The sequence below is a fragment of the Vitis vinifera genome, chromosome 15, assembly GCF_030704535.1.
Source record: "Vitis vinifera cultivar Pinot Noir 40024 chromosome 15, ASM3070453v1".
NCBI lineage: Eukaryota > Viridiplantae > Streptophyta > Magnoliopsida > Vitales > Vitaceae > Vitis > Vitis vinifera.
The window spans coordinates 3,389,076-3,461,164 of record NC_081819.1 but is presented as its reverse complement, the minus strand read 5'-3'; the positions used below and the strand labels follow the sequence as shown (position 1 = coordinate 3,461,164).

At 38.6% G+C, this 72,089-nt stretch overlaps 3 protein-coding genes across 4 annotated transcripts; all 3 read left to right on the top strand.

The window, feature by feature from the left end:
- Nucleotides 1–673: 673 nt before the first annotated feature.
- On the top strand, nt 674–2,828 carry LOC132255159 (uncharacterized). Its single transcript, XM_059743005.1, has 4 exons — nt 674–775; nt 1,589–1,967; nt 2,103–2,447; nt 2,728–2,828. The coding sequence occupies exons 1-4, from the start codon at nt 674–676 to the stop codon at nt 2,826–2,828; spliced, it is 927 nt and encodes a 308-aa protein (XP_059598988.1).
- Nucleotides 2,829–11,364: 8,536 nt separating this feature from the next.
- On the top strand, nt 11,365–12,452 carry LOC100245369 (probable glutathione S-transferase). The gene is made up of 2 exons (XM_002264019.5): nt 11,365–11,719; nt 11,843–12,452. The coding sequence occupies exons 1-2, from the start codon at nt 11,408–11,410 to the stop codon at nt 12,206–12,208; spliced, it is 678 nt and encodes a 225-aa protein (XP_002264055.2). The 5' UTR covers nt 11,365–11,407; the 3' UTR covers nt 12,209–12,452.
- A 31,349-nt stretch (nt 12,453–43,801) lies between these two features.
- On the top strand, nt 43,802–45,550 carry LOC109121543 (probable glutathione S-transferase). 2 transcript variants are annotated; one of them, XM_059743191.1, is made up of 3 exons: nt 43,802–43,975; nt 44,474–44,817; nt 44,909–45,550. In XM_059743191.1, exons 2-3 carry the CDS (start codon nt 44,593–44,595, stop codon nt 45,272–45,274), a joined length of 591 nt encoding a protein of 196 aa, XP_059599174.1. In that variant the 5' UTR covers nt 43,802–43,975; nt 44,474–44,592; the 3' UTR covers nt 45,275–45,550. The 2 variants fall into 2 exon arrangements, with proteins under 2 accessions (XP_059599174.1, XP_019080968.1); XM_019225423.2 differs by lacking the exon at nt 43,802–43,975 and having other exon boundaries at nt 44,438–44,828.
- The last annotated feature ends 26,539 nt before the right edge of the window (nt 45,551–72,089 follow it).

The following is a 72,089-nucleotide window of genomic DNA, read 5'->3' as shown; positions in this document are numbered from 1 at the left end:
ATCTCCCTCTCTTAACCATGGCTAATAAAATCATCGGAGGGTGCATCCAGACACCCTGTCCGGATGTCTTTTGCAGGTATAACGACTGAATCAAGAACCTTTATGGGTTGAGATCGCGTGTCCATCCATTTGGCAACTACGTGGAACACCAGGAGCGCGAGGTATCAACATTGGCGCCGTCTGTGGGAAATTTTTTACTTTAATTCAGTCACTAAAAAAGATGGCCACACCTTCCCGAAGCCGATCATCTGGTAGAGGAGTGAAGGATAATTTTGAATGGCGTCAAGCCATCGAAAGAAGACAGTTGGCAAGCGAACGACAACTGAAAGCTCTCCTCCAGGAGACAGAAAGATTAAGAGAAGAAAACGCTGTATTACGCATCCAGGCTTCAACATCAGGGCCTCCTCAACGTCAGCATTCAAGAGGCTAAGTAGCAGACTCAAGGCCTCAACAAGAACCAGAATCAATATATCCTGGGACAACAGGAGCTATCCCAGGAGCATACAACGTAAGACCTCATGAGCCACGCACGCCTATGCCTCGAGCTCCCCGTGAGGAAAGCTCAGACTCTACTCACTTTTCAGCGAAAAGACAACGTGATAAAAAATCCCAGTTGTCAAATTCGATGCGCGCAAGACTAGGCCCACAAGAACCTGGAAGATCAAGGCCACCAATGGCCACAACCTGGGCACCACGCCCTAACCCCATGGCCACCCCCATGGTGCAAAACGTTCACCCGCATCATGACCCCGTAGTCACCCCCGTGATGCGGAACGTTCATTCGCACCCAGCGGAACAACCAACTGGGAGAAACCTTCCAAATGAGCCACCCATTATCTCCATCAGCAGAAGGCTGGATGACATGCTCTCCACGCCCTTCTGCTCTCATATCATCCATTACAAGCCCCCAAGGGGATTCCTCGTACCAAAATTTTCCACATACGATGGAACCAACGATCCCTTCGATCACATCATGCATTATCGACAGCTTATGACGCTCGATATTGGCAACGATGCACTGCTATGCAAAGTATTTCCCGCCAGCTTACAAGGACAGGCCCTCTCATGGTTTCATCGCCTACCTCCCAACTCTGTTGACAAATTCAAGGACCTGTCCGAAGCTTTCGTGGGACAATACTTGTGCTCTGCACGACACAAGCAAAATATCAGCACCTTGCAGAACATAAAAATGCAAGACAACGAATCCTTGAGGGAATTCGTGAAGCGGTTTGGCCAAGCCGTACTTCAAGTAGAGGCTTGCAGTATGGATGCTGTCCTATAGATCTTCAAACGAAGCATTTGTCCAGGCACTCCATTTTTCGAATCACTGGCTAAAAAGCCTCCTACAACGATGGATGACTTATTCAGACGAGCCAACAAATATTCAATGCTCGAAGATGACGTACGTGCAGCCACCCAGCAAGTTTTGGTTGCCGGACGGCCATCTAGAAGTAATGCGGAGAGAAATACTAAACCTCCGGATAGGCCAAAGCCGTCTGACCGAAGGCAGGAAGGGCCAAGTCGCCCGGAAATGCCGCCTCTCACACCTCTTTCTATATCATATGAGAAACTTCTCCCAATGATCCAGGGCTTGTCCGACTTCAAGTGGCCTAGACCCATTGGAACGGACCCATCCACAAGGGATCGTAGTAGGAGATGTGTCTTCCACAAGGATCATGGCCATACAACAGAGACATGCCGAGCTTTCCAATATCTGGTCGAGAGGCTCATAAAAGCAGGGCATTTGAAGCAATACCTCCGATCAGATAATGGAGGAAGGGACGCATCCCAACATCACAACCCCGGGGCCCCTAGGGCCCCAGCTGCCCCCAAGGCCGTTATAAACTATATTAACGGAAGTCCATCTGACGAGGAGTACGACTCCAGGCGAAAGAGGCAAAAATTGTTGCGGGCCGCATCAATACGCGAACGCATCAATTCCATCCGGCCTGGGCTAACTGGAGGGGGCTCTCGCCCCATAGATGGGACAATCATTTTCCCACCGGTAGATCCCACCCGGACACTGCAACCACATCGCGACGCCCTCATTTTGTCCCTGGAAATTGGGGACTTCGATGTGCGGCGTATCTTGGTTGACCCAGGCAGTTCGGCCGATCTTGTGCAAGCATCAGTCGTTGGCCACATGGGACACAGTCTCACAGGCCTCGAAAACCCTGGACGAATCCTATCCGGATTCAACGGGTCTTCAACTATATCCTTAGGAGACATTGTACTGCCGGTCCAAGCAGGCCCAGTCACTCTCAACGTACAGTTTTCAGTAGTACAGGAGTTATCACCCTTCAATGTCATTTTGAGGCACACATGGCTCCACTACATGAAAGCTATCCCCTCTACATATCATCAAATGGTGAGTTTTCTCACCAACGATGGCCAAATCGACCTATATGGCAGCCAATTAGCCGTTCGCCAATGCTATCAGATAGCACGTGAAGCAGGGGCCAACCAGGAGGATGCATCTCCCCCTGAACCCAGCATTGCACATGACCAATAGCAATTATTGGGTCCAGCGGACAAAGATCCCCCGGCAGCAGATCCCTTACAAACAATCCAAATTTCGGAGGAAAACACTCACCTCACGAACATCAGTTCCCTCATGACACAAGAAGAAACTCAGAGCATGCAAAATATTCTCAGACGAAACCATGACATCTTCGCATGGACACATTCTGATATGAAGGGGATCCATCCCTCTATTGCATCTCACAGGCTTAACGTCTTTCCAGCTGCCAGACCCGTCCGGCAGAAGATTAGACGTTTCCACCCAGATAGACAAGAAGTTATCCGGAATGAGATTGACAAATTGCTAGAAGCCGGATTCATCAGAGAAGTATCTTATCCGGATTGGTTGGCAAACGTAGTGGTGGTACCCAAAAAAGAAGGAAAATGGCAAGTTTGTGTAGATTACACCAATCTCAACAATGCATGTCCAAAAGACAGTTTTCCCTTGCCACGAATAGATCAAATTGTGGATTCCACTTCCGGGCAAGGGATGCTCTCTTTCTTAGATGCCTTCTCCGGATATCATCAAATCCCCATGTCCCCGGATGACGAAGAAAAGATAGCATTCATAACGCCACACGGCCTCTATTGCTATAAAGTCATGCCATTCGGACTCAAAAATGCTGGCGCCACTTATCAAAAATTGATGACTAAAATCTTCAAACCTCTGATAGGCCACTCGGTAGAGGTATATATTGATGATATCGTGGTTAAAAGCAAAACTCGAGAGCAGCATGTCCTTCACTTACAAGAAGTTTTTCACCTCTTACGAAAGTATGGCATGAAGCTAAATCCTTCTAAATGCGCCTTTGGCGTAAGTGCTAGCAAATTTCTAGGATTTATGGTCAGCCAAAGGGGCATAGAAGTCAGCCCGGATCAAGTCAAGGCAGTCATGGAAACACCCCTTCCCAGGAACAAGAAGGAGTTGCAACGCCTCACAGGCAAGCTCGTTGCATTAGGGCGTTTCATAGCCCGCTTCACTGATGAATTGCGACCCTTCTTCTTAGCAATACGAAAAGCTGGAGCACATGGATGGACGGACAGTTGCCAAAACGCTTTCGAAAAGATCAAGCATTGTCTTACGCAACCACCCATCTTGAGCAGCCCTAGTCCAAAGGAAAAATTGTATATGTATCTGGCGGTATCAGAATGGGCAATCAGCGCCGTTCTATTCCGCTGCCCCTCACCTAAGGAGCAGAAACCTATCTACTACGTCAGCAAGGCATTGGCAGACGTAGAAACCAGATATTCAAAAATGGAGCTAACAACCTTAGCCCTTCGAAGCGCTGCCCAGAAGCTCCGCCCTTATTTCCAAGCTCATCCAGTGATCGTACTAACTGACCAGCCCCTTCGCAACATTCTGCACGAGCTAGATTTAACCGGGAGAATGCTGCAATGGGCCATCGAATTAAGCGAATTTGGAATCGAATTTCAACCCAGATTGTCCATGAAAGGCCAAGTAATGGCTGACTTCGTGCTAGAATATTCCCGAAGACCCAGCCAACACCACGAATCAAGCAAACAAGAATGGTGGACTCTACGAGTTGACGGAGCCTCACGCTCATCAGGCTCTAGAGTTGGGCTCCTACTACAGTCCCCAACTGGGGAACATTTGGAGCAAGCCATCCGGCTGGGATTCTCTGCCTCTAACAATGAAGCAGAATATGAAGCCATCTTGTCCGGATTGGACCTCGCCCTTGCTCTATCCGTCTCTAAACTCCGGATCTACAGCGACTCACAACTCATGATACAGCATGTCCAGGAGGAATATGAGGCTAAGGACGCACGCATGGCGCGATACTTAGCTAAAGTAAGAAACACCTTGCAACAATTCACCGAATGGACAATCGAAAAAATCAAGCGAACTGACAATAGGCACGCTGACGCCTTGGCCAGCATAGCTGCCTCCCTCCCCATCAAAGAAGCCATTCTATTGCCTATACATGTGCAAACCAGCCCTTCTGTCACAGAAACCTCCACTTGCAACACCATTGAGGCAACCCAAGCAAACGACCAAGAATGGACGGACAATATTGCAGAATATCTCCGGACAGGCACTCTACCCGGAGATCCCAAACAGGCACACAAAATCCGGGTGCAAGCTGCCGGTTTCACCTTGATTGGGGGGCACCTGTACAAGCGATCCTTCACAGGACCTTACCTTCGATGCCTAGGGCATCCAGAGGCCCAGTATGTCTTAGCTGAGTTGCATGAGGGAATATGCGGGAATCATTCGGGAGGACGATCTCTGGCACATAGAGCTCATTCGCAAGGATACTATTGGCCAACAATGAAAAAAGACGCGGCAGTATATGTTAAAAAATGTGATAAATGTCAACGGTATGCTCCCATTCCACACATGCCATCAGCAACATTGAAAACAGTCTCAGGCCCATGGCCTTTTGCACAATGGGGCATGGATATAGTGGGACCCCTCCCAGCAGCGCATGCCCAGAAGAAATTCCTCCTTGTTGCCACTGATTACTTTAGTAAATGGGTGGAAGCTGAAGCATATGCTAGCATCAAAGACAAAGATGTCACCAAGTTCGTATGGAAAAACATTGTTTGCCGTTTTGGGATCCCCCAAGCCATCATAGCTGACAATGGTCCACAATTTGACAGCATTGCTTTCAGGAATTTCTGTTCGGAGCTGAACATCCGGAATTCATACTCCACACCGCGATATCCTCAAAGTAATGGGCAAGCAGAAGCCACAAACAAGACCCTAATTACTGCCTTAAAGAAAAGGCTTGAACAAGCCAAAGGGAAATGGGTCGAAAAGCTACCCGGCGTCCTATGGGCCTACCGAACTACACCCGGACGGCCAACAGGAAATACTCCTTTCGCTCTTGCATATGGAATAGATGCAGTCATTCCTACTGAAATAGGTCTTCCTACTATCCGGACTGACGCAGCAAAACAGAATGATGCAAACACGGAAATAGGAAGAAATTTGGATTGGGCAGATGAAGTAAGAGAAAGTGCAGCCATCCGGATGGCAGACTATGAACAAAGAGCATCCGCCCATTACAATCGCAAAGTGAAGCCCAGAAGCTTCAAAAATGGTACGCTAGTCCTTAGAAAAGTTTTTGAAAATACTACTGAAGTGGGTGCAGGGAAATTCCAAGCCAACTGGGAAGGACCCTATATAGTATCTAAGGCAAGTGAAAGTGGAGCCTATCATTTACAAAAGTTGGACGGAACTCCATTACTTAGACCATGGAATGTGTCTAATTTAAAACAGTATTATCAATAAAAAAGAAAAGACAAGTGCAAATAAGAAAAGAAGTATTTTTATTGATATAGCTAAATGTATGTACAAGGAGGTCTCCGGACCACAAAAAAATACAAAAGGAAGATTACAGCAGAAAATTGCAAAAAGAGATAAACTATCGGGGAGTAGGCTTGTCATAGAGCTTCTTTTCTTCACCCGGAGGAATTGAAGGGACGTCCCGCTTGATGCCGTTCTTCTTCATACAGCAGCGGTACCCAAAGATGAACATATCATCCACTTGTTTTTGGTATTCCGCTTCAAGCTCCTCCCTTTCTGCAGCAAACTCCCACTCTAGCTCCTCTTTTTGCGCAGTCAGGCGCAGCTGCAACTCTTCCTTCTGTTTCTTTTCAATGGACGCCTCTGTCCGGAGTTGCCTCACCTCCCCCCTCAGCCGGGCCATCTCGCCTTCTGCCTCATACAGGCGGGCCTCCATCGATTCCTCCCGGCTTTTCGCCTCATCCAAATCTGCCCGGAGGGCCTCATTCTCCCCCCGAGCGGTGGATAAGCTGGCTTCAGCCTCCTCCAGTCTCAGGCGCAACTGGTCTTCAGTATCTTTGCGCCGAGTGGCGAAGGCCTTCATGTAATTAGTGGTCCGCAGCAGGTCAGTGAAAAGATTTTATTGATTGGCCATGCCGCGGAGACCACTCACCAGCTGCAGACAAATACACAAACAAGAAAAGCAAAATTAGAAATCACACCACAAACGCACATCAGGATGACAAAAATCAAGAAGCACAAAAGCAGTTTACTGTTTCCACCATCTCGAACATCTTGGCTGAAGGCGTGACAATGGGCAAGCCGGGTGGAATCTGTTTTAGCTTCTCTTCCAACTCCGCGTAGCTAAAAGGACTAGCGGAGGTGCAAGCAGCATCATTAACAGGATCCCCCCCTGATGAGGAGACAAAACGTGACTCTTGTTCCGGATTCGGGGCCTCAACATTTACGACCGGATGGGTCTCCCCGGGTGCAACCTCAGCCGGGACCATCACCGGGACGGCTGGAGTCTCAGTTACCATCTCCACTTCGCCCCCCTCCGGATGAGCGTCGTGGGTGGATGAGCAACTAACTTCAATCTCTTGCTGACGATCTTGAAGCCGCCCGAGGAGTCCGGACCTCAGATTGCGCGCCGAGCGAGGCCTCTTTGAGGGTGGCCCCGTCACCAGAACAAGAGCCAGCCGGTCCGGATCGTCAGAAGGCTGACCCTGGCTTTCTGCTCCCGCTTCCTCCATCGGGGTCGCACAAACGGCTTCAGCTGCATCGACATCCGGATTAGGGGAGCCCGGATGGTTGATGGATGCAGCTTCATCAGCCAGATTAGCCAAACGGGCAACCGCTGCCAAGGAAGTACTCGAGTGGTTCAGCCCCGCGACGTGTCCGGAACCGCTTGAGATAGAATGAGGAGCAGGGTTCACTGGCTCCTCTATTATTACCTCCGCCGCGTGGATAATTGGCGGAGGAGCAAATTCTTTGGGAGAAGTGGGCTCCTTCACTCCCTTCCCATTCTTCACCAGCTTTTTCTTTTTTCCCTGGAGCTTTATTTGGAGGAGAGTCTGCGCCGCGTTTCTGTCCGGGAGCCTTCCGAAGGGTTCCTTCGTTTTTCTTCTTCTCCCGATTATCCAGGAGCGCTCGGCGTTTTTCAGCATCAGCCTCTTTTAACGCCTGGTAAATCGGGAGATCCTTCACAGTGTAATGCTCCCCAGGCACTACCTCCTTTGGCATCTTCCTGGGGAGAATGTTGATGACATACTCTTGGGGCTCCCGGATGACCGCCATCAGGTTCCGCGCAGTCAGCAGCGTCTTGCACTGCCTCTCCTTGGCGTCTATCTCAAATAACTTGCTGAGACAGGCAAAAGACGCCTTTTCCACCCAATCCACGAGGTGGCCCCTTTTTTCCGGACCTGCATTAACAGCAACAAAGGTTGAGAATACCATCCGGAGAGATCAACAAGAAAACAACAAGGTAAAAATCCGGACAAAAGTCGCAAAGCAAACTTACCCGGAATCGCTAAGGAGTAGTTTGGAGAGAAGGGCCTCGCCGGATGCCTCGACCAAGCCCATGCACCCCGGACCATCACATGTCCCTTCGCCCCTCCCTTCGTCGAGTCTGGCAGTTCCGTCACCAATTGAAGGGAGGGCAGGTGCGCGGACATGCTGAAGATGTCAGTTTTCGCCTTCTTCAGCGAATAGATGAAAAACACCTCCAGTCGCGTGAGGTCGAGGTTGTATAGCATGTTGATGATGCTGCATCCCATCAGCACCCGGATGATATTGGGATGAATGAAGACGGGTGGAATCTTGGTGAAATGGAGGAATTCCATGAACAACGCCGGCAGGAGGAACCGGAGCCCCGCGTTGAATTGTTCCTTGGAGAAGATGACGGTATCTTGTTCAGCTTTCTCAGTAGATACGACATCCTCCCCATTCAAAAATTCCACAATTACGCCATTTGGAATGCAGAATCGATCTCGGAACTCCTTTACGCTCAGTTTGTCTGTAGACTTCTCATGAGCGTCGCCAACTCGGGCAGATGAAGCAGCTTTCTTCTTTGAAGACATTTTTTAGGACAAGATTGCACCGAAACCTACATACAAGAAGCGCAACAGTTAAGCACAGCAATCCAGAAAATCAACAAACACCAACATTCAACACATAGTCGCAAGCGATTTGCCCAAAGCAAGTCAGAAATCAAGCCAATAAACAAACAAGCGCAACAAAGGGAAAACAAAAGCAAAGTGCACGTACCAAATAGAAATTCCGAGAAGAAAGGTTGATGTTGCGATACAAAATCACCGGCAAGAAAAAAAACTCTAGGGTTTTTTTTTACTCAGAAAAGCAAAGGAAAGCACAGAAGGAAGAAGAAGCAAAAACTCTCAGAAAAAACGCAGTAGGAAAAAAGCAACAGAAGGCACAGTCTGCTATTTATAGGGGGACAGCCCCTCGGAAAACCAAACGCCCAAACAACGCCATCATTGAAACGACATGCTGCCTGGGAATACCCAGAGTCGGCGGCTCATCATAAATGCCTTTTTTGGCTTCCGCACCCCCACTCGCCACATGGCCCAACCTGACAAAAGGTCGATTCGGTTTCAAAAAACCAATTATTTTTTAACCCGCCCATTTTTGCTCGGGCAAAATAGGCAAGTTAAAAAGGGGGGCATTGTAGGGACCCCTCCCTCTGAGACACGTGGCACACATCTTACAGTGACACGTGGCACGCATTGTCATTTGGGTCACCCTCATCCGGACCTTCCTATAAAGCACACATGGCGCACCTTTTATATCCGGACTGCCTCAAGGAAGAGCAAACGACGCTTACAAAGCATAAGCATCCGGACGGCTTCCATAAATACGTCCGCTCCACAACACATCCGGATAACAACATGGGCTATCCGGATATTATTGTCCAGATCATTGACTAAAGTATAGAGAGTCTTACACGCTATCACGACAACCAGCCATGGCCCACGTCCCATCACCTGCAGAGTGAAAGGACGAGTTGAGGTGACAACAAGTCACTTCCCATGATCATTCAACATGATCACTTCCCACGATCTCTGACAGCAGCGTCACCTACCACGGTTTCTGACAGCCGCCAGTAGGGTGGCGATGACCATGCTGCCTCCAAGTGTCATCATGACAAAACATAAAATATCTCCTCACCATTAATGAGAGGAACAGTACTCTTGGCACTATATATAAACCTTCACACGAAGAGGAAGGTAACCTCCTGATACCTAAAAAAAGGCCAACTGATTTATATCTCCCTCTCTTAACCATGGCTAACAAAATCATCGGAGGGTGCATCCGGACACCCTGTCCGGATGTCTTTTGTAGGTATAACGACTGAATCAAGAACCTTTATGGGTTGAGATCGCGTGTCCATCCATTTGGCAACTACGTGGAACACCAGGAGCGCGAGGTATCAACAGGTCATGTTGCAATTTTCAACCTCAATCAATCGGTTGAAACACAAGACTGAATCTAACTAGAGTTTAATGGTAGTTAGAAATCAAATTGATTTAATCCGTTTGACTATATCAATTTTTTTGATAACCCTACCTGTACATAGTTATGTCGTCCTGAGCCCAATGGTCAACCAAATTGGGCCAGATTTTTCCATGAGAGAAATCCATGTCATCCCATGGACTCGAGGTCTTCAATCATGTTAGCATTTATGTCTAGTGTTTAATTGAACTTCCCTTGTTTATTAATGATACTGAAAAGATATTATTAACTACCTTAAAAATGTGAAAACTTGTCAATGGTGATTACAATTCATAATTTTTCTATTTGAATCTTCCAAATTAAGTTTATAGCCCCGCCATTGCCTCTATTTTCTATTTACATTTCTTTCATTTCTTACCAATCACAAAGGATGATAAAGAGCAACTTTTGCAAGAGAAAGACTCCTTCATATTAATAGAGTTTGGTACTATTAAGCTTCACATTCCCCTTTTTATCATTTTTTTTTTTTTTGGGTTTTATATCAACATTTATACCATTAGTTAAACTATAATTTTTGTGTCATCCAATGTTAGCATAAATATGATTGAATAATTTTGCATTTCAAAATTTAATTCTCTTTATGATTGTTCCTTTGAAATGAAATTGTTTGATTTGATAAAAATCAAAATATGAGCAATACATATATTGGAAAATCAAAGTAGGAGCACAGATATAGTCAATTAAAATTGACAATTCTTATATATTTTATGTTGATTTTTGAAAAAATTAAGTATTTATATCTTGGTGTCCAAAAATTTAAATAAGAGTGATTGCCAAAGATGAATAAAAAATTTAGAGAATCTTTGAATCATTCAATGTATTTATTTATTTTTATATTAATAAAGATTCTTTTCAAAAGTGTTATTTAATTCTATTGTCCTCTTTCATTTATAAAACTCTACAATCATTTTATATTCTATCTAGAGCTGGTATTAAATGATATTAATAAGCATAAACTTCTCCATCAATATCAATTAATTCATATTTTATGATAAGTTTCTTACCAGCTTTGATGACACCTTTGGAAAATGAAATTTTAAAATATATTTATTGTATATGTCACACCAAAAGGTCAAAAAATTCAGCAACTTGCAAACTTCCAATAATGAAAGGTCAAAAAAATAAAAATAAAAATAATTTGGTATCAAGTTTTCAGATTTTCTTCTTTTCTTTTTTTGATATCTTGGCCTCTTCATGAAAGTAAAGTTTAGAATTTATTGTTTTTTAAACCTCCTAATTGATCCTTATAATTATTTTAATTTAGGTAGCTATTTATTCTCTCTATTTATCCCATCTTTTACATTTGAGTCACTTTTGTAAGATAAAGACTTTTTTCTTTTTATATTCACAACCTTAAAAAATAATTATTATTGAGGTTTTTTTTTATTACTTTTTCATTTTCCCAGCGTCATCACTAATGTTTGGACATTACTTTCATTTTCCAAGCGTCATCGATGATGTTTGGACATTGGAGAGAAAGGGAATTCTTGACCAATATTTCTACTTTGCTTGGATGTATTTTGAAAGAACTTGTATTATGTAAATTTCACAGCCTAAATGCATACATAAAGGCTCAGCTAGTATTTCATTTACAGATATCAAAACATTATGGCGGAAGAAGTGAAACTTTTCAGAACATGGTCAACTCCTTTTGCTCTGAGGATTGTTTGGGCTCTCAAAATCAAAGGCGTTGAGTATGAAACCATATTTGAAGATCTCTACAACAAGAGCCCTTCACTTCTCCAGTATAATCCTGCCCACAAAAAGGTTCCAGTTCTTGTACACAATGGAAAACCGATCTCTGAATCGTATGTCATTCTTGAATACATTGATGAGACATGGAAGGAAACTCCCTTGTTGCCTGAAGACCCTTACGAGAGAGCCATGGCCCGCTTCTGGGCCAAATTTGGTGATGATAAGGTTGTTCCTTGGTTGAAACGGAATTGGAAAAGGCCTTGTATATATATATATATATATATATATATATATATATATATATATATATATATTGATCCATATTCATTTATTTTGTTTTGGATGCAGGTTTTTACATCAATTTTTGGGGGTGTCTTCGTCAAGGAAGGTAAAGAGCAGGAGGAAGCTATGGTTGAAGCCATGGAGAACCTCCAGTTCTTGGAAGAAGAACTCAGGGGAAAGAAGTTCTTTGGTGGAGAAAGGATTGGGTTTGTTGATCTTGCATTGGGTTGGCTTGCTAACTTGATCAGCATATTGGAAGATGTAGCTGGCCTGAAAATTGTGGGTGAAGACAAGTTTCCATTGTTGTCGGCGTGGATGAAAGACTTTGCGGATTCTCCAATAATCAAGGACAACTGGCCACCTCGAGACAAGATGATTGCCAAGTTCCAGGCCCTTCGTGATGCCAAACTTGCAGCAGCAGCATCTAAATGAACCACTTCACATCGCTTTTAGAGTCCCTGAAGTAGTATGAATAAGAATCAAAATGATACATGTCTGATTCACTGTGTGTGCGCTATTTTTATATTTCCAAGTGTCATAAAGAGAGGCCCGATTCTCTTCTTTCTTACTGAAGAACCGGTCAAAGGGTCATCAGCTAATCATCATAAATATTCAGCTGTTTTTAGCATGCAACAAAATGTTTCAATCTTATGTTGAATATATGGGATTAATGAAATCTAAGATGGTGTTTGTTTTTTTACTTAATTCTAAATAGAAAGTTAATGCTTAATAGTGTTAAATATTAGGTTGTTTGTTTTTATAGTATTTTATTTTTATTAAGTATTAAAAAGTAAAAAAAACCAATATGTTATTTTTTCTATTTAGAAAAAACTACATATTTTGGTTTTTTCTATTTAGTAAAAATTTTATAATAAGTTATGAAAAAGTAAAAAAACAAACAACCTAAATTCTAAAAACAAATTGTTTTCAACAAAAAGCCAAAAAAGCAAACACCACCAAATATTATAACCCCATAAACAATTTCATTTTCAAAATTAGACTACATCATGCTTGTTTGGATACACTTCTTTTATTATTTAGAAAAATATATATATAATTGTGACTTCTATATAAAATACAAAATACAAAAACTCTTAGGTAATGTTTGGTTTTCTAGATATAGAATGAGATTGAAGAAAAGATGAGAGGATATATCTTATTCCATGCCTAACCCAACATTAGTTAGGATAAGTGGTGCAATATGTTATACAACATTTTTTTTATATCCCCACTTTATGGAATACAATTATCCTAAGTTGAGATATGGGATGTACACATTTCATGGATCATAAATTTATCGTTTTTTTTATATATTAATCACTTTGATTAAAATAAATAAATTTATAGTTCAAAACAACTTCCTAATTTGTAATTTCCGAAGTGTACACATTTCCTTAGATTTAAATTCCCAACAAAATACACTTTTATGTAGACTCCAAAATCACACATTAATTAAGTGTGTACGGTGTTTACTGGATAAGCTTAGATTGTATTCTTAACTTAGAGTAGTTAAACATCAAGCTTTTATTTGGTCCTAATGAAAGTTTCTAACTTCACTGGTTTGGTGAATACAACTACAATGTGTCTTCTTTTACAACTTTATGATACCTTTTCCATGTTTAACAAAATGATGCTTGATCCTTACATGAAAAAACTAGACTTTTGGTTATTGCAATACCTACACATAATGACAATGTTCCTTTCTCTTGATGATGTTTTAATTTCTTCAAACGTCCATCTCAACAAAAGAAAGATACTCCACTTCTATAGTAGAAAGTGCAACAATAAATGAGATCCTGGGTGGTTATATCATTACAAAAAAGTTTGTTGTTACTATTTGTTAGTCATAATAAATAAATAAAACACTAATCACATGTAAGCTTTAGTTATAGTGAATGAAGTATTGTCCATTGATTTGTAAAAAAAAATTAAAATAAAAAAATAATTCCTATTTTTGTGAATGTTTGAATGAAAATAATAACCTAAAAAATCATCATATATTTTTTTAGGATAATTGAAATTGCGACTAAATATGTATTCATAAGCGAGTTGTGGTCATAGTTTATTTTATAACTATATTAATAGAGTTTGGTACTATTAAGCTTCACATTCCCCTTTTTATCATATTTTTTTTGGGTTTTATATCAACATTTATCAATGTATCCAACATGTAAACCTAATACCATTAGTTAAACTATAATTTTTGTGTCATCCAATGTTAGCATAAATATGATTGAATAATTTTGCATTTCAAAATTTAATTCTCTTTATGATTGTTCCTTTGAAATGAAATTGTTTGATTTGATAAAAATCAAAATATGAGCAATACATATATTGGAAAATCAAAGTAGGAGCACAGATATATTCATTTAAAATTTTCAATTATTATATATTTTATGTTGATTTTTGAAAAAAGTATTTATATCTTGGTGTCCACAAATTTAAATAATAGTGATTGCCAAAAATGAATAAAAAATTTAGAGAATCTTTGAATCATTCAATGTATTTATTTATTTTTATATTAATAAAGATTCTTTTCAAAAGTGTTATTTAATTCTACTGTCGTCTTTCATTTATAAAACTCTACAATCATTTTAAATTCTATCTAGAGCTGGTATTAAATGATATTAGTTGTTGAACATTAATAAGCATAGACTTCTCCATCAATATCAATATGCAAGGTCAAAATAAAGAAAATTAATTCATATTTTATGATAAGTTTCTTACCTGCTTTGATGACACATTTAGAAAATGAACTTTTAAAATATATTTATTGTATATGTCACACCAAAAGGTTATAAATAAATATGGGTAAAAAAATTCAGCAATTTGCAAACTTCCAATACATGAAAGGTCAAAAAAAATAAAAATAAAAATAATTTGGTATCAAGTTTTCAGTTTTTTTTTCTTTTTTTGATATCTTGGCCTCTTCATGAAAGTAAAGTTTACATATCTCATGTTTTCATGCAAGAATTTATTGTTTTTAAAACCTCCTAATTGATCCTTATAATTATTTTAATTTAGGTAGCTATCTATTCTCTCTCTTTATCCCATCTTTTACATTTGAGTCACTTTAATTTGTAAGATAAATACTTTTTTCTTTTTCTATTTAAAACATTAAAAAATAATTATTAAGAGTTCAATGCTACTAGCTTTCACATATCCTTTATGTTAATTTTATTAAAAAAAAAAAAAACCTTTATCTAACATTCATAGTATTTGACATCATTTTTCATGTGGCCCTAAATATTGAATCAAACTAAACTGCCATTAATAAAGGTATTGAGGAATCAAATTGATCATATATGCTTACTTAAAATAAATAAATAAATAAATAAGGAATAAGTATTATGATGGTCATGATCTTGCTTGCGCTTGAGACACCATTTTGCAAGCCTTTATGTAAACATTATATCTTTAGAATTATATAAATATATATAAGATTAATGTAGAGGCATGTGGACATTATACCTAGGGTGAACAGTGAATTACACAATGAACTTTTTGTTTATTTCCAAATGTAGGGCATGGAGGAGAGCTTTTTTGGGTATATATAGGAATTAGTTCCTAGTAGGAAGTAATTTATATCAAGGGTTCTAGAGCTAATTACCTTATTATAGAAATAAATAAATTCTCATCTTTTGTGAATCAAGTTATAGAATTCTTAAATAAATGAAGGTCTTAAGTCTAGGAAGTAATATAATTTGATCATTGTCATTAGATGAGTTAAGAGGATAGAGACCTTGCTTAGCTTTCTCAAATAAATCTAGCTAGGAAAAGAGTTTTGAAGATTTTAAGTTTTCAAGGACTTGGATTTTCAAAGTGTTGTATTGCTCTTGCTTGTAATATTTTAATCTTACAAAATCTCAGGTTGATTTGAAAATTTTAAGGACCAAGGTGGTAAAATATAATGGGTTGAAAGTTTAGGCATGAATATTAATATTTATATTTTCATCCCCAAAACACTTGGAAGTTTGTAGATTTTAATTATGAATTACGTATAAGGGGTGAATAACTTCTTTTTAACTCAAATTTTTAATTTTTAATTCCTCTTTAATAATTAGAGAATGAAAAGAGAAAATCATCTATAAAGTCTCCTAGATACAAATTTTTAATTCTTCTTTAATAATTAGAGAATGAAAAGAGAAATCAATCACATAAGCTACAGATTTTTAAGTGAAAAAACATCTATAAAGTCTCCTAGAAACTATGTGAATATAAAAACCATGGAATTGAATACTACATTGTTGAGGCCTCGCGTCCCTAATGATCCACGCAGTTGCCAAATGGATGGACGCACGATCTCAACCAATATAGATTCCTAGTTCAGTCGTTCTTGCAAAAGGCGTTCGGACAGGGTGTCCGGACACACCCTCCGATGGTTTTGTTAGCCATGGTTAGAGAGAATAATCAGTTGGTTTTTTACTAGGTGTAGCAAGCTTACCTTCCTCTTTATGTGAAGGTTCATATATATAGCATTTAGGAGCTTTGTTTCTCTCTTTAATGGTAGGGAGATATTTTGGTTTGTCATGATGCCTCTAGGTGGTGACAGGGCCATCATCACCCTACGGGCGGCTGACAGAGATCGTGGGAGGCGCCGCAGCTATCAAAGATCGTAGGAAGTGACTTGCCATCATTCCTGTCTTTTCACTCTGCAGGTGGCGGAACGTGGGTCGTGGCAGGCTATTGAAATGACGTAGTAAGACTTGCTTACTTTAGTTAACGATTCAGACAAACATATCCGGATAGGATATGTCGGTCGTCCGGATGTGATATGGCGATCGTCCGGATGTGATGTTTGCGAGTGTCGTGTGCTTCTCCCTAAGGAAGTCCGGATAGGAGAAGCGCGCCACGTGTCCTCTTGGGGAAATCCGGATAGAAATATGTGTCACGTGTCATCAGGAAATGTGCGCCACGCGTCATCAGGGGGAGGGGTCCCTACAATGTCCCCCTTTTTAACTTGCCGATTTTGCCTGAGCAGAATGGGCGGGTTAAAAATAATTGTTTTTGAAACTAAGGTTACCTTTTTTGCGCTCATTGGGCCACGTGGCGAGCGGGGGCAAAGAGAGAGGAGAGCATTTATGATTAGCCGCTGTCTCTGGGTATTCCCAGACAGCGTGTCGTTTCAATGATGGTGTGGCTGAGCGTTTGGGATATCGAGGGGTTGTCTCATTATAAATAGCAGACTGAGCCCTCACTTTGCATTTTTCCTTTTGCATTTGTTTCTGATAGTGCTTTATCTTCAGCTTTTTGCGTACCTTCATCTGTGTGTGAGGTTTCTAAGGTTTTCTGTCGGCAATACTCGTGTTGTGACAGTGATTGTAGTGTGGTTCTCATCCCCATTTTTCCAGTTTACAATCGGTATGTTTTCTATTTCTGTCTTCTCCTCGTTTGTGTTTGCTTTGTTGGTTGTCTCTGGCTTGCTGGGCAAGTTGTTTGCAACTGGGTGTCGATGTTGGTTTCTAGGGGTTTTTTTCGGGGGGTTTTTTTACTGTGTTTTGGGTGTGTTTAGGGTTTCTGTTGCCCCCCTGCACTTTTTGTGGGTTGTCGATCCTTCTTTAGGGTAGAGTTTAAGGTTGTGGCGTCGGATTGCTGTGTTTGACTGTTGGCATTTCTCCATGCAGATTCCATTTCAGCCCTAGCCTAAAAAATGTCTGCGAACAAGGAAGCTACTTCATCGAGCTCGTCCGGAAATGCTCATGTTGAGAAATCTATGGATAAGTTGAATGTGAAGGAGTTTCGCGAACGCTTCTGCATTCCCAATGGCGTGTTCGTTGAACTTACGGACGGAGAGGTCCTGTCAACTGAGAAAACTGAGGACAACGCTATCTGCTTTACCAAGGAGCAATTTAATGCTGGGCTCCGGTTCCCCCTCCCGTTGTTGTTCAAGGAATTTCTTCACTTCACCCAGATTCCTCCGGCTTATATTCACCCCAACATGGTCCGGGTGCTGATGGGGTGTAGCATTCTGAGCATACTGTTCAACTTAGACCTTTGGCTACTGGAGGTTCTTTTTATCTATTCCATCAAGAAGCTGAAGAATGACATTCACAGCTTTGTTGCCTGCCTTCCATCCCTTCAGATGGTGACAAGCCTTCCTGACTCGACTAAGGGGGCCGCCAGAGGACACGTGCTAGTCAAGGGCCTATGGGCGGGCTTGTCGATGCATTCGAACAGGCAGTTCGCTCCCAACCATTCGTTGAAGGTCCTAGGTATGAATAAGTTACTCCCTGTCTTTCGGCGATTGTGCGTTAGGTTAGCATTATTAGGTGGTTGACATGCTTCGTTCTTTTGTGTGCAGGCAAGGATAGGAGGGGGAAGTTGGTAGAATGGGTGGAGAAAGCCTCGTTTGACCCGTTGAACAGGCTTTTTGAGATTGCGGCGACCGAGCGGAGTTGTGAAACGCTTCTCTCCGCACAGAATCTCCGCTTGGTTACCCAGGAGCCCCAGCCGTACGTGCTGAACATACTTCCGAGGCGGCTGCCCAAGGAGGTGGTGAGTGGAGAACACTTGTTCACCAAGATCTCCTATTCTACCCGAAGGTGCGTAAGGCAGACGCCCGAGCACGCAAAGTGCGTCTCAACGAACGGGAGGAGAAAAGGCAAGAAGGCCTTTTGCGGAAGGCTCCTGGTGGTAAACGCCCTGCGTCCTCTCCACCTGCTGGCGCCCCAGCGAAAAAGAAGAAGAAGCTGGTTCTCAATAAGGGAAAAGAAATAAAACTCCCAACTCCCCCAAAGGAAGTTGTAATTCCACCTTCAACCTTTGTAAAAGAAATAACAATAAGAGAGCCGGACCACCCCGTCTTGCCCTCTGTTTCAAGCGGCTTCGGACGCCTCGCGGGTCTGAATCATTCGGGGCCTTCAGTGCCAGTGGCTGGACGGCTGGCTCTTCTGGCTAAGGAAGCGACTTCAGTAAATCAACCCGACTCTCCCCATCCGGACGCGGATGCAGCCGGGGCCTCTTGTGTTGAAGCATTGCCTCCTTCGGCACCCCCAACGGAAGAAACGGGGGCAGAAAGTTAGGGTTTGCCTCCTTACGAGCCAAGCCCCCTTGCCTTTGTACCGGTGAAGGGGTCATCTACAAGGAGGTCTCGTCCGGCGCATGACTTAAAGTCTGGCCTCATCGGGCGGCTCTAGGATCATTTTCTGGAAGCCATCGAAGTCCACTGCTCGTCCGTCCGGAGATGGCAGAAGAGAACACCACCACCCCGGTGCTGGTCCTGGATGGGGGTTCACCCGGAGAGACCCAGCCGGCCGAGAATGATGGGGCCGCGGACCCGGGGGAGGAGCCACTCCCTAATGCCTCGTCAGGGGGGAGTCCCGTTGATGATGCAGCTTGCATCTTCGCTAGTCCTTTCAGCTATGCGGAGTTGGGAGAGATGCTGAAACGGATTCCATCCGGCTCAGATGTTGTTGTGCCTTCAGCAAAGATGTTTGAAGCGGCAGAAATGGTATAGTTTACTTCTTGATTTTTCTCGCCATACTGATGTGTTTGTCTCATGGGTTGTAATTTTTGCACTTCTTGTTTGTGGGTTTTTCTACAGCTGGTGAGCGGTATTCGCAGCATGGCTCAACAACGTGACCTTTTTTCTGACCTGCTGCGGACTGTTGATTATATGAAGGCCTTCGTCTCTCAGCGCAAAAACAGTGAAGAGAATCTGCGCTCGAGATTGGAGCAGGCCGAAGCCAGTTTATCCGCTGCTCGAAATGACAACGAGGCTTTTCGGATAGAGTTAGCTGAGGCAAAGAGTCGGGAGGAATCTTCAGACGCCCGCCTGCATGAGGCGGAGGATGAGATGGCCCAGTTGAGGGGGAAAGTGAGGCAATTCCGGACAGAGGTGTCTATTGAGAAAAAGCAGAGAGAGGATTTGCAGTTGCGCTTATCAGTGCAAAAAAAAGAGTTGGAGGTTGAGTTTGCTGCGGAAATGGAGGAACTTGAAACGGACTACCAGAAGCAGGTAGACGAAATGTACATCTTCGGCTACCGTTGCTGTATGAAGAAACATGGTATCAAGCGGGACGTCCCTTCGATTCCCCCGGGTGAGGAGGAGAAGCTGCGCGGCAAGCCTTCCCAATGAGAGCTTTTCTTTTTGTGATTCTTTACTGCTATCTTCTCTCTGTATCTTGTAGTCCGGAGACCTCTTTGTATACAACTTCACAAATATTAATAAAACATACTTATTCATATTTGTACTTGTATCTCTCTTTCATTGGTAATACTGTTTTAAATTGGACACATTCCATGGTCTAAGTAATGGGGTTCCGTCTAGCTTTTGTAGATGATAAGCTCCACTTTCACTTGTCTTAGATACTATATAGAGGTCTTCCCAATTGGCTTGAAACTTTCCCGCTCCTACCTCAACAGTATTTTCGAAAACTTTTCTAAGGACCAGCGTACCATTTTTGAAGCTTCTGGGCCTTACTTTGCGATTGTAATGAGCGGATGCCCTTTGTTGATAATCTGCCATCCAGATGGATGCAGTTTCTCTTACTTCGTCTACCCAGTCCAAATTTCTTTCTAACTCCATATTTGCATCATCCTGCCTTCCTGCCTCGGTCAGGATAGTGGGTAGCCCTATTTCAGTAGGAATGATTGCGTCCATACCGTATGCGAGGGCGAAGGGAGTGTGTCCTGTCGGACGTCCGGGTGTGGTTCGATAAGCCCACAGGACGCCGGGCAGCTCCTCCACCCACTTTCCTTTGGCTTGCTCGAACCTTTTCTTTAAGGCAATGATTAGAGTCTTTTTTGTGGCCTCTGCTTGTCCATTACTTTGAGGATAACATGGTGTGGAGTATGAATTCCGAATGTTTAGTTTCGAACAGAAATTCCGGAAGGCGATGCTATCAAACTGTGGACCGTTGTTGGCTATAATGGTTTGGGGGATTCCGAAGCGGCAGATGATGTTCTTCCACACGAACTTGGTGACATCTTTGTCTTTGATGCTAGCGTATGCTTCAGCTTCCACCCATTTACTGAAGTAATCCGTGGCGACGAGCAGGAATTTCTTTTGAGTGGGTGCGACTGGTAGGGGTCCTACTATGTCCATGCCCCACTATGCGAAGGGCCAGGGGCCTGAAATTGGCTTCAATGTCTCCGACGGCACATGCGGTACGGGGACATGCCTTTGACATTTGTCACATTTTTTGACATAGGCTGCCGTATATTTCTTCATCGTGGGCCAATAATATCCTTGCGAATGGGCCCTATGTGCCAGAGATCGACCTCCAGAATGATTTCCACATACTCCCTCGTGCAATTCAGCTAATACATACAGGGCCTTTGTGTGGTTTAGGCACCGGAAATAGGGACTTGTGAAGGATCACTTGTACAAGTGCCCCCCAATCAGGGTGAAACGGGCGGCTTGCACCCAGATCTTGTGTGCCTACTTGGGTTCTTCAGGCAGAGTGCCTGTCCGGAGGTACCTTATAATGTCTTCTGTCCACTCTTGGCTTTTTGCTTGGTTTTCCTCAATGGTATTGCAAGTGGAAGCTTCTGTGACGGAAGGGTTGGCTTGCATATGTATAGGCAACAATATGGCTTCTTTGATGGGGAGGGAGGCAGCTATGCATGCTAAGGCGTCAGCGCGCCCATTTTCAGTTCGTTTTACTTTTTCGATCGTCCATTCGGTGAACCGCTGTAAGGTGTCTCTTACTTTAGCCAGATATCACGCCATGCGCGCGTTCTTAGCTTCGTATTCCTTCTGAACGTGCCTTACCACGAGTTGGGAGTCACTATAGATCCGGAGCTTGGAGACAGATAGAGCCAGGGTGAGGTCCAATCCGGATAGGATGGCCTCATATTCCGCTTCATTGTTAGAGGCGGGGAACCCCAGCCGGATGGCTTGCTCCAGATGTTCTCATGTTGGTGATTGCAGCAGGAGCCCTACTCCGGATCCTGATGATCGTGAAGCTCCATCGACCCGCAAAGTCCACCACTCTTTTTCACTTGGTTCCTTGTGCTGGATAAGCATTCGGGAGTATTCCAGCACGAAGTCAGCCATAACTTGACCTTTCATGGATAGCCTGGGTTGGAACTCGATCCCATATTCGCTTAACTCTATGGCCCATTGAAGCATTCTTCCGGTTAGGTCTGGCTTGTGTAGAATGTTGCGAAGGGGTTGGTTAGTTAGCACGACCATCGGGTGGGCTTGGAAATAAGGACAGAGCTTTTGGGCGACACTCCGAAGGGCTAAGGCCGTTAGCTCCATTTTTTAATAGCTGGTTTCTACATCCGCCAACGCTCTGCTGACGTAGTAGATAGGTTTCTGCTCCTTGGGTGAGGGGCAGCGGAATAGAATAGCGCTGATTGCCCACTCTAATACAGCCAGATACATGTACAATTTTTCTTCAGGGATGGGGCTGCTCAGGATGGGCGGTTGCATAAGGCAATGTTTAATTTTCTCAAAAGCGCTTTGACAGCTGTCTGTCCATCCGTTCGCTCCAGCTTTTCGTATCGCCAAGAAGAAGGGTCGCAACTCATCAGTGAAGCGGGCTATAAAACGTCCTAGCGCGACGAGTTTACCTGTGAGGCGCTGTAATTCATTTTTGCTCCTGGGGGGTGGTGTTTCCATGACTGCCTTGACTTGATCCGGGCTAACCTCTATCCCCCTTTGGCTGACCATAAATCCCAGGAATTTGCCTACACTTACGCCAAAGGCGCATTTGGAAGGATTCAGCTTCATGCCATACTTCCTTAAGAGCTGGAAGACTTCTTGTAAGTGGAGGACATGTTCCTCTCGGGTTTTGCTTTTAACCACGATATCGTCAATATATACCTCTACTGTGCGGCCGACCAGAGGTTTGAAGATTTTCGTCATCAGTCTCTGATAAGTGGCGCCAGCGTTTTTGAGTCCGAATGGCATGACTTTGTAGCAATAGAGGTCATGCGGTGTTATGAAGGCTGTTTTTTCTTCGTCAGCCGGAGACATGGGGATTTGGTGGTATCCGGAGAAGGCGTCCAAGAAGGAGAGTATCCCCTGCCCAGTAGTGGAATCCACAATTTGATCTATACGTGGCAAAGGGAAACTGTCTTTTGGGCATGCATTATTGAGGTTGGTATAGTCGACGCACACCCGCTATTTGCCTTCTTTTTTGGGTACCACCACTACATTTGCCAACCAGTCTGGGTAATCCACTTCTCTGATAAATCCAGCTTCTAGCAACTTGTCAATCTCATTCCAGATAATTTTTTGTATGTCCGGGTGAAAGCGCCTAACCCTCTGCCAGATGGGTCTGGTTGTTGGCAAGACATTAAGCCTATGAGAGGTAATGGAGGGATGGATTCCCTTCATATCAGAATGTGCCCATGCGAAGATGTCATGGTTTTGTCTGAGGGCGTTCTGCATGTTCCGGGTCTCTTCTGGTGTTAGGAGGGAACTGATATTCGTAAGGTGAGTACCTTTTTCCGAAATTTGAATTGCTTGCAAGGGTTCTGCTGCCAGGGGATCTTTGTCCGCCGAACCCAATAATTGCTATTGGTCACGTGCATGGCTGGACTCAGGGAGGGATGCATCTTCCTGGCTGGTCCCTGCTTCTCGTGCTATCTGGTAGCATTGGCGAGTGGCTAACTGGCTGCCATATAGGTCAATTTGCCCATCCTTGGTAAGGAAACTTACCATTTGATGATATGTAGAGGGGATGGCTTTCATGTAGTGTAGCCATGTGCGCCCCAAGATGACATTGAAGGGTGATAAATCTTGTACCACCGAAAATTGTACGTTGAGAGTGACTGGGCCAGCTTGGACCGGCAACACAATGTCTCCCAAGGAAATAGTTGACGACCCGTTGAATCCGGACAGGATTCGCCCAGGGTTCTCGAGGCCTATGAGGTTGTGCCCCATGTGGCTAACAACCGATGCTTGTACAAGATCGGCTGAGCTGCCTGGGTCAACCAGGATGCGTCTCACATCGAAGTCTCCTATTTCTAGGGACAGGATGAGGGCGTCGTGGTGCGGCTGCAGTATCCGGGTGGGGTCTACTGGTGGGAAAACGATTGTCCCATCTATGGGGCGAGGCCCCCCTCCCCCCCCTCCCCAGTTATTCCTGGCCGAATGGAGTTGACACGTTCGCGCACCGATGCTGCCCGCAACAACTTTTGTCTCTTTCGTTTGGAGTCGTACTCCTCGTTAGATGGGCCTCCGTTAATATAGTTTATAACGACTTTGGGGGCGGTTGGGGCCCTGGGGGCTCCAGAGTTGTGATTTTGGGAAGCGTCTCTACCTCCGGCATTTGAGAGGAGGTATTGCTTTAAATGTCCCGCCTTGATGAGCCTTTCGACCAAATATTGGAGGCACCTGCATGTCTCTGTTGTGTGACCATGTTCCTTGTGGAAGGCACATTTTTTGCTATGATCTCTTTTGGATGGGTCCGTTCCAAGGGGTCTAGGCCACCTGAAGTCGAACATGCCTTGGATCGTAGGGATAAGTTTCTCATATGATATGGAAAGTGGTGTGAGGGGCGGCCTTTCCGGGCGACTTGGCCCTTCCTACCTTCGATCGAACGGCCTTGGCCAGTCCGGAAGTTTGGCACTTCTTTCTGCGCCACTTCTGGATGCCTGTCCGGCAACCAAGACTTGCTGGGTGGCTGCTTGCACGTCATCTTCGAGCATTGAGTATTTGTTCGCACGTCGGAATAAGTCGTCCATCGTCGTAGGAGGCTTTTTAGCGAGTGATTCAAAAAATGGGGTGCCTGGACAGATGCTTCGCTTGAAGATCTGCAGGACAGCATCCATGCTGTAAGCCTCTACCTGTAGTACGGCCTGACCAAACCGCTTCATGAACTCCCTTAAGGATTCGTTATCCTGCATTTTTATGTTTTGCAGAGTGCTGATGTTTTGCTTATGTCGAGCGGAGCATAAGTATTTCTCACGAAGGCCTCTGATAGGTCTCAGAAATTATCAACAGAGTTGGGAGGTAGGCGGTGAAACCATGAGAGGGTCTGCCCTTGTAGGCTGGCGGGGAATACTTTGCATAGCAGCGCGTCGTTGCCTATATCGAGAGTCATGAGCTGTTGATAATGCATGATATGGTCGAAGGGGTCGCTGAACCCATCGTATGTGGAGAATTTGGGCACGAGAAATCCCCTTGGGGGATCGTAATGAATGATATGAGAGCAGAAAGGCGTGGAGAGCATGTCGTCCAGCCTTTTGCTGATGGAGCCAATGGGTGGCTCATTTGGGAGGTTCCTCCCAGCTTGTCGTACCACTAGGTGCGGTTGAACGTTCTGCACCATAGGGGTGACCATGGGGTCACGGTGCGGGAGAACGTTCTGCACCACAGGGGTGACCATAGGGTCAGGGTGTGCTCCCCAGGTTGTGGCTACTGGTGGCCTTGGCCTCCTAGGCTGCTGTGGGCCTAGTCTCGCGTGCATTGAGTTTGACAACTGGGGTCTTTTATCGCGTTGTCTTTTTGCTGAAAAATGAGTGGAGTCTGAGCTTTCCTCATGGGGAGCTTGATGCATGGGAGTGTGTGGCTCATGTGGCCTAACGTTGCATGCTTCTAGGATGGCTCCTGCTGTCCCAGGGTATATTGACTCTGGTTCTGGCCTTGAGTTTGCTACCTGGCCTCTTGAATGCTGACGACGGGGAGTCCCCGTCGATGAAGCCTGGATGCGTAGCACCGCGTTTTCTTCTCTTAACCTTTCTGTCTCCTGGAGGAGAGCTTGCAGTTGTCGCTCGCTTGCCAACTGTCTTCTTTCGATGGCTTGGCGCCATTCAGAATTATGTTCCTCTCCCCTACCAGATGAACAGCTACGGGAAGGTGTGGCCATCTTCGCCGGTGACTGAATTAGCGAGTTTTCCCACAGACGGCGCCAATGTTGAGGCCTCGTGTCCCTAGTGATCCACACAATTGCCAAATGGATGGACGCACGATCTCAACCAATATAGATTCCTGGTTCAGTCGTTCCTGCAAAAGGCGTCCGGACAGGGTGTCCGGACACACCCTCCGATGGTTTTGTCAGCCATGGTTAGAGAGAATAATCAGTTGGTTTTTTACTAGGTATAGCAAGCTTACCTTCCTCTTTGTGTGAAGATCCATATATATAGCATTTAAGAGCTTTGTTTCTCTCTTTAATGGTAGGGAGATATTTTGGTTTGTCATGATGCCTCTAGGTGGTGACAGGGCCATCATCACCCTACGGGCGGCTGACAGAGATCATGGGAGGCGCCGCAACTATCAGAGATCGTAGGAAGTGACTTGCCATCATTCCTATCTTTTCACTCTGCAGGTGGCGGAACGTGGGTCGTGGCAGGCTGTTGAAATGACGTAGTAAGACTTGCTTACTTTAGTCAACGATCCGGACAAACATATCCGGATAGGATATGTCGGTCGTCCGGATGTGATATGGCAATCGTCCGGATGTGATGTTTGCGAGTGTCGTGTGCTTCTCCCTGAGGAAGTCCGGATAGGAGAAGCGCGTCACGTGTCCGGATGGGGGTAATCCGGATAGAAATATGTGCCACGTGTCATCAGGAAATATGCGTCATGCGTCTTCAGGGGGAGGGGTCCCTACATACATGACAGTTGCTATTTTCATCTATGGAATATAAATGTTATTTTCATGTATTTATAGAAATTTCATGTCTAACTATATTGTCCGTTTACATTTACTTTCTATGGCCTTTTCCCATTAGTTAAATTATCAATGTACTAAATATACAATTTGTTAGAAGTACTTGTTTTTATCTTCCAACTAACATGAATCAATCTTGCTTTTTAAGAAGGTACAAGGATAAGCTGATCACAAGAAAAAGTTCTCAAAAAAATGAGTTCTTGTATTTTAATGAAAACATTAGGTGAGCACAAGGAAATCAAAAGTTTTTTAAAACGATTTTTGATTAAAAAAAAAAAAAAAAAAGGTGAGTACGTGGATCTAACTAGTTTTAATTTTTTTTTTTTTTTTTTTTTTGGGTCAGCGGATGTATGTTAAGCCAATTATATGACCAATTACCATAACATATCATGAAAACATGTTTAATATGAAAATGGTAGGCGATACATCATTGAAACGATTTTTGATAAAAAGGGCATGCACTAAAAGTGATTGTTTATATCATAGTCACAGATAGGACCTTTGAGCACATAAACCCCATGGATGTGAGTTTCTGAGACAGTGCAAAATGATTTAAAAACACAAAACCAACATTTATTATTTTATTTATTATAAATGTTGGGATTCCATGGGAGGTGGAAGTAGCAAAAACAGGCTGGGACTTGGGATAACAAGTGGAGGTGGGTGACTGGGTAGTTGGAATTTTATTTAAAAATTTGATTATTTGAAAAAAAAAAAAAGAAAAGAAAAAAGGCAATGCCATACAAATACAAAGTAGAAAATAAATAATGTGAAAAGTGATTGAGGTTTTGCAGACTCTTGATACTTAAAAGACCCTCTTCAGGGACATTAGTATTGGCTGTGTGCAAGTTGATCCTCAACTCTCTTGTAGTCTTCCAGTTCCCACAAAACCTGTCCCAAAATGGCTTCCTCAAGCACCCAAAAATCCTCTTCTTCCTCAGCTCCAACCGGAAAATGTAACTTGGACGTCTTCTTGAGTTTTACGGGGGAAGACACCCGCTACAATTTTACAGATCATCTATTCGTAAATTTGGATCGGATGGGTATTAACACTTTTAGAGATGATAAACTTGAAAGAGGAGAAGAAATCACACAAGAACTTTTGGGAACTATTGAAGGATCAAGATTTTCCATAATTGTTTTCTGAGAAAAGAATGCTCATTCCAAATGGTGTTTGGATGAGCTAACAAAGATCATGAAGTGCATAAAAGAAATAGATCAAATAGCGTTGCCAGTTTTCTACCATGTGTATCCTTTTGATGTGCGGAAACAAATTAAGTGGGAGTTTTGGAGAAGCATTTGCGAATTATGAAATAAACGTAGACGAGGAGAAGGTGCGAAGGTGGAGGGCTGCCATGACTGAAGCAAGCTGTCTAAGTGGTTGGCATGTGAAGGATGGGTAATTTCAACTTCGTTTGAACTTTCGAATTTATAATTTATATAAGAGAATCTGAATTTGGAATTCTTAAACCTGCTACGTAGCTATTGATTTTATGTTGGGAGAATCATGTGATCATTGGCAAATTTGAGAAAATAATTGTAAAAATCATACACATTCCAAAACTACCCTCAAACCCTCCTCTCGTTCTAAGGTCAATTTCCATTACTTTTTATTCTACTGTAATACTAAAATCATCCATTTTCCCAAACTACCATCTAATCCTCCTCTCATCCTAAGGCCAACTGCCAATATTTTTAACTTAGCTCATTATAGTTGTCATTTTAAAAAATAAAATAAAATAATTGACATGTGGCAGTCGATTTTTTTTCCTCGTCCATAATATTTCCACCTTTTTGTTTTTAAATATATTGGCTTCATGAAATTTTTTTAATTTCAATTTTTTCACAATTTCATATTTTCAAATTTATTGATTTTAATTGTTTATGGCCATTTTAAACATAAAATAATAATATATAATAAATAATTAATGTGAACAAAATTAATATAACAATAAACACATAATGAATAAATTTAGAAATTTAGGATATAAGATTTTTTATATCTCTGTTAAATAAAATATTTATTTATTGTATAAATTTTATTGCATTGTCATATTATTTTATTATTTATATAATTTTTTAAAAATTTAAAATTTTATTTGAAAATCAAAGTCGATGATTATGATTTTAACTTTTTGCTTATCATCTAACTTGACCATGGTTTTCACTTTTTTTTTTAATTAAAATATTTAATATTTTAATTAAAGAAGATAAAAACTTGGTTGTGATTTCAACATTTTGCTTTTTAAAATTTTTAATCATTTATATTAATTTTTAAAATTTTATTAAAAATTAAAAATTTTACGTACTGAAGTTACGCATTGACACAATCCTTGGAAAATATGGTACTATTCTTTTATGAAAAATGTATCACTCTTTTATGAAAAAAGTACCACTAAAGTGTGTTAAAAATACCAATGTTAAAAGTACCACTATACTAAAAGTACCACTCTGTGTTACAAATACCATTATACTACTTTTTCAAAACACTTTGGTGGTACTTTTTTTTTTTTAATAAAAGAATAGTACCACTCTTTTAGCACAATGATACTTTGAATAGTCATTATCTTTTTAATAAAAAACCAATACCCTTCTTTTCCAAGGGTTATGTCAATCGGTGTTATTATGCAATAACATTTACTCAATTCATGCTATAGTATACCTTACCATAAATCAAAGAAAAGTAGCATATCATTTCCACTACAATTGTATTTTTAACACACTTTAGTGGTGCTTTTTTCATATAAGTGTGGTACTTTTTTCATAAAAAAGCGGTACCCTCTTTTCCACGAGTTTTGTCGATCAATGCACAACTTTAGTATCACTACAAGGAAAAAGGTATATGGTGACATTTATAACGAGTCACCATAATCATAGGGTGTCACTACAACATAACGTCACCTTCTCCACTGACATCATAGAGGGTACCAATTGGTGACGTATTTGGAAGTGACACCAAAGTAGATAAATGGTGACCCATTCGGAAGTGACACCATATATTTCTAGTGATGATAGGGTGTCACATTAAATACATCATCTTTGAGTTATGATGGCACATTAAATGCATCACCTTTGAGTTATGGTATCACATCATTGTAAATTATTGTGGAAGATATGATTGGTTTTAGTTGTTGATTTTTGTAATGCTTATGAATTAATAAGATTAACATGTTTATATTTTGTCCATAAATATAACAATCATATTATATTTAACTCATTTTTCTGTAATGTTTATGGAATAACTCATAATACATTAATCATCTAATAATATTTGTATACCAAATGTTCACAAAAGGATAGTACGTCCAACATATCAAACCCATCAAAACTAAAAAAGAAGAGTGAATACATACCAAAACATGATTCAGAAATGTTAAAGATCCCAAGATTCATGTATACCTCCATTTCATAAGCATAAAACTGGCTAACCATAAAATGACATAAAAGTCTCATCTAAAAATCTAAATTTCTCAGTTGCAATTAAAGTAACGTTTATGTCCTATAACGTATGACATAAGATTTACATTTAAAAACCCAAAATCTTGTTGCCTTCTTCTTTTTTATTCTCCATTTCACCCTCCCAAGAGTGTATACTTGCATTTCAAAATTTAATGAGTTTTAGAGATTTTTATTGAAGAAAATAAACATGGATCGATGTTATCATAAATGAACAAATCTAAGAACTATTTTTTTTTTCAAATAGAAACATTATTCAAAGAATAAGCATTACTATACAATACCTATGGAAAAATTCATGTAGTAGCTAAGGGACTCACCATGCATGGTGATCATGATGCATGAACATGATTCATGATTAGTTGTAGCACAAAAGTAGCCCATTCTCCTCTAATTTCATCGAATTCTACTTGAGAATATGTTTTTTTTTTTATCACCAAACTGAAATCAAATAAGAAAATAACATTAAAATGCATAACATTTGGAGGCCTAAAACTATGTACAATTCATTAAATAAGTAATACCTTTGAAGCAATAATTGTAGGATAAAAAATTATCTCTTTAATGAATCTCATAACAAAGTAGCCACATTCGAACCCTCCTTCTTGTCTTGGACACTAATCGATCAATTATAAAATAACATTAGTACTCACATATATAAATGGTGCAAATGCATAAGCTAATGTGTAAAGAAAAATTTTTGGATGTCACCTGCACTAGTTGCTAAGATGGCTCCCTCTTAGATGTTTTCTTTGCAAATATTCGAAGAACCCTATGTAAATAAGTTCAATGGGTACATTTTTAAAATAGGTAAATGTTATATGTTTTAATATATATAAATAATCAAAAAAATTTGTTTGAGGTGAATGTATTTTTTTATTTAAAAATAATACTATGAAAAATAATAGGAAGAACTTACATGTTTACGATGTCATTTAAGTCCTCACATGGTTTGTGATGCACAGGGTCAAGATAATGGACTATCATTTTCCTTGGCTCAAGCACTACCTAAATATAAACCCTTTAAGTCCTCATATCTATTTCTATTAACAAAATATAAAAACTTTCCAAAACTCAACTACTTAAATATAAAAACAAAATCAAATAAAATATCTAACTAATTGGATTTTAGAAACTAAATAAACTATAAATAAACTAAATATAAAAACTAAATAAAATATCTATGCCCATGAATTAATTGAATAGGATAGAAAGACACAGAGAGAACATGGTTATGGTTATGATTTCCATCTTATCATCTCCCGTCAATACCACACATGCCCATTTTAAGGTTGGACACTACTTTTGTTGCTAGACTTGGAAAGGGAACTTCAAAATTGAAAACATAAATAAACCCTTCTGTAAAAAAAAAAATAACATTAAAATATAATTGAGCATTAAAATATTTACTCTCTTTCATCACTTTCATTTGAATATTAATAATCTCTTATTGAGATAGATACTTACAATTTAACAAAATAGAATTTCCTAATAATAAAAAATATAAAAATTTCTATTTCTATTAACAAAATATAAAAACTTTCCAAAACTCAACTACTTAAATATAAAAACAAAATCAAATAAAATATCTAGCTAATTGGATTTTAGAAACTAAATAAACTATAAATAAACTAAATAAAATATCTATGCCCATGGATTAATTGAATAGGATAGAAAGACAAAGAGAGAACATGGTTATGGTTATTATTTCCATCTTATCATCTCCCGTCAATACCACACATGCCCATTTTAAGGTTGGACACTACTTTTGTTGCTAGACTTGGAAAGGGAACTTCAAAATTGAAAACATAAATAAACCCTTATGTAAAAAAAAATAACATTAAAATATAATTGAGCATTAAAATATTTACTCTCTTTTATCACTTTCATTTGAATATTAATAATCTCTTATTGAGATAGATACTTACAATTTAACAAAATAGAATTTCCTAATAATAAAAAATATAAAAATTTCTATTTCTATTAACAAAATATAAAAACTTTCCAAAACTCAACTACTTAAATATAAAAACAAAATCAAATAAAATATCTAGCTAATTGGATTTTAGAAACTAAATAAACTATAAATAAACTAAATATAAAAACTAAATAAAATATCTATGCCCATGAATTAATTGAAGATGATAGAAAGATACAGAGAGAACATGGCTATGGTTATGATTTCCATCTTATCATCTCCCGTCAATACCACACATGCCCATTTTAAGGTTGGACACTACTTTTGTTGCTGGACTTGGAAAGGGAACTTCAAAATTGAAAACACAAATAAACCCTTATGTAAAAAAAAATAACATTAAAATATAATTGAGCCTTAAAATATTTACTCTCTTTCATCACTTTCATTTGAATATTAATAATCTCTTATTGAGATAGATACTTACAATTTAACAAAATAGAAATTCCTAATAATAAAAAATATAAAATTTCTATTTCTATTAACAAAATATAAAAACTTTCCAAAACTCAACTACTTAAATATAAAAATAAAATCAAATAAAATATCTAGCTAATTGGACTTTAGAAACTAAATAAACTTAATATAAAAACTAAATAAAATATCTATGGCCATGAATTAATTGAAGAGGATAGAAAGACACAGAGAGAACATGGCTATGGTTATGATTTCCATCTTATCATCTCCCGTCAAAACCACACATGCCTTCCCGGATTGGTCCTTTTGGGGTTGGATACTCTCAACGAAATTCTATATCTCATTCCCACTTAGATACAAACAGAAAAATCATTCTTTTTTTTTTCCTCTCTCGTTTTTTAGAAAGGATGAAGATTATGTGATAATAAATCTCAAAAAAATTATGTACCTGTCATTCTCACACAAATACATATTAAAAATCATTCATTTTTTCCTGTTTTTCACTTTTTTTTTAAAGACTTGATCATGTGTTTGGTTTAGATTAAAAAATCAAAATCTACAGTTTTTTCTTCTATGTTAGAAGATTAAACCTAAATTTTTTTTCCCTACAACTCAAGAAAACACAATTCACAAAAACCTTAATACAAAGATGTTGAAACAAATAATATAATGACATTAATAAAAGAAAAAAAATGATAGATCCAAGAGATTTTGGGTTACCTGGGAGTCCACAAAGTGAAGAATGTCCGTTGTGAGCGTGTTGACTATGGATGGGTGAGAGAAAAGGTTGAAGAAGATCATGATTTTATATATAGGATTTATATATTGAGATTTTTTGGATTGTGGGTGAAATATGGAAACAATGGGATTTTTATATAGTATCCATCATTATTAATTCTAAAAGTGGGCTCATTAAGTTATAATATCTAAAAAAATTTATTTTATATGATGTCACTTCCTAAAAAATGACACTATAAATATAAAATTAATATCATCTAACTACCTCAATTGAAGATTTTTTATATGATGTGTCACCTTTATTAATTATAAACCCTATGGTGTCATTATTTTAAAAGTGACACCGTAAATAGTGACACCATAAACTATTTTTGTAGTAGTGTATGCAATTTTTTTTTATTTTCAATAAAATTAAGAGAAAATCAATATAAATTATTAAATACAAATTTTTATGATAAATATATTTTATTTTTTATTTTATACAAATAAAAATTAAAAATTTTAACAAAAAAATTTTTTTTTCAACAAATAGATCATAGAATTATTCCTTATAATTGTATTTTGTCCCTTTTGGAAAAATGGGGATATTGTCACTTTCACTAATATAACGATTGGAAAGTCGATAGAATGTTAGGACAAATAGACTAGAAAGCAAGGCATGAGCAACTTGTTAGTTTGTTAAGATAATCAATGAAATGGAGTCACATGAGCATAGAGAATGGTAATAGGTAGTGCTCTAATTAACAAATACTTTACTAGATTGGGAAGCTTGATCTGGAATTGGTAGCATATTTGATCAAATGAGTAGTAATTGTCTCCATCAATGTCATAGGATTAGAATTATTATCATAATAGTATTCTAGAGTGATTATCTTTAGTAAGAAGTAAGATCCTTCCAAACATTGAGTAGCAAAGCTAACAAAAATCATATATTCCTTTTTTTCCTTTCCCATTTATGCTCGATATGACATTAATGAAATGGTAATTAGATATGTAAATTTAAGAAATATGGTTTGATCTATTATCTTTTGCAACTTACTATAGCTAACCACATGTTTCATTGTGTTTTATAATTGGTAGGTATGAGTCAAATCCTATCAAAGAAATTATTGGCCACATCCTCTAAAGATTGAATCCTAAACTTTTGTCTATTGAAGAGCCCATAGTTGGAATGAAGTTTTGCTTGAAAGAACTAAAATCATTGTTAAGTATTCATTTGGATGACATTCGTGTGATTGGAATCTATGGAACCGATGGAATTGGCAAAACTATCATTGCCAAGATGGTTTATAATGATATCCTATATCAATTCAATGGTAGTAGTTTTCTTGAAGATGTGAAAAGTAGATTCAAATGCCATAATGATAGGCTTTAATTACTGCAAGAACTTCTACGTGGTATCCTAGTGGATGAAAATGTAGAATTAAATAATATTAGTGATGGAATCAATATTGTTAAAAAAAAAAAGGCTAATCCAACCTATGGTAATGACCCTAAAGGGGGGGGGGGGGGGGAGGTGAATAGGGTGATGGTCTCTTTTTTTCAAATTTAAACTATGTGAAAGTAAAAGACAATTATATGCAAGTATATAATAAACAATATAAAGACAATTGCATATAAATTAAAAGAGTAGGGAAGAGAGAATGTAAACACAAGATTTTATAGTGGTTTGGTGCAACCTGGCCTACATCCACTCTCCTCTAGCTTCAATCCCGAGCTTGAGGTTCCACTAATTCAAGGCTTCCAAACCAAGTCTTCAAGCAATATAATTGGATTATGGTTCCAATTCACCCTCTTGGACTTTTGGCTCCAAGCACCCTTTACACTTCTCAATCCCACTCCTGAACAACCCCTCAAGTGATACCACACACTTGAGAAACTTCATCTATTTTTAAAATTTTCATCTTTAATAATTCTTCAAAATTCCAATTTTTAAATTTAATTTCAAATAATTTTCCAAAATTCCAATTTTCAAAATTTCCATTTTTAAATAATTTCCAAGTTTCCAATTTTCATAATTTAATTTTCAAAACTCAAATTCTCAAATAATTTTTCAAAATTCCAATTTCTTTCAAATCTAATTTCCAAAAATTTCAATCTTCAAATTTAATTTTCTTTCTTTCAAATAATTTGAAGCTAGACAGGTTGACTATTGAAACTTACAGAACAAGAATGACATAGGAAGAATCACTCCCATCGCCCCAACGCGACAGCAATGAAAAAAGAACATGAACCAATGAAAAGTGCCTTAACAACACAGGAGAAAAAGAGGAAACTGAAAAAGCCTTAAGTCTGGCCATCGACAAATTCATTCTCTCCCAAACAAAGCACCCAGAACAAGCAAAGACAATGAGAAACCCTAAATCTGGATGTCGAGGTCTCTAACTACCGACACGGTCTAAAGAAGAACAACAAGCATTGCAAAAGGAATGGTGAGTGGCAAAAAACTTATTGGAATAAGGAATTAGCCCTCTTAAGTGGGGAAGGCATGTTTAAAGCCAGTGACGAGGAAGGCGAAGATCAGTGATCGGTGGCAAACACAGCGGTAGAGGAGGAAGGCGAAAAGCAACGACCGTGGCAAACGCAGTGACGGTAGAGGTGCAGTGTGGGCAAGGAAACTCCAAAAGCCTAGGTATTCCAAAAAGTATGGAGCCCTACTATTTATAAGGATCCAAAAGCCTAGGTATTCCAAGGGACAAGCCGCTTGGAAACACTTCCCAAAGCTAACTGAAGAGGTGTGCTGCCTGATAGCTAGCCTTGATTGATGTGACCCATCATTGCAGCCCCAAATGACACATGTTCCTAAGCACTCAAATAACCTGAAGAGACAGATAATCCATTTTGCCTCAACTCGCCGGCTACCCAACATGATAGAAGCATGCAGATTAAGGGGGCATTGTGGGAGGTTTCCTTCCATGTGTCCTCCCCCAAATCAAAAACCTTTGGTCCATCCAAGATAAGCAAATGATCTGTCTGAGATTAATCCATCTGAACCAAAACAAACTCTATCTAGTGCAAGAGGAAAGAGATTTCCTTCTTTTTGGATGTCAGACGGAATGGACAAACCAAGCCAACTAAGATTTTCAGATAGATTAACCAATACAGTCGGAGATTCCAAGCATTGAACAAATCGATAATCACACCTAGTGCCTGGTCAGAGGATTTTGTTTGGTATGATTGCCTAATCCGCGTAGAGATGATGGTGTTGACTCTCTTGCTAAGGGTTGATTTCCGCCCTGATTGCAATCATCATCACAAAAAAGGTATAAATGCTTCTCAACGCTATGGCGATGGTGTCATCCACTTTGTAAAAACCCTTTGAGAAGCATGAAAAAGGTATGCGCGTACAAAGCCATTCGAAACAACTAGACCCATCCTTATTACTTTTTGACTTAAGCTTTAGAGGGGCGTGCTCAGACCACCTGTCCAAACATCCTTTTGTGCAAGCAAGAAGCCCGTCTAACTCTAGAGAAGCTAGATGAACTCTAATCTAGTTAGTACTGCACCAACAGGAGGAGGGAATCTTGGGATGTGGGAGGTATGGGGGATATGGGTTAGGAGAGAGAGTGAGGAAGTAGGTGAGGAAAAAGAGGAAGAAGAAAAAATAAAAATAATATAAAATAATAAAAATTTAAATTTAAATGGTATAAATGGGCAAAAAAAAAATCAAATATAATCGGATTGAAATCTAAGGATAAAATTAGGCTAAAACAATATAAAAGTAAATTTTGGACAAATTTTGGGGTCTACAATATTTGAATAGGAGTCATGTGCATTGTAATGACCAGGTATTTTAGGCCACGTTGGAATTTCAAGTTTGAAAATTCTTCTATTTGGTGATAGTTGAAAAGTAAAAAAGGCAAATCAAAGAACACATGCCAAATTTAAATTGATGAAATTCAAAGGATTTTAGTGGTCAACCAAAAGAGTTGAATTTTTGTGTCATATCAGCTTTTTAGTATGAAATTCTTAGGGTTGTAGAATGTAGACCTTCAAATTTACCTCACCCTTTCTTTTTATTTGTTTATTTACTTTTTTAAAATTTATTTTAAGGCTCATTTTGTTAATGTTTTTAGCATTCCTTTTTATTTGTTTGGCCCAATCTTTAATACCCATTTTGGTATCAAATCCCATCCATCTATTCATAGATTGCATTCCCACCATCCATTTTGGTATTGGACCTTGGCTTGTTGGATTGTTGTTTGGTTTGATTTGGGCCTAATTGCATTTGCTTAATTGTTCTTTTGGGTCCCCTGTGTTCGGGTTGATATCTTGGCATTATGCAGAGAGCAGGAAAAGGTATAGTTGTGGACCTCGCATTTTCGGCTCATGTGTTCTCCACTCGATGGCGAGCTCGATTTTTATTTGAAAAATTGATTTTATTTGATTAAAAAAAATGACTTGGAGTCGCCACTTATTTTTGTTTTTATTTAAAAAGGTAAACAAAATAAGAAAGAAAACCCTAAGTGCGACTCCTTATTTTGGAAAAGGTGATCTACGAGAAACCGGATCGGGCTCGGGGGTCAGGTTACTTATCGAGAAGGTACGGTAAAAGACCATAGCACCCCTCTAAGTCCCTAAAATCGGGTCTCTACTAACAAAATGAAGCTGACGTGGCAATTTACGAGTAAATCAGTGAATATCCTGAATGATCATGCACATATAAGAGTCGAGACATGCATAGACAACGATTAGAGGGAAAATAGGTACATACCTGGGCAACAAACCGGCATGCGCTATCAATAGAGAGGGTTAGTACACCATATAAAGCACAAAACATACCACATGCATCACTAAGCAGGGATTAAAATTGTTCGAAGGTTAAATTCATTTGAGAATCGGAATCTTAGAGATTATTTGAAAATTAGATTCTTAGGAATTATATGTAAGAAATGAGAACTTTTAGATAAATTTGAAAGAAAATTGGGATTTTGAAGAATTATTTGAAGGTTTGGGATTTTTAAGAAAAATTAAGTTACGAAAATTGGGATTATGGGAGTTAAATTTCAAAAGGGATCAGAATCGTAAGTTATTTGAGGCGTAGAAATTATGAAAGTTGATGCGTAAAAAATGGAAAATCTTAGAAATCATTCGAATGCAGAATTTATAGAAATAATGAATAAGATGATAATAATAATGATAATAATAAGTAGCGGGGTAAATACGGGAATTGGAGCATGGGAAACAGGAAATTAAGTTCGGAGATAAGACAATTGGAATTTCAAATAGCTAAATTTAGGAATCGGAATTTTGAAGAATTAGACTCTAATGATTGAAATTTTTAAGAGAAATAAATGGTAAGTATGGAGTAATGTTACTGATTAATCAAAACGATATTTGGGCGGATGAATAGTGAATAGTGGGATTTTGAAAATTAAATTTTGAAAGTCGGGCCTTTGAATAATTGAACTCTAATTATTGGGATTTTTAGAAGAAAGAAACAAGTAAACGTGGAATTTATAACAATGATAACAAAGATGATATTTGAATGAATGATAGTGAATGGTGGAATTTTTGAATCTCAAGGTTAAATTTGGAAATCCGGTTTTGAAGAATTGAATTTTAATGATTGAAATAAATAAATAAATAAACACGGAATAATGATACTAATTAACAAAAATAATGTTTAGACGAATAAAAAAGAGAATAGTGGAATTTTTCTAATTGAGAATTTGAATTGAAAAATTGAGTTAAGACAAGAGATTTTTGAAGAACTAGGTTTTAAATAAATAGACAAATATGAGATAATAATCCTAATTGATGAAAATAAGATTCAAACAAATTGCTGAGAAACTAAATTAAGACGGGATTTTTGGAGGATTAGATTTTAAATAACTAAAAATACGAGATGATGATTCGATTTATGAAAATAAGATTTAAACAAATATTTGAAGAATTAATTTAAAGCATGAGATTTTTGAAGGATTGGTATAGATAAATAAATGAATATATAGGATAATAATTCTCATTGATGAACGTAAGATTTAAACGAGTATTTGAAGAATTAAATTACGGCATGGGATTTTCTTAATGGATTAGAATTCGAACAACTAATAATACAGGATGATGATTCGATTTATGAGAATAAGATTTAAACAAGTATTTGAAGAATTAAATTAAAACTTAGAATTTTTTAAGGATTGGCATAGATAAATAGGAGAATATAGGATAATAATTCTAGTGGATAAATATGAGATTTAAAAGAGTATTTGAGGAATTAAATTAAAACATGTGATTTTTTTTATGGATTGGACTTTGAATAAATAATAATACGGGATAATGATTTGATTTATGAAAATATGATTTAAACAAATATTTGAAGAATTAAATTAAAACTTAGAATTTTTGAAGGATTGGCATAGATAAATAGGAGAATATAGGATAATAATTCTAGTTGATAAATATGAGATTTAAAAGAGTATTTGAGGAATTAATTTAAAACATGTGATTTTTTTGATAGATTTGACTTTGAATAAATAATAATACGGGATAATGATTTGATTTATGAAAATATGATTTAAACAAATATTTTGAAGAATTAGAATTAGGTTTTAAGGAATGAGATTTTAAAATGTGATAAATAGATACATACGGAATAATAATAATAATTAATAATCATAACGTTTAAGCCGGTGAAGTTGAGTAGTATAAATTTCAAGATAAAAACATAATTAATAATTTGTCTTTAAGTATGAGTTAACTAAATTGGTAGAAATAAGGTAATAAATAAAAGGGAATGATTTGGTTAATTAATTATGGATATTAGAGATTTTGTTTTCTTTTTTAAAAAGGATTATTTAGGAATGAAGTGGCCAAATGGGCTATCCTGGAATAGGTATGGGCCATGAGAGTGAATAGTACAGGGGGCATGAGGCCCTTCATTAATGCAACTGGGCTTAGGCTTCCAACCAGGCCCATATCCATCATCTTGGACAAGCCTCTAACTCCAACTCCATCACAAGCTTAGGCTTGGTGCTCCAAACCAAGCCCAAATCCAATACTAACGTGGGCGGGCTCAAAAAAGACCATCTTCCTCATCGGCTACCCTTTGTAGCTGCATCAAACGCTGATTCCTGGAGGCAGCCTGCAGCATCACTGAAGCACCTCATATGATCGACAGGACTGCCAATAACTTCAGAGAGAGCCAAACGCAGCAAAGCGAAGAGAGAAGTGGAGCACTCGGCGATGGCTACAGAGTCTCTTTCCGCGACATGCAGAGCTCTAAGAAGCTCAATTGGTTTTGATTCAGCGCGGCGGGCAGCAAGATGCTCCGACGAACCTTGGGGACACACGGACGTGGATCGGAGTCTGATTATGAGATTGGGGTTTCAGAGATGATCGGTAGGTCCTCCATAGACGCGAAGGAATGAGCAACGAGCTTGAGGAGATGGGTATGAAAGGTGAAAGGATATAGAGGTGCCCCTGTGCATGGGGCTAGGAGGATACGTCTGCTAAGTGCAATGGGTAGGGCATGAGAAAGACCTAGAAGCACATGGAGAATGGGTTAATTATTTCCCATGCATGGTGCCCACGTCCGCATGAGAAATGAGTAGTGGGTTTGGTTAGGCAGGCATGAATGAGGTTGAAGGTAGAGAGAGAGAGATAATGAATATGGCGGGTGTAAGTAAGCTTAGATTCCAGAAAAAAAAAATTACAAGGATCCACAATATGCATGTTCAGACATCAAAAATGAAAATCCTCATGCCTAGAAACTATCATAACATGGCATAAAAAACAAACAAAAAAATAAATAAATAAATGAATGAATCCGGTTTTCAGAATCCATACCTGTGTTATCTCCTTTTTCTGCTCGTTTTCACGGTATGTCCCCCCTTTGCCAATCTCTATCTTTATCAGCATAAAAGAATTCTCTACCCTATTGGTCCTCCCTTCCTCTGTAACTAGTCGTCTCTCCCCCGAAAAAAAAACCCCTCGTTTCCTTCCTTTTTTCCTTGTGGTAGCAGGTGCTATCTTCCCGGGCAAGCCATTATCTCCCTTTGTTGTTCATCACATCAGCATCATGCCTTCTCTTCCTTGTTCCTCACATCAGCAGCATGGCTTCCCTGTCTCTTGCAGCTGGTCCCACGCATGGAGAGGGGTCCCCCCACACCCGAGAGGTGCTGCCAGCTCCTCTAATGATATAAAAAAACTAAAATACCCCTTGGCTCTTCAAAAGGGGTCTACAATAGTATATTGGGAGCAGTTAAAGTAGTTGAAGATAGGGCATGGGTTAGACTGACTAAGAATTGGAATTTTTGGGATTAAAAAGGAAGATTGGAGCAAAAAAGAGGAGAGAGGGACAACTCTTGGGACTTTTCTAAAACTTCTCTGTATTTTCTATGCTATTTGTGAGAGGGTCGAGAGTTTTTCCTATTTTTGAGCTTCATTTTTTAAGGGTCATTACTATTATTGGGACTGCACTTATGAGGCTAATCATTCATCCTTGTCCTCTTGTATATATTTATTTTAATTTTCTTCCTATTTACATGTAAATGGACTTGTTTAGATTTTTATTGTATATATCTATTTAATTTATCATTCATGAATTTATTTTATTTGTTATTCATATTTGATATGCTTGGTTAGCATTTGTTAATTTATTTATTTGTTAATGAAAAATGTATGAAAAGTGTAATTTATTTGTGTTTTATCCGAATAGAATAATCCTATAATGAGATTTTATTTTAGTTTATTTTTAAAATTTTCTTTTTTCTTTGCATTGACATTCATTTTGGAATAAAAATTTAATTCTTTTAAATAAATATTTTTTTACTAATCTAAAATCTTTGTTTGATAAGGTATTTTTATATATATATTAATAAATAAAGACTATTTCCTAAAATTATATTAAAAAAATTTCTTGTATAAATAAAAATCTTCAAAATAAAAAATTGAAAAACTGATTTTTAATAAAAGTGAGAAAAAAAGAAGTTTTTTTAGAATAAAACTAAAGAAAAAAAATCTCTTTTAGTAAAACGAAATTTCTCTTTTTAACAAATTGAAATCTTCTTTTAATAAATCATTTTTAAAAAAATAAATAAATATTTTTTATTTTATTTTATAATTTTTTATTACGATTTTAATAAATTTGAAATTGTCAAAACCATTTTTAATAAATATGAGATAAGCCAAATTCTTTTTAGATAAACTTGTTTTTTTTTTTTTATTTAAGGGAAATTTTTTTTTTCTTCTTTCCAATTAAATTTGTAAAATATTTTCTTTATTACTAAGTATTAAACAAAAATCCTTTTGGATAAACTTATAAAAAACTCTTTTGTTTTTTTGAAGCCAAGATTCTTTCTTTGTAAACAAAATTGTGAAAAGTTTTTTTTTTTTTTTTTTTCTTTTTTTACACAAAATCTTAAATTTTTTGTTATGGTAAAAGCCAAGCAAAATTAATTCTTTTAAATAAAATTGTGAAAATGTAAAATTCTCTCTTTAAACAAATATAAAATTTTGAAGTTTCTGTTTTTTCAAAAATCAAATTGTATTGTTCTTTTAAATAGAACTTGAAAAACATGTTTTTATTTATTTATTTATTTATTTTAATAAAATTAGGTAATCCTTTTTAAAATTTTATTTTTATTTTTCTAAATTAGAAACCTTTAAATTGAAGTCCCTTTTTGTAAAATCAAGGACAATTTTATTTATTTATTTATTTATTTTTAGTCCTAATAAAATTGAATAACCCATTTTTTTTCCAACAAAGATAATATTTTTTTTCAACAATTTTAATTTTTTTTTTAATAAAATCAAACAACAAACAAATTTTGGTAAATAAAAGGGGATTGAAACATTTTTGTAATAATTTTGTAAAAATTCATTTTCCTATTAATAATCTCTTTTTGTATGAATAAAATTAGATTGAATTTTGATGTTTTTTGTAAATAAAATTGTAAAAGTCTTCTTTGTTTAATTGAAATATCCTTGCTAGATAAATTTATAAAAGGTATCTTCTTCTAAATATAAATTAAATTGAAATGTTTTTGTAAATAAAATTCTAACAATTCATTTCCAAGCAAAGTTAAATAAAAATCATTTTCTTATAAATAAAATCAAATTCTTTTTTTTTTTTATGAAATTATTTTTAATAAATTCTTTTAGCAACAATAAACATAAATAATTTTCTTAAAAATTGAATACAAATGAAATTCAATCAAATAATTTGTTGCAAATAAATTTAAACTTTTTGTTTGTAAAAAATTAAATTAAAATCATTCATTCAAAAATGTTTTTAATAAAATCCTTTGAAATTCATTGAAAAACTTATTTTTGAATTTTTGTTAATTAGTTCAATAAATCATTTTTTATAATTCTCTTGTCATTTATTTTGTGCATTGTTATAATTAGATTTTATCATCATTTTTGTGTATATTGATTTGTTCACAATTTTCTATATTTGGTAGTAGAAACCATATGTGTACGAGCTTAAAGGAATGTTACGACTCACTATTGTACCTTCCCAATGGATAACTTGACCCCTAAATTCAGACTTTGATTTTTCACAGACCTTTTTTTTTTTTCAGGAATCACAGTTAGACTTTTTTTGCCGTCAAGTGGGGACATAAGTAAAAAATGCAGATCTATAAAGAAATTGAAATTTTTAAAAAAATTAAAAACATAAACGAAAAAAAATTAAAATTATTTAATTAAAAATTAAATTAAATTAATTATTAATAAATTAGAGAAACTTAAAAATATTTATGTTAGTGTTTGATAATTTATTTGTAAACTGTAGTTGAAAAATAAAATTAAGAAAAGAAAATAAATTGAATTGAAAAAAAAGAGGGAAAAACTAAATAAATAATATATATATATATATATATATATATATATATATATATATATATATATATATATATATAAAAGTTGCGTGCACTGTGATGTGGTGTTTTAAAAAGAAATAGAAGGAGAAAGGAGAAAAAGTTACAGAAGGGGGAAGTCGGCTGAGAGGAGGAAAACGCTGTCCACCTTTAGGCTGCCATTTCAATAATAAAAATATAAAAAAAATAAAAATATAATACTATCTCTTGTTGTTATTGAGTATTGGTTTGTATATTGAGCTTTAGTTGGAGGAAGTTTTGGGGTGAATTATTTTTAGAAAAAAAAATAAAAAAATCCACGGTGCTTTGGTTAACTGTCAGCTTGGATTAAGAAAAATCATTGGAATCAAACCTTTGACCTAGGGTTATGGGTCAAGTTCTGGGTTGCCTAAAAACCTTTGACCTAAGGTCATGGATTAAGTTTTGGGCTGCCTAGAATTTGAGTCGTGACACACATCCTTACGAAGTGGTCCACCATGTGACTAAAAGTAATAATTAATCAGTCCAAAGACTTCAAAACATAGCGAAGAAGGCTTTTGTTTGAGGTTTGCTTTTATTACTTTTTCATTTTCCCAGCGTCATCACTAATGTTTCGACATTACTTTCATTTTCCAAACGTCAGCTATGATGTTTGAATATTTCTACTTTGCTTGGATGTATTTTGAAAGAACTCGTATTGTGTAAATTTCACAGCCTAAATGCATACATAAAGGCTCAGCTGCTATTTCATTTACAGATATCAAAACATTATGGCGGAAGAAGTGAAACTTTTCAGAACATGGTCAAGTCCTTTTGCTCTGAGGATTGTTTGGGCTCTCAAAATCAAAGGCGTAGAGTATGAAACCATATTTGAAGATCTCTCCAACAAGAGCCCTTCACTTCTCCAGTATAATCCTACCCACAAAAAGGTTCCAGTTCTTGTACACAATGGAAAACCGATCGCTGAATCGTATGTCATTCTTGAATACATTGATGAGACATGGAAGGAAACTCCCTTGTTGCCTGAAGACCCTTACGAGAAAGCCATGGCCCGCTTCTGGGCCAAATTTGGTGATGATAAAGGTTGTTCCTTGGTTGAAACGGAATTGGAAAAGGCCTTGTATATATATATATATATATTGATCCATATTCATTTATTTTGTTTTGGATGCAGGTTTTTACATCAATTTTTTGGGGTGTCTTCGTTAAGGAAGGTAAAGAGCAGGAGGAAGCTATGGTTGAAGCCATGGAGAACCTCCAGTTCTTGGAAGAAGAACTCAGGGGAAAGAAGTTCTTTGGTGGAGAAAGGATTGGGTTTGTTGATCTTGCATTGGGTTGGCTTGCTAACTTGATCAGCATATTGGAAGATGTAGCTGGCCTGAAAATTGTGGGTGAAGACAAGTTTCCATTGTTGTCGACGTGGATGAAAGACTTTGCGGATTCTCCAATAATCAAGGACAACTGGCCACCTCGAGACAAGATGATTGCCAAGTTCCAGGCCCTTCGTGATGCCAAACTTGCAGCAGCAGCATCTAAATGAACCACTTCACATCGCTTATAACAGAGATTTAGAGTCCATGAAGTAGTATGAATAAGAATCAAAATGATACATGCCCTGATTCACTGTGTGTGCGCTATTTTTATATTTCCAAGTGTCATAAAGAGAGGCCCGATTCTCTTCTTTCTTACTGAAGAACCGGTCAAAGGGTCATCAGCTAATCATCATAAATATTCAGCTCTTTTTAGCATGCAACAAAATGTTTCAATCTTATGTTGAATATACGGGATTAATGAAATCTAGGTGTTTGTTTTTTTACTTAATTCTAAATAGAATGTTAATGTTTAATAGTGTTAAATATTAGATTGTTTGTTTTTTTAGTATTTTATTTTTATTAAGTATTAAAAAGTAAAAAAAATCAATATGTTATTTTTTCTATTTAGAAAAAATTACATATTTTGACTTTTTCTATTTAGTAAAAAGTTTATAATAAGTTATGAAAAAGTAAAAAAACAAACAATCTAAATTCTGAAAACAAATTATTTTCAACAAAAAGTCAAAAAAATAAACACCACCAAATATTATAACCCCATAAACAATTTCATTTTCAAAATTATACTACATCATGCTTGTTTGGATACACTTCTTTTATTATTTAGAAAAATATATATATATATATAATTGTGACTTCTATTTAATATACAAAATACAAAAACTCTTTGGTAATGTTTGGTTTTCTAGATATAGAATGAGATTGAAGAAAAGATGAGAGGATATATCTTATTGTATGCCTAACCCAGCATTAGTTAGGATAAGTGGTGCAATATGTTATTGTAGATCCCCTTAAGAGAGCAAAGACAAGGATGATGCCTCGCCACCTGGAGGAGCTGGCGACACCTAGGATAAGGGGGGGGGGTGGGGGGCCCTTTGCTGCTGGAGAAAGCCAAATTGGATGTGTAGCAAGACGTGATGGCCGGCCGGCCATGCTGACGATGGGAGAGAAGCCATGCTGCTGATGTGATGAACAGCAAAGGGAGGTAATGGCTTGCCCGGGAAGATAGCACCTGCGGCCACAAAGAGAAAAAAAAAGAAGAGAAAAATGGGGATCTTGAGAGTGAAGCTGGAAGAAGGCGAGAATAGGAAGGGAGTAGCTGCAGGTGAGTTTGAGGCGATTTTCTTGCTTACTTTGATTCATATTCTTCTCAACCTTTTCTCATTTTGGTTTGTTTTGCATTGCTCATCAGTTGGGTTGGATTATATGTTGAATCTCGTTGATTTTTTTTTTTTGGATCATTTTCTAGTTGTTGTTGTCGATCTTGCTGTTATCCTTATGGTTTGGCTTGGAGTTAATGGGACTCTATTTCTCATGTATTTTGTAACGCTAGCTTGAGGTTTCCTCACCCGAACCAGCTCATGGATATCACCTGAAAGGAGGCGTGATACACTCAAGTTCATTTTTGCTTTATTCTCCTTTTATTATCATTCCCTTTGTTTTCTTTTGGGTTTTGGCTCCTTCTCTGCCATTTGTGTTCCTCTGTTACTGGAACCTGGAAAGACCGGCGAGGAATAAAGACCAGCAACTTCTCCTTGGTGTCATTTGTTATTGTGATGGCAGTGAGAACTATTTTGGTCATGGTTGCAGCCACTGAATGGGACGGGGAGCATCCGCTACTAATCCCATTATCTCCATGCACGTATCCATATAGATACCCATTTTTTTTCATGACCACCACATGACAACATCTCTATCTCATATACCTATCATCTTGAATCCCTTCAGCCGGTTTATCTCTCTCCGCACCCTGTTATTGGCGCACCTCATTAGTCACCTCTTACTCCATCCTACCCATCATCCGTCTATCTAACTCATCTCTCCATTCCGCTTACCTGTCACCCACCATTTATCCCTCATAATTTCATTACCATATTCTAATGGTCACAAATCCATTCTTCCTGCCACCTGGTCCACTAAAGATACCCATGTCTTTCAAACCCATTTTCCATGCCCATTACACCCATTCCCCTCACTCTCGCAAGGCCAGGCATAGCCATGCATAGCCATGCATGGCCGCCACCTTTCATACCCACGTCCTCAAGCTCGCTCAGTCGGCTGAATCAATGGCGGCATTGGGGCTTCTCCTCCCTTCATCCTTCCCATAGCTCCGCCTCCTCCTTCTCATCTCTCTCTCTCCGCGGTCAACGACTTCGACTCCATCTCCATCTCCAACGCTCTGCTGCCTCCCAACTCCGACGTCGACAACACTTGCAGCAGCGGCGACTCCTCAAGCTCCCTCACCACGAGTTACTCCACTCTGAGACCGAGTTTTGTCCAGAGAAGTGTGAGCAGTCACTAGCTTCAGCACAACCGCCGCCACGGCTTTCCTCTCTCCGTCCCGGCGCCGCCGTCCCTGCCCCTCTCTTCTACGCCGCTGCTGGTGGAGGCTTCGCCTGAAAGAGTTACCCAGATGGAAAGAGAGGCCTTGGGCTGTGAAGGAGCTTGTGTTGGTGACGGGCTTGGTTTTTGCCCATGATGGCTTTGGGCTTGGGTCTGAATTTGGAGCCCAGGCCCAAGCCTATGCTGAAGATGGAGCCTTGAGTCTTGCCCATTGATGTCATTGGACCTGGGCTTAAGTTGGAGCCTAGGCCCATTTACATTGATGAAGGCCTTATGCCAATTTCCCTTATCAAAGTGGCCCATGCCCACTTCAAGTTAGCCCATCAGGCTGCCCAATTCCTAAATAATCCTTTTTAAAAGAAAACAAAACCTCTAATATCCATAATTAATTAATCAAATCATTCCCTTTTATTTGTTACCCTGTTTTTACCCATTTAGTTAACTCGTCTTAAAGACAATTAAAAGAAAAATTATTATTGTTAATTATTTTTTTTTATCTTGAAGCTTATATTATTCAATTTCACTAGTTTAAACATTATGATTGTTAATCATTATTATTACCTCGTACGCATCTATTTATCATCTTTTAAAAATCTCAGTCATCAAAGTTAAATTCTAATCCTTGAAAAATCCCATATCCTAATCTAATCTTTCAATAATCTATTTAAATCCCATTTTCATCAATTAAGGGTTATTACCATATATTGTCTAGCTATTTAAAGTCTAAAGCTTTCGAAGAAATCATGTGTCTTAATTTAATTCTTCAATAATTAGTTCAAATCTCATTATCATCCATTAGAGTTAGTATCCCATATTTATCTACTAATTTAAAATCCAACCCTTTAGAAATCCGATGTCCTAACTTAATTTTCAAACTCCTAAAAATTCCACTATTCTTTTTATCCCGTTTTAAATGATTATTTTCGTTAATTAGTATTATCATCCTATATTAGTTTATTTACCCAAAATCCAATCCTTTAAAAAGATCCAATGTCATAATTTAATTTTCAATCCTAAAATTCTACTATTTGTCTAAATGTTATTTTCTTTAATTTGAATTAATATCCTATATTCATTTACTTATTTAAAGTATAATCCCTCGAAGATCTAACCCCCCTAACTTAATTTTTCAATTCTAAAAATTCTACAATTCGCTTAAATCTTATTTTCATTATAATTATCTTCCCCTATTTACCTATTTATTTAAAGTCTAGTCCTTCGAAAATCCCATGTCTTAACTTAATTTTTCAATAATTCGTTTACACCTTATTTTCATCAATTAGAATTATTATCCCATGTTTATTTAGTTATTCAAAGTCTAATCCTTCAAAAAATCCCCTGCCTTAATTTAATTTTTCACTAATTCGTTTAAATCTTATTTTCATCAATCAGGATTATTATCCCATATTCATCTATTTATTTAAAACCTAGTTCTTCAAAAATCTCATGTCTTAATTTAATTTTTCAATCCTAAAAATTCTACAATTCGTCTAAATTCTATCCTCATCAATTAGAATCATTATTCCATGTCTTTTCAAAGTCCAATCTTTCGAAAACCCTTTGCCTTAATTAAAACTTCAATCCCAAAAATTCTACTATTCATCTTTATTCGTCTAAATATTATTCTCGTTAATTAATATTATAATCCCCTACCTACCTATTTATTCAAAGTCATATCCTTTAAAAATCCAACGCCCTAATTCAAATTCTCAATTAGAAAAATTCCACTATTCTCTTATTATTCGTTTAAACATTATTTATTTTAATTAGTATTATTACTCCGTGTTTATTTATTTATTTATTTCAATCATTAAAATTCAATTCTTCAAAACCGGATTTTCATATTTAACCTTGAGACTAAAAAATTCCACCATTCACTTTTATTCATTCAAATATCATCTTTGTTATCATTGTTATAAATTCCACGTTTGCTTATTTCTTTCTTTTAAAAATTCCAATAATTAGAGTCCACTTGTTCAAAGACCCGACTGCCAAACTTAATTTTCAAAATCCCACTATTCACTATTCATCCGTCCAAATATCGTTTTGATTAATTAATAAAATTATTCCATATTTACCCATTTATTTCTCTTAAAAATCTCAATCATTAAAGTCTAATTCTTCAAAATTCCGATTTCTAAATTTAGCTATCTAAAATTCCAAGTGTCCAATCTCCAAACCTAATTCTCAGTTCTTAATGTTCCAATTACCGTATTTACCCAGTTACTCACTTGTTACCATCATTATTTTTATTACCATTTTATTTGTTCATTTCTAAAAAGTCCGTCTTCAAATGATTTTTGAGATTTCCGATTTTCATAAATCAACTTTCATAATTTCTACGCCTCAAATAACTTACGATTCTGATCCCTTTCGAAATTTAACTCCCATAATCCCAATTTTCGTAACTTAATTTTTCTTAAAAATCCCGAACTTTCAAATAATTCTTCAAAATCCCAATTTTCTTTCAAATTTAATTTCTAAAAGTTCTCATTCTTACATTTAATTCCTAAGAATCCAATTTTCAAATAATCTCTAAGATTCCGATTCTCAAATGAATTTCAAAAATCCAGTTTTCCTTCGAACAATTTTAATACCTGCTTAGTGATGCATGTGATATGTTTTGTGCTCTATAAGGTGTACTAACCCTCTCTATTGATAGCGCATGGCGGTTCGTTGTCCAGGTATGTACCCATTTTTCCTCTAATTGTTGTCTATGCATGTCTCGACTCTTATATGTGCATGATCATTCGGGATATTCATTGATTTACTCATCAATTACCACATCAGCTTCATTTTATTAGTAGAGACCCGACTTTAGGGACTTAGAGGGGTGCTATGGTCTTCACCGTACCTTCCCGATAAGTAACCTGATCCCCGAACCCAATCCGGTTTTTCATAGATCACCTTTTCCAAAATAAGGAGTCGCACTTAGGGTTTTCTTTCTTATTTTGTTTACCTTTTTAAAAATAAAACAAAAATAAGTGGCGACTCTAATTCAATTTTTCTTAAACAATAAAGATCATTTTTCGAAATCAAAATCAAGCTCGCCTTCGAGTGGGAAACGCATGAGCCGAAATGCGGTGTCCACAGTTATACAACATTTTTTATTATTTTATTTATTTTTTATTATATTATATTTTATTTTTTTCTCTCTCCTCTCTCCTCTCTCCTCTCTCCTCTCTCCTCTCTCCTCTCTCCTCTCTTTTTCACCCACTCATTCTCTCTCCTCCCATACCCCTCACCACCGGCCACCACCTCATCTCCCCTCTTTTTTTTCCCCCCATATTTTTCTCCCATTTTTTCCCCCCACTTTTCCCTTATTCCCACATCGCGGGCCCCCTATCAAAATCCCCCTCCCTTCCATTTTTTTCTCCAACCTTGGTCTCTGCCAAAGAGACCTAAAACGGCTGCCCCATTTCCCTCTGTTTTTTTTTTCTTTTTCTTCCAACTCTTCCTAAAAACACACCCGATGGCCGTCTTCCTAGCAAAACTCCCTTCCATTTTCTTTTTGATTTTTTTCCCCTCCCCAACAGCACACGCTGGCCCATTTTTTATTCCTTTCTCCCATTTTTTTTTTCTTCTTTATGCTCCCCCCAACACCACCAGCCAAGCTCCCCACTCATCTCTTCATCTTTCCGGCCCCCTATTTGCATTTTATTTTCTCCCTGTCTTCTCTCTATACTGCCACTGTCGGTAGATCACCAGTCAGCCGCCACCAGCAAGCCCACTACCGGCCGGTGACCCCTTCCCATTTTCTTTCATTTTCTCATTTCCTCACTTTCCCGTAAAACCCATTTCCCATTATTATTATTATTATTGTTATTACTTTTTAAATTTTTTCTTGATTTGATTTTGATAGTAATTGTTATTGAAATTAGGTTTGTGTATTTATGTTTGTTTGTGGGCTTATGTTTGGGCTTTGTTAATTAATATGAAATTTGAGTTAATTTATTGTTGATGGATTAATTTGTAATTTGTTAATTTGGTTTTGTGATTATGTTACATTTAGTGATTAACTTGGGATATTTGGATTACATCAATTGCATATTGTTTATTTGGATTTGGGTTTATTGTTAATTTGTTATTTGTTTAGGCTTATTGGATTGGGCTTGAAATATTATTTCCCTTGACCATGTATATTTTTTATGTGGGCTTGTTAATTGATGTGAATTTTGGGGCCCAGAATGTGGGTGAGATTTATTGGATTATTTGAATATTTGGTATGAGCTTGACCAATTTGAATTATTTAATTTGGACATGAAACAATTGTGGTGTATATTAAATTAGACTTAGATTATGGAATTTTAAGTTTAGACATAGTAGCATTTATTTTAATTTATCCAATTTTAGGTTTTGTTGATTTTGTTTGTATTTTTTGTTATTAATTTGGATGTTCTGGGTTAAGACCTATAGTAATTTGGGCTCATTTTAAATTGGCGAAATTTATGGGACTAATTTGAAATCGGAATTTGGGTTTGAATATTTGTTTGGGATTTTGCACATCTTTGAATATTTACATTTGTGTTATTTTTGTTTTTGCATGAGCCCATTCTACAATCTTATTGGTTGAGTACGAATTGATGACACGTGGAGCTTAGTGTAAGTTTATTTGGGTACATATTTTATTTTCCACTTTTATTTGGTTTTATTTTTATTAGTTCTTATAAATATTCGTTTGTATATACTTACTGAGTGTGTACAGAATTGAATATCGAACAAAATAGAAATTTTGTTTAAACGAGAGGAAGAATTCAGTAAATGTGTTTTGATAAAACAACAATTTTAAATATTATTTTTAATAAAAGAAAATTTTATTTATTTATTATTATTTATAAAAATTCACAAAAATGCATTTAGAAAAATCCAAAAGAATTTTTTTAATAGAATTCGAAAAATTGTTTTTAATAACATTGTCCAAAATTTTCTTTGTTTAATAAAAATTGTTCAAAAATTGTTTTGTAAATAAAGTTATCCCAAAAATAAATTTTTAATTAAATTGTCTAAAAATATTTTTAAAATAAATTCTTTTTCCTTAATTAAAATGGGATTAAAGGTGTTTTTTTTAGAAATAGAGGATTTAAATCTTTGTTTTTCTTTTTAATTAAAATTTCTTTTGCAAATAAAGTTATGTCGTTTTAAATAATTTGTGAAAATCACTTTTTTTTTTTTTTAAAGAAATGAAAATGAATCAAAATACTTTTGCAAATAAAATTGTAAAAAATCATTATTTTATAGTAAAAACAAGTAAAAATAATCTTTGTGCCCAAATTGAAATTTTGTAATAAATTCTTTTTGATACAATAAGTGTAAATAACTTTTCTTGAAAATTAAATACAAATGAAATCGAATCAAATCACTTGAAGAAAATGTTTTGTAATTAAATAAATTGAAATCACCCATTCAAAATTGTTTTTGATAAAATCCTTTGAAATTTTCACAAAACTAATTTTTTTTCAAATATTTTTTTAATTAGTTCAATAAATCAATTTGCATAATTCTGTTGTCATTTTATTTTGTTATCACTTTTTTGTTCATATTGATTTATGTTATTAATTTTGGTATCCATGTTTAATTAGTTAATTGCTATAATCCCCTCAATTAGTTTAGTATAGATTGAATATATATGGGCTTAGAGGGGTGTTACGTCTCACCACCGTACCTTTCCAATAAGTAACTTGATCCCCGAACTCAGACTCGATTTTTTACAGACCTGTTTTTTTTTTTTTTTCCTTAAGGAGTCACATTTAGGGTTTTTCTTTCTTATTTTGTTTTTCCCTTCAAGAATAAAATAAAAATAAGTGGCGACTCCAAGTCTATTTCTAAAAATCAATTTTTTCACTAAACAAATAAAAAAGCGAGTCACACCATCGAGTAGGAACGCACGTGAAAATACGAGTCCACAAATTTGTTTAATAAATTTAAACCATTAATACACTCACATAAAAATGAATAAATAATATTAAAATTTAATTATATATTTTAAATATTTTATAATTATTTTTAATTTTAATGAAATACAAAATATATACTTATTGCGTAACCCATTCAACTACGATTCAATCATGAATCCGGACCAATGAATTCATGATAACCTTTCCGGCTCAATATCTTAAGAAAATATTAGTTTCAACACACCATATAATATTTAAAAGTAAAAAGTATAATAATATTCAAAACAAAAGTTGCACTTGTTTACACCCACCATTATAATATTATAATAACAATAATATTAAAAAACAAAAAGCGTTTCAAAAGTTTTCTTTACAGAATATTAGACTAATATTTAAAAATAAATAAATAAAAGCAAAAGACACATTCCCAACACGACACTTTTCATCACCTTTCTATGCCTTTTCCATCATTCCACACTTGTTGGACATATTAGTAAGAGCAATTCCCACAAAACTGTCCAATCTCGTCCTGGATTGTATAATGGGAGAATTACCTTAAGGGTAGGTTAGGAAAACATATGAACGACAAGGGTGAAGGGTAGGGTGAAATTATGATAATCTTTATTTTGTTTAAATGTCAATACTACCCTTAATAAGTGAAAAGCAATAGTAAAAAAAAAAAAAAAAAATTCTTCTTTAACCAGCTGCAACTTATTAGTATTGAAGAAGAAAAGAGGGAAAGATGAAAAAACTCTAGCACTTTGGGTTATGATATGGACCGTCTCTACAAAGCTTGTATTTTTGTGTGAATCTAACAAGAAATCCATTAAAGGTAAGAGTTTTTTTTTTAATGCCAAAAAAACAAAAATATGTCCGTTTATGTAAATAAATAAATAAATAAATAATTTAAAATTTGGATGGAAGGAAAAAACTGTTATTAATTTTAACAATGTAGATCTAAAATATTAGATTTGAAATATTGAAGGAGGTTTTGAGAAAGAAATTACTTTTTTTTTGTGTAAAATGTTATTTAAATTTTTTTATATTATTTTGGTCATATTGAAGATGTGTTTTTATTTTTAATTTATTTTCCGGGTGGGTTGTTTGATATGATTATTATTGATTTCCATTGAAAAAGTTTGCACTTTAATTTTGTTGTTAAGACTTGTTTGACATGGTAAAAGAAAAAAAAAATTTAGTTGTTTTATGCTTGTTTGGAACCACTTTGTTTGGGTATTTATGAACATGGATTTTCATTGAAAACTGAAAATTATAATCAATTGAGACATATTCTATATAATAAAGAACAATATTTGTTGTATATGAGACATGTATATGCCAAAAAACCCACAACTGCCAAGTTTCATAAGAAATTTGAAATTTTCAAAATTTTACCTTATCGTAATGTTATTATATTTATATTGTAATTGTAGTGTATTTTTTATTGTATATTTATATTTATATTTTAAAAAACCCACAACTGCCCAGTTTCATAAGAAATTTGAAATTTTCAAAATTTTACCTTATCGTAATGTATTGTAATGTTATTGTATTTATATTGTAATTGTAGTGTATTTTTATTGTACATTTATATTTTTTTATATAAAAAAAATTAATTTATAGATTTTTTTTATACATCATTGGATTACTATCAATAACTTTATGTATTGAAATTACAATAGTGTATTTTTGTTGTCTTTTTATAATTTTGGCTTGCAAGGATGCTTTATGATAGGAATACAACATGATAGCCTAAAAATGTTAGTTCAGTAAAAAACGAATTCAGTATTTTTTTTCATTTTAGTATATTGTAATGTTAATATTTTTTCATTGTAACTATATTGCATTTGTATTGTACTTATACTTTATAATTGCTGGGAAAGAAGATGTACTTTTCAATTGGTAAATGGATTTGAGAAATTTAGGGTAAATTGGTCTAATAAAAATGTAGGGCCTTCATAAGAATTATCAAATCTACTCAACCTTTTCAATAATTTTTTTTCCTAGTCTACCCTTAAAGGGTAATTCTCCCTTTTATAATCCTATTGTGGATCTCCATGCCACAGTACAGAGCTTGTCAACCTGCACAAGCTTTTAAAACACTACCATAAGTGAACTCATCAGGTTTCATCCCTGATTGGAGCATCCAAACAAATAGGGAAAGTGTTTTTTCTTCATTTCCATTCTGCTCATGAGCTGCAATGATTGCATTCCAAGAGACAGCATCTCTGCTGACCATTTCCTCAAACATACGACAAGCTTCAACCAGAGCTCTACATTCACCATACATGTCCAAGATGGCATTTGCTACACATATTTGATTGACACAAACTCTTCATTGATAATCCATGTACTTGAAGCCCCTCCAGATCCCCTTTAATGACTGCACAAGCCCTAAAAGCACCAGATAGACTAACTTCATCTAACCCAAGACCTGACTTTCACAAAAGCCAAAACATCCCTAAAGCTTCCATACCTTTGTCACTTCGAGCATACCCAACAATAATGGCATTATAAGATTGCAAGTTATGATTCGGTAAAAAATTAAATAGCTTTTGAGTTTCTGACAAATTGTTACACTTCGTGTACATATCCAGAGTGGCAATTCCTACTACGACATCAGTCCCGAAATCAGTCTTTAATGCATGACCATGCAATTAGGGAGCCTAATCTTAATGCAGATATAACACACTAGCAAAAGTAGATTGGCTCACCCCAATCCCTGCTTTCTACATCTCCTTGAACAATTCTAAACCACCCCTGGGGTCATCATTCTGAACACAACCTGCAATTATGACACTCCTAGAAACCCAATTCTTTTCAAGCATACCATGAAAAAACTGAATTGAAAAATCTAATTTCTTACATTTTGCATACATATCTAGTAAAGCACTTCCAGAAACTGTGGTATCCCTCCCGAAATCGCCACGTGGCCTTTCCCCATTCGCCCACGTGGATGCATCCCTGTCTGACACGTGTCACCATCGCATTATGGCACTAAGCACATTTCTATCCGGATGATGGTTGGTCTTCCCCCGGGCGCTCTTCATCCGAAACCACGATGTCTGGCTCATGTAGTCCGGAAAGGCGTCGATTCAACTTCTCCGGATATATCCTACTCGGAAGGATCTGCTAGCCAACCAGGAACCATGATAGCCCGGAATCAGAACAATAGCTTGAGCAGCACCTCTGACTCAGTCCCTCAATAGTCATCATGCCATTCTTAACTCAAGATGCGATTGATGGGACAGTTTCCAGGCCTCTCACACCACTTGTCGTATCCCACGTGATGATGATTAAGACTTGAGACAACAGTAGCGCCGTCTAAGCGCTTCTCTGACAACCATCAAATCGCCTCAAAAGTGTCATGATCACTCCGCCACCCTATAAGTCGCAATCATGACCATCATGGGCCCCATTAGCCCATCCATGACTCCCCCTCTGTTTCATATAAAAACAGGGAGAAGAAAAAGAAAGAAAATGGGGGATCGGTGAGGAGACTCTCAAAAGGGTATTACTTTCAGTCAATTGAGAAAAAAATACTAACTTAAACTTCGAATGGTGTGTCCGGACGGTTGGTCCGAGCATCTTTTTGCAGGAGAAAGGAAGGAGCCTTTTCCCAGATGGTTCAATCTCCATTTCCGGTAGAAACAGTGGCCGTGGTGGAAATCTGTCACCAACATTGGCGTCGTCTGTGGGAAAGAGCATTTTCAGTAGCCCCTAAACCTTCCTTTGGCAAGGATGTCCACACCTTCAAGAAGTCGTTCTTCTACTAGAGGCGAAGAAGGTTACTTTGAATGGTGAGATAACATGGATAGACAACAGAGAGAAAATGAAAGACAGGTGCAAGCCTTACTTCAAGAAACGAGAAGACTCAGGGAAGAAAATGACGTCTTGAGGATCCAAGTATCCTCTGAACCTCCATGTTGCCAGCAGCCAAGGAATTCCCGCTTCAACTAGGAAGCTATGCACCTCAGGGATGCAAGTCCTCCCCTTGATGCACACGCGGAATGGCCTAGAGAAGAGCCAAGGCCCACTCGTCATGAACAACGGGAAGAAAGTTCAGACTCTACTTGAGTTTCATAAAAAAGACAATGTCAGAAGAGACCTCAAATATCCAACGCAATGCGCGCACGATTAAGACCTCAAGCTCCCAGCAAAAATAGACCCTACACCGTCGCAACACCGGCGTCACATCCTAGACCCTCAGCTTCGCCTATTTCACAGGGGCATGCCACACACCAACTGGTGCTTAGGGTCGGCAGAGATCCCCTAAACGCAGCACCTCCAAGCTCCATCAGTAGGCGACTAGATGACATGCTCTCCATGCCTTTCAGTTCTCGCATCATTAACTATGAGCCCCCACGAGGGTTCATCGTTCCAAAATTTTCTACATATGATGGATCTAGTGATCCATTCGACCACATCATGCACTATCGCCAGCTTATGACCCTTGACATAGGGAATGACATGCTACTGTGCAAAGTTTTCCCAGCCAACCTCCAAGGCCAAGCCTTCTCATGGTTTCATCGACTTCCTATGAACTTGGTTGACAACTTCAGGGACCTGTCCAAAGTTTTCGTGGGACAGTACCTGTGCTCAGCCAGACACAAACAAAATATCAGCACCCTACAAAATATCAAGATGCAAGAAAATGAAACCTTGAGGGAATTTGTGAAATGATTCGGACAGGCTATCTTGCAAGTGGAATCTTACAGCATGGATGTCGTCCTACAAATTTTTAAACTAAGCATATGTCCAGGGACCCCCTTCTTTGAGTCTCTTGCTAAGAAACCTCCCACAACCATGGATGATCTATTTCGACGAGCAAACAAATACTCCATGCTGGAGGACGACGTCCGAGCCACCACACAGCAAGTGCTAGTCGCTGGTCAGGCCGCAAGGAACGACACCATCAGGAACTTCAAGTCTTCGAGTCAACAAGGGCCATCCAACAGGGGACAGGTCGAGTGACGCCCGCCAATTACCCTCACGCCTCTTACCTTAACATATGAGAAGCTGCTTCCTGTGGTTCGCGAGTTGCCCGACTTCAGATGGCCTGGACCAATAAGATCAAATCCCATGGAGAGAGATCACAGCAAAAAATGTGCGTACCATAAGGATCATGAACACACCACAGAAGCATGCCGAAGTCACCATCTTTTAGTGGATGATCTTCTAAAAGGACATTTAAAGCATTATGTCCGTGCTGCCGCTTAAAGTGGGGAATCCTCTCGTGATCATGGCCCACGGGCCCCTACAGCTCTTGTTAGAGCCGTTATCGACTACATACACGGAGGACCCCTCGATGAAGAATACAACTCTAGAAGGAAAAGACAAAGATTGCTGCGAGCAGCCATTGTCCGGGAGCATAAAAGCTCCATCCGACCGGGATTAGCCAGTGGGAGCGTCCACCCGGTAGATGGATCTATCGTTTTTCCTCCAATAGATCCCGCTCAAGTGTTGTAGCCCCATCAGGATGCTCTCATCTTAACGCTGGGAATTAGAGATTTTGATGTGAAGAGGATCCTAGTCGATCCGGGTAGTTCGGCAGATCTTTTACAAGTATCAGTTATCAAACAGATGGGATTCATACCTTCCATCTTGGAGAACCCAGGAAGAATATTATTCGGATTCAACGGAGCTTCCACAACTTCCCTCGGTGACATTATATTACCAATTCAAGCTGGACCCGTCATCCTGAATGTCATTTTTTTCCGTGGTTGAAGATTTATCCCCCTTTAATGCCATCTTGGGGCGCACTTGGCTGCATAGCATGAAGGTCATTCCATCCACATATCATCAAGTGGTTAGTTCCATCACTCAAAATGGGCAGGTTGATTTCTACGGGAGCCAACTTGCTGCTCGACAATGTTACCAAATCACTCGAGAAACCGGGCCCAACACCAACCACGAACAATCTCCCAAGGAAGCGAGTCCGCCTGACCAATAGCAATTACAGAACCCGGTGGACAAGGATCCTCCGGCAGCGAACCCCCTCAAAGCCGTTCAAATTTCAGAGACGGAAGGGCGCGTTACACACATTAGCTCCCTCTTACGATCAGAAGAAGAACAGGAGCTTTAAAATGTACTTCAACAAAATCGAGATGTCTTCGCTTGGTCCCACTCCGAAATGACAGGGATACACCCAGTAGTAGCCTCGTATCGGCTTAACACCTTGACCTCATCAAGGCCCGTTCGACAAAAGGTCTGGCGGTTTCACCCAGACAGACAAAAGGTTATTCAAGACGAGGTGGAGAAGTTATTAGAAGCCGGGTTCATAAGAGAGGTTGAATACTCGAAATGGCTAGCAAACGTAGTGGTGGTCCCCAAGAAGGAAGGAAAATGGCGAGTGTGCGTAGACTATACCAACTTGAACGACGCATGTCCCAAAGATAGCTTCCCGTTGCCACGGAATGATCAGATAGTAGATGCTACCGTCGGACATGGCATGCTATCCTTTTTGGACACTTTTTCCGGGTATCATCAGATCCCCATGGCGCCTGAGGATGAAGAAAAAATCGTTTTTGTAACTCCCCAAGGACTCTATTGTTACAAAGTAATGTCATTTGGACTCAAGAACGCCGGAGCCACATACTAAAGGCTGATGACTAAGATTTTTAAACCACTAATTGGTGACATTATAGAAGTATACATTGATGATGTGGTGGTCAAAAGCAAAACTCGGAACGAGCATGCTCAGCATTTGCAAAAGGTTTTTTTACTTGTTGAGGCAATATGGCATGAAACTCAACCCGGCCAAATGTGCCTTCGGTGTAAGCTCAGGGAAATTCCTAGGATTCATGGTTACCCAAAGAGAAATTGAAGTCAATCTAGACCAAATCAAGGCCGTCACGAACAAACCCGCGCCAACAAGCAAAAAGGAGTTGCAACGCCTAACTGAAAAGCTTGTTGCACTCGGCCGATTTATAGCTCGATTTACCGACAGACTAAGGCCTTTCTTCTTAGCGCTCAGGGAAGCCAATAAATCGGGATGGACACATGGCTGCCAAAACGCTTTTAAGGAAATCAAGCAATATCTCGCTCAGCCCCCCATCCTAAGCAGCCCCCAGCTCGGTGAAAGATTATATTTATATTTGGCAGTGACTGATTGGGCTATTAGTGTGGTTTTGTTTCTTTCCTTATCGCCCAAAGAGCAGAGACCCGTATACTTCATCAGTAAAGCATTGGCTGATGTAGAAACAAGATACTCAAGGATGGAACAAACAGTCTTAGCCCTACGTATAGTCGCTCGAAAGCTACGACCTTATTTCCAAGCTCATCTCATCATTGTGCTTACTAACCAATCGCTCAGAAACGTCCTACATAAATCAGACATATCAGGTAGAATGCTTCAATGGGCAATAGAGCTAAGTGAGTACGGGATTGATTATCAACCAAGATTGTCCATGAAGGGTCAAGTCATGTTAGATTTTATCGCCGAAGTGCCCCAACCATCTACCCCAGACAGGGAATCCGGTAAGGCTAGATGGTGGATTTTGCACGTTGATGGGGCTTCCCGAAAGTCCGGATCAGGTATCGGCCTCCTTCTTGAGTCGCCAATAGGGGAGCGGTTGGAACGGTGTATCTATCTGGGATTTCATGCGTCAAATAACGAAACGGAATATGAGGCCATCATGTCCGGTCTAAACCTGGCTACCACCATCTGGGCCTCCAAAGTCAGAATCCACGGCAACTCCCAACTCATTGTAAGACAAGTTCTAAAGGAATATGAGGCTAAGGATGAACGCATGGCTAAGTATTTGTTGAAAGTCCAAGAATCGCTGAATTAGCTAGGAGAGTGGGCCATTGAGAAAATCCTGAGGATAGAGAACATGCAAGCTGACGCCTTAGCCGGAGTAGCCGCAACGTTTCCTATTAAAGAATCAATGCTGCTACCTATATATATTCAAGCGAACCCTTCCATCGCTGAATCTCATGTTTGCAGCATTGATAATGAGGATCAAAACTGGACAGTCGACATAAAGGCCTATCTCCGGGCAGGAACATTACCTAAAGACCCTAAGCACGCCCACAAAATCCGTGTGCAATCTGCCTGCTTCACTCTAATGGGAAATGACCTCTATAGGCGATCCTTCGGAGGCCCGTACCTCAGATGCCTGACGCAACCGAAGATCCAATACGTGCTATCCGAGTTACACGAGGGCGTTTGTGGCAACCATTCAGGCGGCCGGACTCTAGCACACAGAGCACACTCGCAAGGATATTATTGGCCCACTATGAAGTAAGATATAGAAGCTTACGCCAGAAAATGCGACAAGTGCCAAAGGTACGCACCCATTCCACACATGCCCGTTGAGACACTGAACTCGGTGATGAGTCCCTGGCCATTCGCGCAGTGGGGGATGGATATTGTAGGCCCATTACCCACCGCGGCCGCTCAAAAGAAGTTTTTGCTGGTGGCCACAGACTATTTCAGTAAGTGGGTGGAAGCTAAAGCTTATGCGAGCATCAAAGACAAGGATGTCTCAAAGTTTGTATGGGAAAACATTGTGTGCCGATTCGGAATCCCCCAAGTAATTGTAGCCGATAACGGCCCACAATTTGATAGTGCCCTCTTCAAGTCTTTCTGCTTGGAGCTTAGTATCAAAAATCTATATTCCACGCCGCGATACCCACAAAGCAACGGACAAACAGAAGCAACCAACAAAACCCTACTATCTGCATTGAAAAAACGATTGGAGAAGGCCAAAGGAAGGTGGATAGAAGAATTGCCCGACGTCTTGTGGGCCTATTGAACCACGCCCGGACGACCGATAGGGAACACCCCATTCGCCCTGGCCTACGGCGTAGACGCAATCATACTAACAGAAATTGACATGCCCACGGCCTGGACTGCCGTTCAGGGGCAAAGAAAGGAAAGCTAGGAGCTCGCGAGGCACTTAGACTAGGCAGATGATACAAGGGAGATAGCGTCCGTCCGAATGGCAACCTATCAGTAGAAAGCAGCGGCATACTATAACAAAAAGGTGTGTTCCCGCTTTCTCAAAGAAGGCATGCTGGTTCTAAGAAAATTTTTTGAGAACACTATCGAGAAAGGAGCCGGAAAACTCCAAGCCAATTGGGAAGGGCCCTATGTGGTTTCAAAAAGGAATGAAAATGGGTCTTATCATTTGCAAACATTAAGTGGAACCCCTCTACCCTGTCCTTGGAACATAGCCCATTTGAAGCAATATTATAAATAAAGGAAAAGATATAAAAAGTATATGAATAATGTACTTTATTTATTTAAAGAGCTTTAGTTACAAAAATGTCATCCGAAAAAGTTCTCAGAAGGAGTTTACAACAAAATTTACAAAGATAAAAAGATCATCGAGGAGGGCCGCGGCGTATCTTATCTTCTTCACCAGGAGGAATTGAAGGAATATCGCACTTGATACCATTGTTCTTCATGCAGCAACGATAGCCAAAGAAGTACATCTCGTCTACCTACTTCTGATATTCCATCTCAAGTTTCTTCCTCTGTTCGGCTAACCCAGCCTCCAGTTCTTCCATTTGGGCTACAAGGTGTAGCTGTAAATCTTCCTTCTGTTTCTTTTCATTTGCCAGGCAGGTTTGGAGATTTTTCACGCTCTCCTCCAGCCGGGCCTTTCGTGCTCCACATTACCGAGCCTAGCCCCTAAGACCTCCTCCTGGGTCTTTTCCCTTTTCAATTCGACCCGGAGGGCCTCATTGTCTCATTTTAACCTTTTTAGGGCCTTAGCATTTTCCGTGGCAACCTTCCAGCAGCGGCTAAATTAGCTTCAGATTGCTCCAATCTCAGGCATAGCCGTTCCTCCCCTCCCATGCGGTGGGAAACAAAGGCCTTCATGTGATCAGCAGTTCTCAGCAAATTTGAAAAAAGTTCGCGCTGCTGAACCATGCCACGGATACCGTTCACTAGCTGCGATCAGAAGCGTAAATAATGAGTTGAAACATTTGCTACACTAAGTACATGTCAAAATGACAGATACTAGTAAAAAAATGAAACAAGAACCATTTTTGCAGTCTCAAACATCTTCGTAGGGGGCAAGTCAGCGTCAAGGGAATGAGGGATTCGCCTCAGCATTTCCTTCATCTCCGCGTAGCTGCAGACAAAGATATGGGCAAACATCTTCGTAGGGGGCAAGTCAGCGTCAAGGGAATGAGGGATTCGCCTCAGCATTTCCTCCATCTCCGCGTAGCTGGGGGGGGGGGGGGGGGGGGGGGGGGGGAGGGGGGGGGGGCAGACAGAGATACGGGCAATTTCATTAGCCGAGTCTTCCCCCGTTGGAGTGCTATGTCCGGAATCTTCCCTTAAAGCCGAACTCGCTTCTCCTTCCTCATGCACAGGGCCTCCGGGTTGTGCGGTATTCGGAGAAGGCATTGGTCCAAACCCATCATCTCTTCGAATCCTCTCCAGCTGGTCCCCGTGGACAGAGGAACAAATTGATTCCATAGCCTCACGAAGGCGCCCTTGAAGCCTCTTGCTGAAGCCCGCTTGTAAGTCGTGTGGAGCAACTGGCCTCCTCGCAATGGGCTTATCCACCACCACAATAGCAAGATGGTCCGGCTCGCGGCAAGGTGATTTCATCCCCTCCGCGGCCGCCTCATCTATGACAATGAGCATAGGGGGCACTGGCTCTATGGAAGAGGGCCCAAGCTCCTTCGCAACCAGCTTGTCAGCAATCGCAAGCTGATCATCCTCTGGTTCCGAGCAGGGCGACACGGGTTGATTCACCTCCGACTCTTCTCCAACCGAAAGTGCCAAATGCTCGTGCGTAGGAATGGAAGGCCCGGACTCGTTGGCGCCGAGCATGCGTCTCGGAAGGCTAGACTCACTATTTGAGGCAGAAGAGGACGAAAGAACCAAAGATCGGATTACAATCCCCTTGGCAGCAACCTTCTTCTTCTTCTCCGCTAGGGGACGAGCCGACTGGCGCAACGCCGGGGACTTCTCACTAGGGGCCCTTCTTAGAGTCCCCTCTTGCCTCCTCTCCTCCCTGTGGCTGAGGCGCTCTTGGCGAGCTTGGGCGTCCACCTCACGTGCCTCCACATAAAATGGGAGGTCTTTAAGCACAAAATGCTCCCCAGCTACCACATTTTTGGGCAACCGCCTGGGGATGATATTGGGAATATATGGTTGGGAGTCCTGAGCCAATGTCGCCAAATTTCGGATGGAAAGCAATGTCTGGTAATTCCTCTCACTTGGCGCAATCTCGAACAACTTGTTCAGGCGGAGGAATAAGGCTTTTTCCACCCATTCAACCAGGCGACCCCTCCTGTCCGCGCCTGCATCAACAAAACGCACTACCTCAACAACCTCGATTAATTAACTGGTTTTGGCATGACAGTTTGAAGCAAGATATTCAAAAAGTTGTTCTCACCTAGGATCCTCAACGAGCAAACTAGCGAAAATTCCTTCTCCAGATGCACCATCAGTCCTGCCCATGGACCCTTGACCAACACATGCCCTCTTGTAGCCCCTTTTATTGAATCCGGAAGTTCGATCAACAGTCGAAGGGATGGGATGCTGGTAGCCAATCTGAAAATATCATTCTTCCCTTTCTTTATGGAATATACAAAAAGAACCTCTAGCAATGAGAGATCCAAGTGAAACAACATATCTAGAACGCTACACCCCATCAGCACCCGAATCACATTGGGATGAAGGTAAGAAGGAAGAATTCTCGTGTAGTGAAGAAACTACTTGAAAAGAGAGGGAAGAGGAAGACGGAGCCCCGCGTTGAACTGTTCCTTAGTAAAGCAGATGGTGTGGTCCCCATCATTCTCAGTAGAAACAGGACCACCTTCCACAAGCCGGATGAATACACCGTTAGGGATTTGAAAGCGCTCTCAAAACTTGTGTTCATTCAAAAGTTTAGTAGGCTTATTCAGAAAAGGACGAGCCGGACTCTGATCTGCCCGAACGATTGCTCCGCCCTGAGTGGACACTCCCGAAGCCACAATATCTCTCTTTGGAGGCATCTTCGATTGAATAATACCTGCATAATATAATGATTCCCTTTAGAATGCGATCGCTCAAACAAAACTCAAAACACTTCAACGAGGACACATCCATCATAGGTACATCCTGAACCACAAGCCTCGACTTCATGTATCCAAAGTCTAACCCTAGTAAAAAACCTATTCCCCACGCCTTACAAACCCAAAGCCACCCTTTCGATGCATCTGGGAGGGGAATAATATCCCAAAAAGCACTAGAGCACCCCCAATATGTTCTATCAATGCCTAACGCAGCCCAACCCTAGTGGGACTTTCACCCCACATTTCCCACTCTCGCAGAAACAACCATCACTGTTTATTCTCGCCCCAACTGTTCATTCCCCAACCACAAGCAGGCATTGCTACAAACAGTGGGCGGAAAGAGAGACAAAGGCGGAAAGACATACCTTTCAGAAGATAGCGAAAATCAGTTAAAATGCAGGCACCGTGAGTTAAGCTTCTGTTGTGTGAAAGGGCCAAGAAATTCCACAAAGCCAGTAACGAAGCAAAAATGTTCTTGGGAGGAGTTAAGCCACTATTTATAGGGATGAAATCCCTAGGAACCCCAAACGAAAAGGATCCTAATCGTGCCAAGTTCCAAAACGACACGCCATTGGCATAAATTTCGAGGGTGGAGCTCATCATGAATACCCTTTTTGGGGGAAGTGACACGTGTCGTTACGTTATGTAGGGAGAAGGAAACCTTTGAAAAGACAACATTTTTATCCCGCCTTTTTTGTACAGACATCATCAGCGGTATAAAAGGCGCAATTGTGGTATCCCTCCCGGAATCGCCACGTGGCCTTTCCCCATTCGCCCACGTGGATGCATCCCCGTCTAACACGTGTCACCATCGCATTATGGCACTAAGCACATTTCTATCCGGATGATGGTTGGTCTTCCCCCGGGCGCTCTTCATCTGGAACCACGATGTCCGGCTCATGTAGTCCGGAAAACTGTCGATTCAACTTCTCCGGATATATCCTACTCGGAAGGATCTGCTAGCCAATCGGGAACCATGATCGCCCAGAATCAGAACAGCAGCTCGAGCAGCACCTTTGACTCAGTCCCTCAATAGTCATCATGCCATTCTTAACTCAAGATGCGATTGATGGGACAGTTTCCAAGCCTCTCACGCCACCTGTCGTATCCCACATGATGATGATTAAGACTTGAGACAACAGTAGCGTCGTCTGAGCGCTTCTCTGACAGCCACCAAATTACCTCAAAAGTGTCATGATCACTCCGCCACCCTATAAGCCGCAATCATGACCATCATGGGGCCCATTAGCCCAACCATGACTCTCCCTCTGCTTCATATAAAAACAGGGAGGAGAAAAAGAAAGAAAATGGGGGATCGGTGAGGAGACTCTCTCAAAAGGGTATTACTTTCAGTCAATTGAGAAAAAAAACTAACTTAAACTTTGGAGGGTGTGTCCGGACAGTTGGTCCGGGCATCTTTTTGCAGGAGAAAGGAAAGAGCCTTTTCCCAGTTGGTTCGATCTCCATTTTTGGTAGAAACAGTGGCCGTGGTGGAAATCCGTCACCAATAGTAACCACATCACAATCAAAACCCATTTTAACTACAAGTCCATTAATTTGGATCCTCCCACCATGGTCTTCCAAAGAGGAACAAGACTTCAGCACAAGAGCAAAAGTAGTACGACCAAGCACTGTACCCATTCTCCCCATTTGTAAAAAAACATCTATCACCATTGTGCAAGTACCCTGAAATCAAAAAGTTCCACGACACCACATCCCGTTCAAGCATTGCGTCAAACAAATTTTGCATGACTCCTATATCTCCAAGCCCAACATAACCAAAAAGCATTGCGTTCCAAGAAACCATGTCCCGTTGAGGCATTCCATCACACACCTTGCAAGCAAATTCCAAATCGGAACATTTATCGTACATTTGGATCAAACAATTCGTAACAAAGATCGTCGGTTTAAACCCAGTTAAGATCATCCGAGCATTCTTGGGAAATATGAGAAAATGTTTTCTTCTTGGTGGGTGTTACTTGGTACGATGAAAATGGAGATATGGGTAAGGTTTTGAATGGAGATTTTGACAGAGAATTGAAGAAGAGTCTGATCGGGAAAAGGTGGCGAGAGGTGTGAAGTGCCATACCTGTTGCAACTCATTCTTTGGCGGTTTTTTGGACCGTAAATAGTCAGTTTGAGTCTTTTTTAAAGTCTTTAGTTACTTCCCTTTTTATTTCCGAAGAAATAAACATTGCAAGCAGAATTAGGATTTGTAGAGGTGCGTTTGGCTAGGTGGATTTGGATTTTGGAAACAAAGTAGGAAAAAAGACATGATAGAGCTCATTTATTAACCGCCCCCCTCCTTTTCTTTGTTTTTTAGTTTTTAAACCAATTGTTAAATAGAGATTGAGGAATTCTATTTTTTTGGTAATACTTGATATGTATTATTTTCAATATTGAGACTACATTTGAATTTTTGTAGTCTGATTATTATACCTTGGAGGTAAATTCTCCTCTCTCCTTATTTGCTTTTATCAGATAGTCTTAAGAAAGACAACGATCATCTCAAGTGAAAAAAATCCTTTTTGATTTTCAAGTAATTAATATTATCCTATAGGATGCTAGAATCGGAAAATGTGTCATAGAGGATGTTAGAAAATTTCAAAGGATTAAGGATGGAGATGTGTTATCTCAAATCTATACTTATCATGCTTTAGTTAGTGGCTTATAGAATAAGAACATTGAGCTATCTAAGCCTTTTGTTGGTAGGTATCTTATTGAGACCTTACTTGCGTCTTGAAAAAAGGTATAAAAACAATATGAAACACGAGAGGGAAACCATTAGCGTTTACAAAGTGACCTAATATGTGGGGATATATAATCATATGACGTTCAAAGTAGTAAGAACCTATACAATATAATAACTTAATGAATCATGACAATTGATAATCTTATGTTATGATTTATCGTAGATCTTGTTAATGTATAACTATATATATAAGTGTATTCATCATGGGAACTTTATCCCGATCATCGAGACAAACCATCCCTCAATTTAAGATATGGTGCACTATAGTCTCTATTGGATTATTCAGATTCATGAACCAATGATGAACAATTTATCATTTTGTAAATAACTCATGACTTGTATCTTTTATATAACTCTTAATGCACCAAAGTCATGCATAATGTGAGTGTTATGAGCATGTATACTCATATAACTAATTAATGCATACGAAATAATAAAGGGAACCAGAAATATAAATAAATAAATTTATTAATAAATTTTAATATGTTATGTCATGTTTTCTAAGACTCTATCCTAACAAATCCAACCTACATGAACTAAGATCCCAAGAAATAGGTTTATGTAGGTCACTTGTTGACTATGTAGTGTACTATTAATTATTTTTATATGAGTGACTATGCCTATGGCTAATATAGTGCATATTTTATAATAGTTGAGGATGGTTTCATACTCTTTAATGAATAACATATTTCTTATGGTGGTGTGCTAATTGTAGGACACACTTTATATATTTCATTATATATGAGAGTATAAATGGGACCACCTCCTCGAAGAAATTAAACAAGCTTTTTAGATCTCTCATGAACCTCCGGTTCAAGTGCATTACATATTCATGCTGACCCATTTACACAAGTATGAGTAGAAAAAACAATGTGGGTGGTTGGTTCGAGGTCAATAATAAAAACATTTGGTTCATAGAAATTTAATTTTCATCAAAGTTCTATGGTTTACAACTCCTATCCTAAGCTAATTCATAGCTTTAAGGCATCAATTTTGATGCATTGAATTTTGACATTGCTCCAAATGTCCTACTCCTTTTATATCCTTCAATTCCTGCAATCTAAAGATTGTAAGAAGATTGCATGAATATATTGTACCATATAGGAAATGTATGGGAGCCTCAATCCTTCTAAGTCACAGAATCCTTGTTCAAAATTTTCATTGTTTTCTTTCTATTGACACAGAGGTTTCAAAAGCAGTTTACATTTGTTGAATCGAATGCAATCCCATTAAGATGAAGTTTTAGATTCACATTCCTATTGTTGGCCATGTCTTCTCGGCCCGAGGCTAGCCTCATCTGGTTGGATTTTGCACCCCTATACTTTGGCATTTCCCCACCCTACATAGAACTCTTATTTACATAGAATTATACTGTTACTTAGTGTTATATTCCTTAACAATGATTTTGATACATATATCTAATTCAGTTACATTATACCAAGGTTGCCCCACCACCATATTTGAATTCATATTTGCCTACTTTTTAGTTAGGGTTGGATCCGTTCCGTTTTGAGTATTAAAATCAAACCTGTTGAGGCCTCGCGTCCCTGACAATCCACGTAGTTGCCAAATGGATGGATGCGCGGTTCTCAACCAATACAGGTTCTTGATTCAGTCGGTTTACCTGCAAAAGACGTCCGGACAGGGTGTCCGGGCGCACCCTCCAATGGTTTTGTCAGCCATGGTTAGAGAGAGATAACCAGTTGGCTTTTTACTAGGTATAGCAAGCTTACCTTCCCTTTTGTGTGAAGGTTTGTATATATAGCTTCAGAAGCTTTGTTCCCCTCTTTAATGGTGGGGAGATATTTTGTGTTGTCATGATGACACTAGGTGGTGGCAGGGCCATCATCACCCTATGGACGGTTTGACAGAGATCGTGGTAAGTGATGCGGCTGTCAGAGATCGTGGTAGGTGATCATGTGAAATGATCGTGGGAAGTGACTTGTTGTCACTTCATCTTGTCCCTTCACTCTGCAGGTGGCGGAACGTGGGCCATGGCAGGCTGTTGTGATAGCGTGTAAGACTTGCTTACTCCAGTCAATGACCCGGACAATCATATCTGGATGACCTATGTTGGTCATTCGTATGTATTGTGAAAGTCGTCCGGATGTCTATGTTTATAAGTGTCGTTTGAACTTCCTTGAAGCAGGCCGGATATGAGGGCGCGTCATGTGTATCCGGATGGGATGATCCAGATGGTATGCGTGCTACGTGTCACTATGAGGTGTGTGGCACGTGTTCTCAGGAGGAGGGGTCCCTACAAAACCTATATCAAGAACCAAATTAATTGAATCTTAAGAGGAAACTAATCAATTCGGTTTGGTTTAATAATAATAATAACTAATTTTAAATTATCTTATATATTATTGATATATCCAATGTCACTCATAAGAATTACCACAATCATAGGAAAAAAATGTGTAGGTATGATTTGGTTACTGTAAACCCTCTTCCCACGTCCGAGGATGAGGGTCCCGCCATGTGTCACTTGCTGCAGCGTCCCCAATGAGAATTATTCTTCTTTGTGAGTGGGTTTCAATTATAGCGTCGCCTTCTAGTGACTTTTTTTCTCTCTGTTCTTTTCTTGAAGGTAAGTATGACCATTTACTTCTATGTTTTTCTTCATTTAATGTTTTCGTTGTTCTTTATATTATTCTCTTCGCGACCATGTTGAAGATGGGAAAAAAATAAAGGTCATTGGGTCACCAGAAGAATTTCGGGTTGAGTTCAATATATTGTTGTCAGTCGGTATTCATTTTTTAGAAGATGGTGAAGTTGACTTTACCGTCGGTAGCCCTCCTGTCGATGAGTTGCTTTTGCTTAAGAGCTATTTTGAGGTTGGGTTAAGACTACTCCTTCATCCTTTGTTGAGACACATAGTGTGTCATCTCCACTTGTCTCCAAATCAGTTATGTATTAATACTGTGAGGTTGATTATGTCATTAGTAATTTTGGATCATATGAAAGGCTTAGGTATTTTGACTACGGATGTTTTACATATTTACAATGTGAAGAGGTCTCGCATTCCCCACGAGTGGTACCTTTTTCCACAGCTAGCCATGAGTGGTTTCATCATTGGTGCACCCTCAACGAATAAAGATTTAGATAAGGGTATCTTTGCAGTGTTCAAAAATTGGAAATTTTGGGCTTATTAGCCCCAATGTCTTCCTCATGTTCCAAGGGTTCACAGTGTTTCAGGTTTGCTCTGTTTGTATTTCGATTTATTATTATTATTATTATTATTATTATTGCGATGACGTGAGGGTTGTGTGGTGTGTAGAAATGGAGGTTACTAAAACACTAGAAATTGATGAATCTCAACGTGATGAGATCAATAATTGGTTCGGGATCAATGCTGGTCTTTGTGACCAAAAGATATTGTTGAAACCTGCCCATTTATATGCTACTTTTGTCTCTATGGGGTTAATTTCTTAGACACCTTGTCTCTCTTTTATTAAGTCTGAGGACGCTCCATTGGAGAAGCGTTTTTCTCTACTGCCTCTACTTCCTATAGCTGATTGTCTAAACATGAAGTAGGAGCAACCTCTATTGAAGCCAATCTCTTTGGAGGGTAAGTATTAGAATATTGGTTCTAGCATAGGAGGTTCTATGAGGTCAGGATTTTCATATCACAAATAGCTTTAATTTGCTTAGGGTTGGCTTCAATTCCTCTACAAGTGACTAAGGTGGTGTTTGTTTTTTTGGCTTTTTACTGAAAGCAATTTGTTTTAAGAATTTAGGTTGTTTTTTTTTCTACTTTTTTCTGACTTATTATAAACTTTTTACTAA

Coding starts and splice junctions, on each gene's coding strand:
- LOC100245369 (XM_002264019.5), top strand. CDS start 11,408: ATGGCGGAAGAAGTGAAACTTTTCAGAACATGGTCAACTCCTTTTGCT. Junction 11,720..11,842: donor CCAAATTTGGTGATGATAAG/GTTGTTCCTTGG, acceptor TTTTGGATGCAG/GTTTTTACATCAATTTTTGG.
- LOC132255159 (XM_059743005.1), top strand. CDS start 674: ATGGCCACAACCTGGGCACCACGCCCTAACCCCATGGCCACCCCCATG. Junction 776..1,588: donor TCACCCCCGTGATGCGGAAC/GTTCATTCGCAC, acceptor CCAATGATCCAG/GGCTTGTCCGACTTCAAGTG. Junction 2,448..2,727: donor CCAATGCTATCAGATAGCAC/GTGAAGCAGGGG, acceptor TGCATCTCACAG/GCTTAACGTCTTTCCAGCTG.
- LOC109121543 (XM_019225423.2), top strand. CDS start 44,505: ATGGCGGAAGAAGTGAAACTTTTCAGAACATGGTCAAGTCCTTTTGCT. Junction 44,829..44,908: donor ATGATAAAGGTTGTTCCTTG/GTTGAAACGGAA, acceptor TTTTGGATGCAG/GTTTTTACATCAATTTTTTG.